Source organism: Peromyscus eremicus, chromosome 3 (assembly GCF_949786415.1).
Source record: "Peromyscus eremicus chromosome 3, PerEre_H2_v1, whole genome shotgun sequence".
NCBI lineage: Eukaryota > Metazoa > Chordata > Mammalia > Rodentia > Cricetidae > Peromyscus > Peromyscus eremicus.
This window is the reverse complement of record NC_081418.1, coordinates 18,191,867-18,263,955: the sequence shown is the minus strand read 5'-3', so window position 1 is coordinate 18,263,955 and position 72,089 is coordinate 18,191,867. Positions and strand designations below refer to the sequence as shown.

General features: G+C 38.5%; 3 protein-coding genes across 3 annotated transcripts; 1 reads left to right on the top strand and 2 right to left on the bottom strand.

Annotated features, from left to right (window-relative positions):
• Window positions 1–23,510: 23,510 nt before the first annotated feature.
• Gng11 (G protein subunit gamma 11) lies at window positions 23,511–27,650 on the bottom strand. The gene is made up of 2 exons (XM_059256502.1): window positions 27,191–27,650; window positions 23,511–23,925 (listed from the first exon to the last, which is right to left on the bottom strand). The coding sequence occupies exons 1-2, from the start codon at window positions 27,284–27,286 to the stop codon at window positions 23,800–23,802; spliced, it is 222 nt and encodes a 73-aa protein (XP_059112485.1). The 5' UTR covers window positions 27,287–27,650; the 3' UTR covers window positions 23,511–23,799.
• Window positions 27,651–32,627: 4,977 nt separating this feature from the next.
• On the bottom strand, window positions 32,628–35,371 carry Gngt1 (G protein subunit gamma transducin 1). The gene is made up of 2 exons (XM_059256501.1): window positions 35,276–35,371; window positions 32,628–32,756 (listed from the first exon to the last, which is right to left on the bottom strand). Exons 1-2 carry the CDS (start codon window positions 35,369–35,371, stop codon window positions 32,628–32,630), a joined length of 225 nt encoding a protein of 74 aa, XP_059112484.1.
• Window positions 35,372–60,401: 25,030 nt separating this feature from the next.
• On the top strand, window positions 60,402–66,168 carry Tfpi2 (tissue factor pathway inhibitor 2). Its single transcript, XM_059256499.1, has 5 exons — window positions 60,402–60,539; window positions 60,747–60,929; window positions 62,949–63,128; window positions 64,826–64,996; window positions 65,360–66,168. Exons 1-5 carry the CDS (start codon window positions 60,452–60,454, stop codon window positions 65,440–65,442), a joined length of 705 nt encoding a protein of 234 aa, XP_059112482.1. The 5' UTR covers window positions 60,402–60,451; the 3' UTR covers window positions 65,443–66,168.
• The last annotated feature ends 5,921 nt before the right edge of the window (window positions 66,169–72,089 follow it).

The window sequence follows — 72,089 nt, the reverse complement described above, 5'->3', positions numbered from 1 at the left end:
AGTGTTGAGACCAGTTTTAAATCTCCTCAGGATGTCCAATCCATTTACAACTCCCCCGCTTTGTTTTGAATATTTCTTTACTTCTCATTTTACTCCTAAAATCGCCAACATCCTATTGGTGCTTTAGCTGCATTCAAAATACATTTATCATCCTACACTTTGATCACCCTAGACTTTTAGAACACTAATAATAAATAAATTCACTATTGGTTTTTCCCCTTGCTTTTATGCTTTTCCATCATGCCAAAAATTATTTTCAAATTATTTTATTATTTCTTAGAGTAGTCACTGTACGGTGATGGCTTTAGAGTTTCATGGTCCCCTACATTTACTATTTTTCCTTCTTTCCTGCTGTCCATAGTTGATTCTTGAACCTTCACATACATGTCCTAGGTCACAAAGGATACTCTCTCTCTCTCTCCTTGCCCATCTCTCTGCTCTCCTTTCCTACAGAATTTGTGGTCCTCCTCCTTGCTGTGGTCAAAACTCTCAACTGCCCTTTCTCACCTATCCTTTTCTGCCATTGGAGAACTTTACACAAGGAAGGTTTTTCTCCTTTTCCCTTTAAACATGAATGTTTCACCAGCTTTGAAGCTGTTTAAAGCCTCTCCCAAGAATGAGACTAAGCCCTCAACCCCTGCAACTCTGATCAACTCTCAAAAGCATCCTCCATATTTATTCATCTCTATTCTTTCATCTGAATCTCCAGCCAACATGCTAATCTGTAATAAAATTTCAGCCCACCATAAAAGGACTCTCATCATAGTCATGGTGACATCCATATCATACTCAGGACTACTGGTGTTTTCTACTTTTTCTTTCATTTAATTTCTTTCTATAAAAACTTCCGTCTTTGGAATTGTAGTCTTTCGATTTTTCCTGACTGTTTTCCTACACTTGGGTACAATTTCTTACTGTTCTGTATGCACTGATTCTCTTGCACTCACAGGATTGGTCTTCTTACATCCTTTTAGCAGCCCATCACTTTAATGGCCATTCTGTCTCTGTTGTCAACATCGATCTTATTTATCCTTCAAGGTTTCCCTCAATTTTTTGTTTTTTCTTTTTTCTTGATCAGTTCCTTGTGTGTATTTGGCCATACCTCTGCTTCACTATAAATGCTAGAATCATTTTATTTTGGTGTTAAAAGGTAAGTAGAGTCATAGAAGTATAGGGTAGAGTATAGAAGTAGAGGGAATCAATACATAAATTGTGGTGGTGAAATAAAGAGTCAGAAGAAAGGAAAGCAACAAATCTTGAGATTTATTAATTACCTGGGTGACATTTGTTTTGCAGGTAGGTTTACTCCTAAGAAAACTAAACTACCAGATAAGGAACCCTGTCTCCCATTCAAGAGAAAATAGTAATACCGTAATGGTTTTCAAAGAGGACATGTGTGTTAAGATTACAAACCATAGGACCTTAAACACTATGGCTTTATGAAGAGAGACTATCATGATGGATACAAAATCAGAACATAATTATTCCAAACTTTTTGTTTTGAGCTAGCAAGGGCTTTAATCAAGATGGCATGGAAATGTGAATTAGAAGAAATGTCCCCAGTAAACATACTGTAGAAATAGCAACTGGATTTGGTGTGAGGACATCTAGTAGATTAAAATCCAGGCTAAAAGGTTTCCTTGGAGGCAAAGGAGATGGCTCCACTGGCATCGTGCTTATCTTGCAAGCACAAAGACCAGAGTTTGATCCTCCCCCCAAAACTCACATTTAATCAGAGCTGAAAGTGCTTACATGTGCTTGTAATGGCAGCTTTGGGGATGTGTAGACAGGTGGTCATCCCAGAACTTGCTGTCCAGCCAATCCAGCTTACTTCATGAGCTCGAGGCCAGTGAGAGACCTTATCTCAAAAGCAAAAGGAAGTATGTTACTAAGGAATAACACCAGAGGTTGTCCTCTGCCCTCTGAATATACATGTACCCCTGCACAAACGTATGCACACACACACACACACACATACACACACACACACACACACACACACACACACACACACACACACACACACAAACTCTTTAAGGTTTAAAATCAATAAAAAAAAAGAATAGCCACTATTTAATATTTCAATAGGAGGCTGAAAACACAAAACTAGCATGAAGGCGAGAAGCCTGTGAGAGTGAAATTAATTTTCAAGTTATAAAGAGAGAAGAGATTTTGAGGTTGAGTTTCTAAGGAGAAGCACACCAAGAAGGGGAGGAGAAGGTCAAGAATAAGAATGAAGGAGGTAACTAAACTGTCACCAAAGGAAACACAAAGAGAACAAGCAGAGAAGGCATTTCAATCAGACAAGGCCAGATAAGCCAAAGAGAGGGAATCTGTCCAGAACTCTTCTGAGAAGCCAAGGGGAGAGGAAACATTTGGCGGATTCTGAGGGTTTTCAGATCTTTGTAGGGCATAAAGAAGAAGAGGATGAAAGGGCCTTAGTCTTTTAAGAAGTGTTTTGGCTAGGGGCACAAAGACTTATGCCATGCTAAAATAAATCGGGAGCTAAGTTGGTGGAAACATTTTTATTGTTTATGCAGAAGAGAGAACTGACAACAGCTTTAGATGGTGAGAATGGTAATTGCCAAAGAAAGGAGATATAAGATCAGATGAGTAAGTGACTGACACACTGGAGGATGAAGATTCTGAAGGAACAGGGAAATGTAAGTTACAGAGAAAAGAAAGGACATCTTGTCCTGGACAGTGGAGGTTATGTAATGGATGGAAATAGATCAGTGGTGAAGACCTAGGAGAGGTGCATTGAGAAGTCTGTTCAAGTCTACTCAAATCGGGTGAGATAATATTTGTAGGTGCCACTGCAAACAAGAGATAAGAGAAGGCTGGGATCACATGCAGTCACGTCCTCCTCACAAAACCATGTATTAGACAAACTGAGCTTTCCACTTTCCTTTTAGACAGTGACTAATGTTTTGCTTTACACAGGTGATTGTTCTATCGGTTATATTCAGAAAAACCTAAACCTGGGAAAGCAAATGGATTTAATGTCATATCAGCTCAATCAATAGGAAATCTGCAGGGCTATTGGGAAGGATTATAAAGCCCTTCTAGCCCAGCAGGAGAGAGCCTTGAGATCGATTAGCCATGTCTTACTTTGGTCCAAGCATAAGGGGTTGATATATTTGCTAACTCTGAGACCATAACTATAACTTATTGAGTCCAATTTTCTGATGTACAGGTCGGAAGCAAGGCAACATCTAGACATCTATCACAGGCTTCTGTGAAAGCAGAAAGGCCTGGAAGAACTACCCTCCTTAAAAACTGTATATCTGAAAGACTGAGACTGCTGGGAGGTTAGTTTTGAAATAGAAAAAGCAGAATCTGATTTTAGATTTCACAGTCTTTTCACCCAAGTTTGTCTGAGTCTGGGTTGTAAATACATTTGAACTTTAAAGATTAAGAAGCTAATACCAACATCCTCACTATCCCAGAATGCTTTCACAACTCATTTAGGAGAAGCAAGTCTAGATTCTAAAGCTCTTAAGATGTATTATTTTCAAGTAGGTTAAAATAGAATGTAATGATGGGAAGAAAGGAGAGCAAGAATATCTCACATAAAGGAACCTGTGCAGAGAAGGCAAAGCACATGATGTCAAAATGGAGAGCATCTTTTAGAGCATTCAGCCCCCATCAATGGTACCAACATGAGTTACTTGTGAAGAGGGCAAGGTGTGGGGATGGGAGATAGCGGTCTCCTACATTTGCTTCAAACATTAAATATTCACTGGAGATAGAGGTCAGGTATATGACAAAAAAATTCAGGAGGTCTGTCATCTTAGTAAACATTCGCATGGAATATCAGTAATTTTCTAATGAACATTTTTCAAAGCAATTTCTACCTTTAAAAATCACATTATTGTTTTCTGTATGCGTTATAAAATTCCTCTGCTATTGTGTAATGCATTGTTCAGGTGAAACTGTTTTTAAAGGAAGCACAGTCCTGTCTTGATAAATATCGGAAAATGACCAGATGTTTCCTACTGTCAAAGCCAAAGCAGTCCCCAGGATGATGGAGCTGTCGCTGCCACAGTCATGAACAGCCTACCACCCACAGGCTTCCTAATGCAGAGCACAGCACTTCAGAACACAGCAAAGCACGTGATCCAAATAAAAAACCAAAGAAAACAGGAAGTGAGGGGCAGCATTCTAACACTGCTGCATCATCCCCACAGAAGAGTGGGGAATGCAGGAGCCTTTCTTAAATTCTTAGTCCACAAAAGGAATAAACTCAGTTTCTAATATCTTATGGCATCTCTGTAGAGAGGGATTTCATGTTTCTCTTCTGAAAAGAAAATGGTAACTCAGAAAAGGATTAGAGAAAAAAATGAACTTAAGAATATCACATCATGAAAACTTAGCTGCTGTCCCACTCTGTTTTGTGTTACTGTGACAAACACCACAGTTAGCAACAGCTTGAGGATGAAAGGTTTATTTTAGCTTATAGCTTATAGTCTATCATGCAGGGACATAGAGGCAGAAACTGAAGCAAAGGTCATTGCTTCTTCATACAATCCAGGACCATATGTCCAGGAGTGGCACTGTCTCCACAGTAGGCTGGACTCTCTCACATCAATCACTAATCAAGAAAATGCTCCCACAAACTTGCTTCAAGGCCAGTCTGATGAAGGTATTTTCTCAGTTGAGGTTTTCCCTTCGAAGATGACCCTAACTTGTGTCAGGCTGACCAAAAACAAACAAACAAACAAACAAACAAAAAACCTATCTGTCACAGCTGCTAAGTAATTTTCATATTAGATTAATCCAAAAGGGTTTACTGCATCCTTGATTGGTCTGTATTCTGGCCTCAGGACCACCAGGACAAGGACTGAGTATAAGAGCAAAGACAGGTTTCTGACTAACTGTACAGTACTGTTGTGGTTGATAGACTTAGAAACTTTGATTAGCTTCCTTGGTTACTAACCAGCAGCACTCTGTCATCTTCAAAACAGTTATACACAAAACAATGAGAGAAAAATCTAACATTGTAGGTTCAAACCGTGTGGTGTTGACCATGGAGCCATAATAAGTTTGCAGTTACTTGAGGGGAAAAGATAAACCTACTGTGGGTTTATGAAAAAAGGAAATGTATTGTTAGATGGTTGGAGATATCCCTTGGAAGAGAAGCATAAATATAAGAGGTTATGCCATACAGGTGTATAAGACCCTGGAAGAATTCCAAAACACACTAGCGAGAGAGGACCTGAGTGTACTGGATTTGGCGGATGGAGAGCCATAGGGAGAAAGTTAGTAGAGAGAATGGAAACAGAATCTAAGATTTCAAAGGATGATTTGCTATAACGGATTTAAATAAATGAATGACACAGGCAATGTTCTAAGAAGTGTGGAAATAAATAGAAGCATGAAAGGCATCACACTCCCTTCTATTTTACACATGCTGTCAATTTGGCTAGATAATAAATGTCACATTTTAGGTAGGGAAATAAAATAGATTGTTAATTGAAGATGAGAGATAGAAAGTCTATAAGAGAGGGTCTAACTTGTAGACTTGGGTTCCAAGAAGTTCAACAATATAAGCTCTAACAAAATAAGTACAACAGCCAGATGGTGAGATGGTTAACATTTGTAATCACAGTACTTGAGGGTTACCATAAATTTGAGGTCACCATGGATATGTACGGAGTTCTAGGCCATCTTCGGTTACATCCTGACACATGGACCCTTGGGTGTGGGGGAGATAAAGCTAGTTTAACAGAAAAAGAAATAATTCCATGTTTCTCCTTGAGAAAAAGCATTAAGAAAGAAAGTCACCTGGATGCAATAGGATATACTTACAAAACACAGCACTTGGAGGCAGAGGCAGGTGGGTCTCTGAGTTCAAAGCTAGTCTGCTCTCCATAGTGAGCTCCAGACCAGTGAAGGCTACATAGTGAAAAACTTCCCACCAACCCCCCAAAAAATAAAGAAAGAAACTAATCATTTGTCATACTCTCTTGTTAGAGGAGAGTGTACAGGTGATAGTTTCCAACTTTTCTACTGGGTAGAAGTATGGGACATCTGCCAGCAAGATGATAGGATGAAGAAGGTCAAGGATCTGGGCAGGAGAGAAGAAAGTGATTATTGGTGTAGTAGCAAATTCAAGTGAGAAATAAAAGAACTCTATTTTACAACAAAGGTTAGTCAGGCTAGACTTAATGCCTAGTCCACATCTTGAAAAAACAAAACTTAAAACTATGCCAATTATTGTCATCTTCCTGAGGGGAGGTCATGATATCATACTTCAATATTTCTGATTTCCTTACTATACTACTTCATGTATGAGTGATTTGAACCCGAAGTACACATCTGATTTCTGCCCAAATAGATAAAAACAAATTTCCTTCAGAACTCTTCTTTTTGGGGAAATACTAAATTTCAGCTAAGGATGGATTCTCACACCATTTATTGGTGTTTGAAGCTGACCGAAAAGATTGAACCAATTTGCTTAAGAAACTCATGGCTAATGGATTGAAGGCAACCTTTTCCCCAATGTTTAAACACAAAAATATATGTTGTATGAGATTAATATAATACAAAATCTGACTACATTTTTGATATTTGGTTTATTAAAACTATGAATGTGAAATCAAGGGGTTCTATATACATATACTATGATAGTGTAAGACATTACAAAATGTATTGGATGGAAAAGGAAACAGCATATTACTATCCAGAACCAGTGAAGATGTCCTTCCAGTTCTGTAAATAATCTGTATAGGTATCTTTCCCACTGGACTATGAGGACAAAAGAAGTAGAAGTGTTCTTAATCATCTTACTGTCTTTCACAACTTAAGGTTTATGATTCACATTCAATATATTTTGACCTACAGAATGGAGAGAAGGTATATGGAAGAGCATGAAAAGCTGAGGCAAAAATAGTATATGATAGGCATCATGGAAGAGTTGCTGCAAAATATATAAAAGACCATCTATTAGCCATGAGTTGATCTATGAGGAAACAAAGCTGAGAACAGAATGGAACAAAGGCTGCAGGTTCATGAAATGTACCCCAGAGAGTAAAGCGCCACTCAATATCTGAGAACAAATGCCAGCAATCAGAAAGGAATGGATGCTAAGGACTTGCTCCTGAGGAAGAGGTAATAGCTGGAGAAAACCTTCAGTGAGCAAAGCTGAGATGAAGGCTGGGGTACAGTAACTTTCAGTGCAAGCCAAGGTAAAGCAGTCTGAGAGGTGTGGAGTCCCAGATGAAATTATAAAACAAAGAGCGGACACCAATTACCTCAAATGGAGAGAATCTATACAATTGAATGCAGACATTCATTATAGATGAATATATGAGATTAGATTTCTAAGAAGTTTGTCTTATTCCTGCTTCTTAAGAAAATACATTTGTATCACTGACAAATTTAAGAAAATAAGGATGGTTTATTTAAGAAAATAAATTAAGATAAAAAACAATGGTAGTGTGTATATCAGAAAGTGTTAAATTCATTTTAGGGAAAGAGTTGTCTTCAGGAAAATGGCTTCATCAATTTAGATGAATAGAGAAGACATAAAAGTACTTCAGCTGATTGCCTTATATTAGAAATGAACACAATTTGGAAATGAAACAGTAGAAAACAGAGGAAGAGAAACATGTATCAGGAATGGATAGCATGGTTTGGGAGATTAGATACACAACTACCGTAGACAGAGGCATCTGATAATCTAATCTATTTCTTCTTTTGTTGTACAAGCTCTTTTTCACGGAAATCATGTAAACTATTTGTAACATATAGAAACTTCTTATGCAAACAGTATGGAGGAATCAAGGTTGAATAACATGAGAGCAGTAGTAAGAGGCAACACATGAGTGGGTAGAGGGTTGATTTGAATAGAATTCAGGAAAGGAAGGGTTCTAGGAATGTTGATCCCGTGAGTCCTGAATGACAGTGTGATATTTAAGTTAAAATGGCTGACCAGCTCATGTGGGATGGTGCTTACAAAGAAATAGAAGATGGAGGAGAAACTGGAAGAAATACAAAGACCAAAGAATGGGAAACTAACAAAACTTGTATAAGAGAAATAAAAAAATGGAGGTTTAGGAATTAGCAAGCTTGGCATATCCAAAGAAGAAGTTTAAGGCAAGCCAGTGCTGGCAGAGCTAGACAAGAAGGGAGGATGAAAGAAACTCAGTAGCCTATATAGAGATATAAAAAGACACTAATTCCATTTTGTTATTTGTGTTAATAATTTATCATAAAGCAAGATGTGGCTGTCATCATACTCTACATTCTGACCAAGGTGCTGCTCTCCCTGGAAAAGGGTCAGGGTCTAGGCCTGCAATGTCTTTGACCTTCTGGCTCTGATGATTGATAAAGAAAAGTCATGCTTTAAATAAATCATCCCGGAGCACCAGGGTTCAGGCCCCTGACAATTGTCAGGCTTGAAATGAGAGGGAAGTGCATCATTAATCAGTCTACAGAAACGACATGGGAATGAGACAAGGCAATGACCTCCCACCCTGTGTGACTCCTTGTATTCTCATAATCCCCTATCATGTGATCTCCCAAACTCCTTAGTGGCCTTCCTCCCACAGTTTAAAAGAGGATTCTATCATGGACCTTAGGACACACAGTACAAACCGACTTTGGGGAATTCAAATGGCTAAAATGTTAGAAAGGATGCTGACCATATCTTTAATCAGGGAAATCAAAGTTAAAACCTCAAAAGGCTTTTAAATAACTAAACAGGGAGAAATGAGGTCATAATACTTTTAAATGACATCAAATACATAAATGTCATAAAATTAAGCATAAATAATTTTATAACTATGTTTTCAAGGACCCCACCCAATGCCAAAATATTATCTATAGCCCAGAATCCACTTCAGACTTCCTTTTCAGCCATATTACAGGGTAACTACAATCTTTATTTATGACAGCCCAGATGTCACATTCAAAAGTTAGTCATTTTGTGCAAATTTTCAATCAACTCTGAAAATGTTAGTGTGGTGATACCTTACAGTCATACAACATGGTGGAATAGTGGGCAAGGCACAACTAGTATTGTAGTTACTTGTTTACTGAAGGAGATTGAGAAACTCAGGGTTAAACTGTAAAAGGATTATCACCTCAGACCTTCACGTAGTAGCAAGGAAGAGCTGAAATCTCTGAGCTCAGTGTGGGTATGATCAGTAGAGAAGTAAGGATGGCCAAAGCCAACAGCATGAACTTCAAATGTTCATAAGCAAAGGCTGCAACTCAACAGCTCAGTTCATAAAGTGAAGTATGTGAAGAAGCAGCAGCCTCTGTTATGATGATAAGAAAATTTAGCAGAAAGAAATGGTTGAGATGGGTCAGATTGGTTACTAAAGATTGAGAGGGAGATTTTGGCACTGTAGAGGATACACCAGGCTGTGGATTCAAATCCTCTCAGGTCCTGAACACCACTGTTTTGGCTTCTTTTCCAGTATCTGAAATAAAATACCCTGACAAAAGCAATTTAAGAGTGAAGACCTTATTTTGCTACTCAGGTCAGTTCAAGGGCACAGTCCATCATGACAGATCAATTCAAGGGCACAGTCCATCATGAAAGGTCAGTTCAAGGACACAGTCCATCATCACAGGTCAGTTCAAGGGCACAGTCCTACATGACAGGTCAGTTCAAGGGCACAGTCCATCATCACAGGTCAGTCACAGAGGCAGGGACTTAAGCAGCTGGTCACATTGCTCCACAGTCAAGAAGCAGAATTGTTGATGCTTGTGCTCAGCTCACGTTGTCTTTCTGGTACAGTGCATGAGGCAAGCTCAGGGAACAGTACCATCTGCAGTGGACAGGCCTCCCACCTCAGTTAACCTAGCCAAGATAACCTCTGACAGGTGTGCGCAGAGGCCCATCTCTCAAGTGATTCTAGATTTCAATAAGTTACAACTGAGATTAACCATCACAACAGTGAAACAGCAACTATCCAAACTAATGCCCCAAAACAGTCAATACCTAACCAATTGGAAAGGGACACAGGCATGCTATCCCTTAAAGTAGAGGATTCACACCACTCATTTTTCCCCTAGTAAAATGTATATAAAAGGTATGTTATCTCAGAGGTGTATTTTTAGAGAAAGTATGTACACAATAGATTATAAATTGTATTTCAGAAAGTCAACTGACACTTAAACTCACATTTACCCAAGGATAGTAAGTTAAGGAGGCTTGGTTTAGGGAAAATATACATTTGGAGAACATCATACCCACTGAGGAACTTTCCTAAAACATTAGGACATTGTGTCAGAAGGAAAGAACTGCATTTGAATTTTGAAGTCCTGACTATAAGTATGACCTGGGAAATCATGAACCCTAAGGCTTAATTTTCTCATTACTAAGGCAGAAACAACCCAGAAGGAACCTCGCCTTATTCTGCTTCCTTCTTGGTATCAAATTAATGTGTGTGGCTTTGCATTGAAATCAAAACATTACAAAAAAATCACAGCTTTATACATTACCTATTAGTTATGGCTTATTCATCCCCAAGAATCCAGCTATTTCAAGATAAAGCAAGTGAATAGCAAGGAAACATGCTTTTCCTCCCAGTAAATGTCAGACTCTTTACGTATAACACATAATCAAGACTTTTAAAAAAGGAAAATAAGTAATTTCAGTCAAAATAAAGGTTCCACATAGAAAATTTAAATGCTATAAATGATGAAATATGTAGTCAATTATGCCCTTTGATTTCAGATTGAAGTCTATGAAGATGATACTAATAGAAATTATACTTGTACTGACTTTCCATTGTTTTCCTATTTCCAGATTTAATATTCAAAAATATCATTATCCAAAGTATCTGATGGAAAACAAAATAAGGAATGTTTTCATGCTTTTTGGTGCAATAAGTTGCAATTAGAAAGAGCACATAACAAATTCTATTTAACAAAAACCCAACCAACTGTTCATTCACAGAAATTGGGGATTAACTCAGTTTTAAGGAAATTCGGGGGTGGAGATTAGTTTAACCATTTTGTGTAATAATAAAGGTGGTGATGGAAATGAAGAATGCGAACAGGATAAAGCAAGAGAGGTGAGGAAGAGAAAGAAAAGCAAAAAGAGGAGACAAAGAAAAACAAATGGGGAACAAAGACTAACTACATCATGTACAAAAGACCTAATGTGACTATTTGTCACATTATCTATACCAATAACCCTGTGTCATAAAAGAAATTAAATTTACTTATTTCAAAAGTGGAATATTCAATACCACAGGAAATAATACAATTGGTGAATCCAGGAAGACTATGTTGAATCAAAGCCCCAGCTTTGGATCCTTGCTTTGTCATTTAAAACTCATACCCAGGAAAGTTGACTTAAGTTCTTCAAGCCTCAGTTTTGTCACTATAAAAGGAAGATAATCCTTGCACAAATTGTGTAGGGACTTTGTGAGGCTAACGTAAGTTAATGTGTCCTGGGCCCTTGGCACTCAGTCGGATACACTGGGCAAATGTTGGCAAGCAGCACCAATAGGCACAGACGCAGGAAGAAACCTTTAAACGTGGAGACTACAAGGCCTGTATCTCATTGTGGCTCTGCCATTAATTTGCTGCATGACCTTTATAAAGGTCACCATCTCATGGTTTCCTCCTCTATTTTAGAAGTTCGAGTGTACACAGTCTGCAAAACTGACCTTACTTCTGATGCCAATTACAAGTTCAGACTTCCCTCAAGGCGCCCTTAAAGTCCCAAATTCACAGGACTCGGAACATAGCAAATGAAAGTTTGTAGATTCAAAGCTACAGTTTATTAAAACTGAAGAATACCAATAAAAAGTTCCCAAGCAAAGGGATACATGGGGCATAGTCCTAGAAATGCCTAAGCACAAGCTGCCACCTGCTCTGTCCCAGGAAAAACGTGGACAGCCTCCTCTCTCAGAAGCAAAGTGTCACAATGTACATCGAGTGTGGCCAAAAGAGAAGCTCACCCCAGCCTTGCTAATCAGAGTCTGCTGGGGCTCCAGGGTCCACTGGTCAAACTCTTTAGGCATTGTGGAAATCAAGATGATACTGTATATCAGACTTTCTGGCATGGCTCAACCTCTCCAGCTAAATAGAGATTCTCTTAGGCAGGTCATTCAAAAAGCTTAGAGAGGTACCCCAGGAGTAACAGGCAGACATATCTTTGGTCAAGATTAATCTAGTTAGTATATACTGTAAAAAAAAGCTGTACTTTCAGCCCTAACTCTTACCCAACAGCCTGCAAACATTTATTGACTAGAATCTGCAATAAGAGATGAACTCTTTGTATGGACTCAAATATACATTACACATGCAAGTTCTATCAGGTAAATATCTTTCTACTTTCTGTTTTTTATTATTTCAGTTTCTCTGAGATGAATTTAAACAAACTACTGGCTTTATTCCACTAAATCAACCCCTCATGGGTTCTAACATGTAGTATGAAAAGGATGGTTCTGGAAGATCACTGACCTGTGGTTGTGGGGTAAATCCAGCTCTACCAGGACGGTACTATTAGAACACAGACACCTTCACTGGTTTATACTTTACCAGAGCGTGATTTCATACTACAAAAGATAATGGCTTGCGGAGGCTAAAATATTTCCTATCTGACTACTCACAAGGGGGAAAAAAAAAGTAAACTCCCGATCTAGTGTGCGATTATGCATTTACAGTGTTACTTTCCACTCCCTCAACATACCACAAAAGCATGACCTTCCACCTTTCCCTCCTCCTTTACACAAACGTGCTACAGTGTTAGATAGCTTAGACTCCAGGCACCAAGTAACTCTTTCAAAAAGAGACTGTGGTACTGTTCTGGAAAATGCCTTTCCAAAAAGAACAAGAGAATATCACATTTCCATGGTCAGCTTCCAAGTGAGTGAAGATACTCAGATTGCAATGCTTTAAGCCCACGATTTGTGTCTCCAAACTTGCAAGTCTATCAGGAAGTCCCTTACTTTTTAGATAGCCTTTCGGCTACCACAGAATATGAGGACTTGTGTAGCACAGTGAAAAGAAAGCAGAGCCTGTGAAATAGTTGGTGAATGTTATGGAGGAGGAGTTCAAGCTTAAGAAGAGACAGTATTGTTCCTGGACAGGCAAAACCCAAGCCTTTTGGTCCAGACATACCAACAGGACCTCGTTGGAGTCCAACTCTGCATCGGGTAGCAAAAGAATTGATACAGGAGCAAATGCAGGAAACGGGGAGTACAGACATGGTCCACTCAAATTCCGTGGGTACCACTCTCCTTGCTACCAGCTTCCACTGTGTGTGAAGTACACAGCAGTTCAGGCTGCCCCAGAGGCTGAGCTGGGGAGGGATGAAGACGGAGAGGAACGGCGTTTTGGTTTCTGAAGTACTGGCAGGGTTGGCCCGCACTCTCACTGTGACCATTGGTAGGGACAGAAATACAGGTTTGAAGCTCCTTTGAGTTTTACGCTGTTAAAGTTGAGCCCCTCTGCATAAAGAGATGACCACACTACGGGATTTTCCCTTCAACTTTAGAGCATACAGAAGGACATAATCAGATCCTTCAGCTTTCTGCTTCCCCAAATTAATAAGCCTAATAATCATGTAAAATTTATTTTGAAGAGGCCACTCATTTTTCTCACATGCACATAATAAACACTTACAAACACACTTTGCTGCAAATTGCTGACTCCTCAGTTGGGCCCACAGGAAAATAAAAAACAAAACAGGATAAAGCGTTGCGCATCCACCTTCATTTTATATCCGTTTCCTTCACTTTGGGGTCATCTGCTTACCCCTGCATACAGGAACAGTAATCACTGAAAAGTGCCCACCCAGAAACTGTTAATACCTAACCTATCTCATTCCTTTTCAAGGCTGAAGGCAAAAAGATGAGAGTAACCAGGACATCATACTGTCAGCTCTACAATGTCCTATTTCACTCTCCCCCCCCCAAAAAAATATACAGAGCACCCCAAGTTCTGCAGTCACAGTCCTAAACGTGCAGCCTCTTCGGTTTCAGGAGCAGTAGCACCACCCAGGACAGACCACACCAGGAAAAGGACAAGTGTCCAGGAAGAGAGCTGTACCCTAGAGGAATAACCATCTGAGAGCCTGCTCATCTTCTCCAGCAGCTTTCAAAACCAGAGCTTTGAAAATGATCAGTGAACTGCTTTATAATTTCCACCTCTTGCTCATTGCCCCAAATCTTCCTCTTAAACTTATTGTTAATACGCAGATCTCAGAGATGAACTGATGTCACTTACACCGCCCTATCATTTGCTCTTTGTAAGGTGTACATGTATTAAATGTCCTTTCCGTGACTGTCACCAGTACTTGACTTTGTGCTTGACATACTGGCCTAGGTGGCTACACCTAGCCTGTCATGGCTGCCAGAGTAGAGTCAGAGCTTTTGCCCTTACATTCTGGTAACAAGTATAATTAAGTTTTGTCACATGTTGATATCAAGCTGTGCCCTGCTCCTAGTTCTCTACATTGCACAAAACAGTGACTTTCAGGCTGTGCCTTGCACTGGGTCACTCCACTTTTCCCCTTTTTGAATTTAAATATAATTATATCATTTCTCTCTTCCCTTTACTCCCTCGAGCCTTCCGCTGTATTCCCTCCCCCTGCCCTCTTTCAAATTCGTGATCCCCATTTCTTTAATTATTGTACAAACAAGACTCAAATGGGCAACACCAACAGACACGCCAGCATGAAAGTGCCTCGACCATATACCAAGAGCTACAGCGGACTCCAGTTTACAAACAGACATGCCAGCGTGAAAGTGCCTGACCATACACCAAGAGCTACAGCGGACTCCAGTTTACAAACAGACATGCCAGCGTGAAAGTGCCTGACCATACACCAAGAGCTACAGCGGACTCCAGTTTACAAACAACATTTTGACAGCATAGAGGTATTTTCACAGACACCCAGCACCTGTCAAGCACCAGGCACGAGGCATAGACTGACAAATAGCTTGTTCCTAAAAGTGAAAAGTATCATACTATAAATATACCTAATTAGAGCCACATGGATACATGGATGGACAAAAACCCTAACAGGGAATCAGGCCTAGGAATTGATTAAAAATACATCAGACTGGGGAAGGAGTGTGACAGCCTTATCTGAGCCCCACAAAGAGGAGGAAACCAGTGTCCTGCCATTTGACTACTCGGTATGTGTGCCACGGTCCTGACTGTCCCAGAGAACTCAGTTCTGCTTGGTCCTGTTAATGATGTGGGCTACTCAAATTGCTGGCCACTCATTTGTCCATTTGAATTAGATTCTGTACTTTACCTCTGCTGCCTCCTTGGTCCTGCACCTGCATTACATAGGCTGATTGACCCCCGAGACTGGACTCAAATCTGAGCCTGTAGTTTGAGTCCTACAGTGGGTTCTATATGTAACCCCTGAAGAGATTCTTTTTACATCTCCATCAGCCTTTTTGCCTCTGTTTCCAAGGTAAGCCTCTTTAAACTCCTTTACCATTATCATGGCCTTTAAAAGCTCTTTCTAGATATGATATAACCTAAAATACACATATATTGATATTTCTTTGTGATGTGTCATGTGTAATCTGAGAATTAGTATTAGCAGTTAAGATTGGAATAAGAGAACCAGTGTTTGCCAGCAGCCAACTATCAAGGGAAATCTGGAATCCTTGGCAAATTTCAACCAAGAAAACCAATATAGCTTGTGAATTTAATATTATTCAATAAATTCTGACATTTTGGAAACGCAGAGTATGACTGCCTATGTTTCTAACATAGCATGCTTACAATAACCACATAAGTTATAAGGGCAGGTAAGTTCTAAAACTCCAGTTTGTATTGTACTTTATCTCACAACACTGCTGACACTCTCCCGCCCACCTGTTTGAATTACTGTCCTGATTATCTCCATCTTTTGTCTATTATCAAATCTCGTGAATTGTCCAGATACAGATTTTTTTGTGCCACATATTCCTTGGGGGTTATTCTGATTGGCTCCCACAGCCCAGGACTGAACCTATAATCCTGGGCCAATTAGGCAGATTTCTTGGAAAATGGCTTTATTTCACCACCCTCCCCGTGTCTATGCCTGTCATCATGAACCTCTCTGCAGCTTTCCTTCCCAAGAAGGGGCACCTGTTTTCAGTCTCCTTGAATTCTGTGTATTCTAACGTCTTGCTTTGGATGACTCAGTACAGGGTAAGTGATGGTGTCCAGTTCTCTTTCTAGGCCTTAGCTACATTTTACCTTCTAACTCTCATTCTCAGAAGCCCAGGCAAGCCTGTGGGAAGATAAATGCTATCTGATCTAGTCATCTACCTTGCTTTGGTCAACTTCTAGCCAGTATCCAATAATCAGCCATCTCCCACTGACCCACCAGCTGGACACAGATGACCCAGTAAAACCAGCCAAGATCAAGGCAAACCCAGAACAGCTATGTTATATAAACAATCAAAGGTATTGTGTTTTAAGTCACCGAATCTGAAATAGTCTGTTACCTACATTAGCTAAAAATGTATTTCAAAAATGTACTACTAATGACAGCACACCCAATTAACTAGTAGAGTCTGTGTCTTTCTATATAAACTTGATGAAATGAATTCTTGGTTTACCAATCTATATTCAATAAATGAACATCTTTCCTCTTAATTTAATACACATTTTTTTCTCCTTCACTCAAGGTACTTACTGTCTCTTTCATGAACTATTACCAGAAGAGAAGTCAAGAATGTCCTAGTCTGTCTAATAATTTATTTATTATTCCTCCCAAGCACAATCTACAATGAAATTAGTTTAGTGTTTGATAAATGTCACTGTCATTTGTTGCAACTGTCTGTTCTGAGAGTTTGTGAACAATGCTTCGTGAACTTGATGACAAAGTGTTGTATTTATAGGCCTTTCACTCATTATTCATTTGTTAAATCAAATTTAAATGAATGGTTTTAAAGTTTTTAACTTATTCTTCACTTACATTCGTTACTTGTCTAGTTCTATGACAAAAACAACTTAAAGAAGAGAGGTTTACATTGTAGAATATTAGTTTAAGATGTGTTACATTTGTTTATGCTGTGGAATGTTTGTTTGTTAAAGATGCAAAGATGTGTTGCATTCTTTATTTTGCATTTGTTTAACTTTGTGAAGCTGTGTTACTTTGTCTGTCTAAAACACTGGATTGGTCTGATAAGGAGCTGAATGGCCAATAGCTAGGCAGGAGAGAGATAGGTGGAGCTGCCAGGTAGAGATAATAAATAGAAGGGGAAAAAGAGAAGAGTTCAAGGAGCGAGAAAAGGAGGAGAGAGGACACCAGGGGCCACCCACCCAGTTACATAGCAAGCCACAGACTGAGAATTAAAGAAGGGTATGTAGAACAGAGAAAGATAAAAGCCCAGAGGCAAAAGGTAGATGGGATAATTTAAGAAAAGCTGGCTAGAAATAAGCCAAGCTAAGGCCGAGCATTCATAAGAATGAATAAGTCTCAGTGTGATTATTTGGGAGCTGGGTGGTGGGCCCCCCAAAGAGTAAAGAGTTACAAAAAACCCACAACATATTTATTTTACTCACAGGTCCAGGGGCTATAGTGCATCATGTCAGGAAGGTATGGTAGCTAGAGGAGGAAGAGGCTGGTCACATGCCTTCACAGTCAGGAAGCAGAGAGCAATGAAAGCTCACTCAGCTCCCCTTCTCCTTTTTATTCACTCTGGGACTCTAGCTCAGGGAATGCTACAGCCCACACATAGGGGGGGTTTTCTCATGACAATTAACGTACTCTAGATAATCCCTCACACAGATGCCCACAGATCTGTTTCCATAGTAATTCTAAATCTCATTAATTTGACAGTTAAGATTAACCATCATACCACCACGCTGAAAAATATAAATATTAAGACATATTAATTCATTGACTCACATTTGCATTTATATTCCAATAATATATACATATATATACATATATATATGTAGAAGTTAGCATGAAGTTCTTTTAAAGATTTATGAAAAGAAAGGAAACAGAAAATAAGGTCTGTATATGGGTAATTACAGAGCAAAGTATCCACGATAAAATGTTCTGCATTGATACAGGACTTCAGTCATCAAAGGGAAGATTTAAGCAAGAATGGATGTTAAACTTCTATCAAGCAGTCACTGAACTATGCCAGGTATCCGAATTTTCAAATTATATTTACAGTGTTTAATATAAATTTAAGTGTTTCTTTCCTCTTGGATTGAGATACATTTAAGATTTGTACTATTAAAAATACTCAATGACGCAAGACCAAACTCCTTTCCTTCTTTTCCTTTACAGTATTATAACTGTGCAAGTTTGAATGAACTTATCATTGCTGTGGGATCATTAATATATCCTTGTATGTATTCTGTTTGTTTTTAAAGAAAATGTGATGCTGGTTAGTGATAAATAGCCAGGAGCATCAAGCCATGAATGTTTTAATGGTCTTAACATTTCTAGACATAGACCAGGGAATCAGACTCACTCATTTCAAAACGAAGACTGTGAAATCTGTCAGTTAGCATCGTCTGTCTCAGACTGCTACAAGAGAAGGCTGAAGTGAGACACACTACAGCGCATAGTTAGCCCGATTAACCAAAATCAAGTTTTTGCAGAATGATTCGTTTGCTCACTTCATAGAAGTGATTTTGTGGCACCTGTAAACAACTCTCTAGGGGTGGCTAACTACCCCTTAATAGTGAGCTATTTTCAAGAAAATCTTCAGAGGCAATCTACATAATTCATGTAGCTTCTGTCAGATGACTTCTGGTGTTAAAATGAGAGATTGTATTACTCAACAAGTGAGCAAAAGCTATTTGATGTATAATTAGAGTCCATCACTGTCAAAGTAATTTAGAGTTGTGATTTTTTTATGAAAGCCAAATTCATGCAATTGGCACAGACTAAAATTACTATAATTGTATTAGTCTGTGATTATAGAAATCCAGCAAGCCAACCAACCAAGGAAACTAAAATGAGATACTTTAAAACACTACACCAAACATCAAGGTCAAACTTTTCTAGGCTGTGGTAACCAGCTATAACAATGCTATAAGACACATCAGAAGATCAGTTACTTAATTGTCCCATTCACACCTCAGATGCATAGGCTCCTGCAAGGCAGGCAGTATTATGAAGTGTTTCACAAACAGGGTGCTGCTTACAATTACTGCACTGACTAAGGAAATTATGCATCTTGTCCCATAAAATACTTTCAAGAACTAAATTAAATAATCAATGTAATAAAATTATCCCAATCCTGAGAAAATAATTATTTATATGGATAAGCTACATTACTCATCATTAAAAATGCCAAAATTTACTTTCTGAGTTATCCTATTTTGTCCAACATAGTCTATTATGTAAGGTCATACATTTCGTGAATTCTCTAATGTGAAAGACATTGTTGAACTTGTCACTGTATTCATGAGGAACTAGTTATGCTTTCTATAAATTCTCTGATGTGTAGCCAGGTGTGGTGGTGCACACCTTTAATCCCAGCACTCAGAAAGCAGAGGCAGGAGGATCTCTGTGAGTTCATGGCCAACCTGGTCTACATAGTGAGTTCCAGGCCACCCAGGGTTACACAGTAAGGTCTTGTCTCAAAATAAACAAACAAACAAACAAATAAATAAATAAATAAATAAATATCTGATGTTAAAGACCTGTCACTCTATTCACTAGGCATAAATTAATGCCTAGCCTAGTGGGAGTATCATGGAATTTTTTAAGTTAAATAATTCAATAATAATTACATTTGCACTATCTTTTCCAGTGTCTTACCCAGATTAGTTCATTCGTACCAGATCAGACCTCCAATGACAAATTCATTTTACATGTTTTTAGACCACTTTTTGAAGTTTGTGCAATTTGTAAGTTGGTGTCTGCTTTAATTTTAACCTATTACTTTTGGATTTTCTTTTCTTTTTCTTATTGTGGAAGCCTTTCTGTTATTGTTTGTATATTATTTTAGTTTTTGGAACATCCTTATTTTTTAAGAGGCCAGCAAAGAACAATTTCTCTTAGTTTATTTCTCTGCATCTGGTAATGTCTTCATTTACTCTTCATTTCTGGGGGATAGTTTCACAGGTATAGGATCCAATGGTAACTGGGATTTTTTTTTCATTTAGCATTTAAAAGATCATTTCTCTCTAGGCAGTGGTGGTGCATGCCTTTAATCCCAGCACTTGGGAGGCAGAGGCAGGCAGATTTCTGTGAGTTCGAGGCCAGCCTGGTCTACAGAGTAAGATCCAGGACAGGCACCAAAACTACAGAGAAACCCTGTCTCAAAAAACCAAAAAAAAAAAAAAGATCATTTCTCCATTCTGGCCTCCATTGTTACTAAGGATAAATATATTTAATTCGAGTTTTTCTTTCTTCATACAAAATATAACATTTACCTGTGGTTTTAAAAATATTGTTTCATGGGGGCTAGAGAGGTGGTTTCATGGTTAAGAGCGCTTCTAGCTCTTACAGAGAATCCAGGCTTAGTTTACAGCACCCATACAGAAACTTAAAACCATCTGTTACTCCAGTTCCTAGAGATCCAATGCCTTTTGTCGGGCTCCTTGGGCACCCAGGCTTTCATATGGTACACATAAGTACATGCAGCAAAACACTCAAATCCATAAAATAAAAAATAGAACTCTTAAAAAGTATTGTTTCCTTGTTTCTTAGTTTTAAACTATTTTATTATGACATATCCTAGTGTAAATTTTTTTAGCATTATCCTGTGTGCGGTTTGATCAACTTCTTGAATCCATAGATTTCTATCTTTGGCAAATTTTTGGAAACTTTTATTTATTATTTTTTTTCTTACTGATCTGTCAGTTTTATACTTTTCACTCTGTTTCTACCACTAGGGTGATGCCAATTTAGGTACTTTGTTAGTGTTTTGTAGGTTAGTTTTGTAATTTGTTTTCTGTGGTTCAGCATGAGAAGGCCCATCTTTATGCCCATTCATCCTGTCCTTCCATCCCTACATGCTGTTGAGTCTATCCGCTGAGACTGACAGACAGAAGCCCCACTGAAGACTCTTATGTAACTTTTACTACTTACCGGAAACTGTCTCCTTTTTTCCTTTTTATCCTTTCTTTTAAACATCAAGAGACAATGTAATATATATTGAATCTTTATCATGTTTGCTTTACAATTCTTATCATGTAATTCTAACATCCGAATCCCTGTTGCCATTGGCAGAATCTGATTATCTCATCACAATCAGATTATAGATTTGCTGGATTCTTATGATAAAGATTTTTCAAGGACATTTTAGGTATTATGAAAGGATCCTGTTGTTTCTGTGTTATTTTTCCCAAGTGGTCACATTTTCTAGGTTTTGTCTAGGTTTTTATCTACTTGCATGACAAAAACATAAAAGATATTTAAAGAATGGTTGATAGCCTTATCAGTAAAGGTTGTCAGAGCAAGGAGTTACCTCTTAGAAATCCATAGATAAGTGAGACCACTATCCAAACCATACAACTTACACCATCAAAACTGACTCAAAATGGCCAGCACAATTACAACACAACGCTTTTAGAAGCCATGTAGGAAAAAGCATTTGAGGTTAGGAACAGGCAAATAATTTTGAGGCTGGACACCAAAAGTAGGATCCATAAAAGGAAAAAATAATAAATTGTAGTAGGCCCATAGATTTTTAAGTCTCAATGCATAAAACATGGCAGCCATTTGTGACCTAATAATGATTGATGATACAATTGTATAGTTGAAAGGAACTGAACACATGATTTAACTTCTACTTAATAAATTCCCACTTGCTAAATGTTACTTCCATAATATATTCAAATAAATATTTTTTCATATTTTTCCATTGCAAGTTCTCATCTATCACTTGAAACACAAGATATTATGATTCTCTGTGTTGGCGAGGTTACCATGATGAAAGAGAAGAAAAACATATTTAGTAAGAACACCTAGAAACCTGGTTATTTCTTGGGAAAACAACATAGCTGACTAATTTCTCATATGATTGACAGAGACAAAGGAATTCTCATAACGTGTGACTGGATGTGTGCATGGAAATCCAGGATCCAGCTTGGTATGCACTTCTCTTAAGCAGTTAAGGACTAAAGGTTCTGTTTTGACCCCTGTAAAGGATTATTAATTATGTCATTTGAGTAACCAGAATACATGTTTGCTTTCTTATGCAAAAAAAAGAAAACTTAATAAGCACCAAAATACTAAAATTACAAGCTACATTAAATGTTAAGAAACACACCCCACTTCTCAGTTGTTCCATGGTACATGGGAGAAATATGTTCTCACTACTCTGAAAGCCTTCCTGCAGTAGTTGGTACTTTGAGCTAAAATTATCTCTGGGCTCTCAGTAACCCCAAGTGATGTCATCACTTGGAAAATGGCAGGAAACCGAAGGAAATGGTCCCTGCGTTGAGTCTGATATAATTATTTTTTCAAAAGCCCTAGTATCCTGTTCTCTTGTGACATGAAAAAAACAGGCTTTCCAAGTGAGGAGGCTGACAGACTGCAGGAAGCTGTTGGAGGCATGCGTCCTCTGGCATGACATGGAAGGAAAACCTGTAAACCTAAGCTAACCGGGAGAAAAGATAAACTGGAGGAGAAATATAGGCTTTGGTGCCACATGTAATACCATAGAGCAAGTTAGTAACTACACCTAGTTGAACTAGAACCTATCAGTAAATATTTTGTTTTACTTTTGTCCCAAATCTGTAGCAATCTCCAAACAAAAGACAGAGAAAAGAGGGAAAGCTTTGGCAAGAAGAAGGGTCTCTAGTGAGGTCTTTGTCACCGGTGCATGCATAGAGACCATCAGCAGGAATTGTATCTGGGCTGTTCTACCTCCTGTGTCCAGTTATCGAGCTGCGGAGCGGTTGGTTGGAAGAAGACGCATTGCACGTCACCGGAGAAGGGTTAATAGCGTACATGTTGGGTTTCCAGAAACTGTCATGAAAACATTCAATTGATTTTCACAATTGGTCAAAATTCGCTGTTGCTTTTGAAGAAAATAAAAAAGAAGCATGCTTAACTGGGCCTGCCATGGGCTCACAGAATGGGTGCGAATTATTCGAACATCTTCCCAGATGCCACAGAACTAGGGTGGAACCACCCCAGATCTGGAGAGAACAGAACGTAGTGTCAGCAAAAGAGCTAGTCCTGGAAGCCAGGGTTGGCCACCAAAGCACTACTGGGAGAAGGTTTCTCTTTCTGATTCACAGTCTTGTCCCTTTCCCAAGACCACTGCTGCAGGGACACTCTAAACCAAATCTAGATGATCACAAACCCAGCAAGTGCTAATGCAGACTTGGTTTGGCATGATTCTTGACTCACAGCCTGACTCCTGTTAATGTCATTAGGAATTCTACCCGCTCGCTTTCCTAATAGTTGAAGTTAGATCAAACACATTCCAGAAGTCAGAATTTGGCATTGGAAACACTCGAAGCAGGGAGAGCTGGATTCGCAAACGTGTCAGATCACATTCCCAATCCTACAATACTTCCCCCCAAACACTGAAGAGGTTATAGAAGGAAATTCAAGAGTTAACACATGAAGTGTGCTGGCTTAAATCACCACCACTAACTTTCCCAAGACAAACTTTATTGGAGGCAGCCAGCAGCATACTGAAAGGGGAGAGTCACGCCTTCGTCCCACAACTGCACGTCAGCAGTTCTGCCCTTTGAAAAGCGGAGTAACGTGAGCAAAGATGAGAAGCAGGTATTCTTATACATAAACTGCCTGGAGAGTGCTTACAACCCTTTTTTCTCAATTACATTGTTTTTCCTTCTTTAACACACACTTTGGTTTTATGGGGGGGGGGGGATAAGAGAGCAGCTTGCCCCAACTGAGAACAGAGTTTCCCCCAGAGTTCTTTAGGAAATGACACAGCTGCCCTTTTCTTTAAAGGGATTCTTGTCTTCTGGGATTCCCTTCACCAGAGGATCATCTCCAGAACGTTCTTCGATATAGTTCTTTATTTCTTCAGAACATTTAGACACCTGAAGTATAAAAAAATGGGGGAGCGATCAAAAGAAATAAATTAAGTCAAGGATATTAAACTTTGCCACAGGCTTTTTGTGAAGTTATTATGATTCAGTAAATAAGCTTTAATTTTTAAAATTAATATTATTTTAAAGATTCCTCCTATACCCTAATATTTTGATTCTTATTCTATTTATATATGTGATACAGTCTATGAGGAAAAGTACTTTATTGTTCAAAAAACAAATGATTTGGAGTCATTGTATTAATAGTTCATCCACGAAAATTTCTATTCATATTTGTCACATGATTTTCTTATGCTCTAAAATACGCTTACAACAAATCTATCATCTTCGAATTGTCTAGATAACAGTCAGCTGTTAGTCAACCTCCAGACGTTAAGGGCTATGTCACAGTAAGGGCTTATGCCACACTCCAGACCTCCATGTAGTCACAGTGATACTCATACAAGTGGTGGGAAAGCCTGGCTGGAAACATTCGATTTGTCAACATATCTCACTAGAAGTCTTGTCGCAGAATTCCTCTGACAAGTAAGACAATGAATGATTAAGAACGGCTTTTCTAGGGGCTTAGCAGGCTTATCTGACACTCTGGCATGTAGGGAATCAGCTTAAACTTTTCTCCCACTAGGACAGGATTGAATAGTTTCTTCAAAAATTCTACCAGTAAGAGACAAGTTGCAGGGTTTTGTTTTTGTTTTTGTTTTTTTTTAAAGGAAAATAAATGGGAAATAAAAAGTCAGATTGACTGTTATCATAAAGGTCTGTTTTGCAAGTAAGAAGTCTAAAGTAAAAAATTAGAGACTGATGAAAAGTGGGTACTATCAACAATGGTTTGTGATTTAAATTAGTAGCCTTTGAGTGGGTCTCACTAAACATGTTTACATATAGATCTCTAAACATGCATTATTATTTATAAATAAGTGCAGATACTACAGTTAACATATCATGCATAATTGTGAAACACTAGTAATTAAAAAAAGAATTAAATTCAAAAATAAACAGAAATAGAAATCTCATTATATATTATATCATTATTTCCTTCCCATACCCTAAAGCCCTATTTTCACAGCAGTATATAGAACCCACTGGTCCAAAATTTAAAACTAGGTCAAACAGTTACAGGAATTGAAATGTGATCATAAATAATATCCTGCTAAGAATCTAAGTATTGCCGGCACTCATAGGACCTGAGTTCTATTCTCAGAGCTGATAATGTGAATGTTAAAAACCTGACTCTGCGGTCCAGTGAAACACCTGAATAAGACCCATGTCTCCCTCCATTCTGGCAGAGGCTTTTTCATTGGGTTTCTGAAAATGTCTGTAACCTCTGAGAGTGGATAATTGCTCCTTTTATAATTGAGAGAATACATCTGATCACTAATTAGTTAGCTGCAGCCAGATGTGACCTGTGAATGTGCTTGAGCAAAAATTGACAGGATAATGTGGAGGGCACAGGTAGAAACACTCTTGAAGTACCTGCAGTGTGGTTCTCTGTGGTGTTGTGGAAGGAACTAGTTAGCTTCTCTGGGACTGAAGGGTTTTTATTCTGTCAAGTGAGGGGTTGAGTGGTATCTAAGCACCACAGTGCTCACCCAGTGCTAATATAATCCTCTACACTTCCTACTAAAATAAAATGTTTGAGAACTGTGAGGCGCGAGATGGCCCTCTGTATGTCCAGGAAGAATCACCCTAAATCTTTCTGTCTTCCTAGCAGACACCTAGAGTTTTTGGAGTTGGAAAACCTGTGATGTAGTGTGTGCCCTGGGGTTGAGGTGGCTCCCAGGGAGAAACTGCAAACACGTGATGCATGATTTTTACATTGACACACCCAGGACGCTGCCTGATGTCTAAGCTGAAATTGAAAGAAGAAACTTGTCCTTTTCCCACACCCTGTAACTTCTACACAGGGATGCTAAATATTCAAACATCCCAGCTTCGCAAAGGCGGACCATTATTTCAGCATACACAGTGTTGTTTAATGTGCAATCCTCGAGCTAACACTTGAGAAACTCAGGGCTTTGTCATCATTCAAAATGCCCCCTTCAAGAAAACAAGATTATCCTAAGGTCCTGTCGAAGGCCTTGTTCCTCTAACCACGTGATTTCTTAAAGTCAGAAGAAAGACAGGATATCTCACTGTGGAATCTAGGAATAATGTGAATTTGTATGAAACAAAGGGCTAAATTGGGAGGGTGCATAAAAAAGTGAAACTCAGAAAGTTCCAGCATCTTCCAATGATCACTGAGGAGTATTAAAACTCTCCTTATGCATGTTTGGAACCTGTTTATATTATTAGCTAGGTTTCCATTTCTTCTTTTAATTTTTTTCAAATGTTAAACTATAAACAGAAGATAAAAATCAGAGTCTGACTTAGGGGTGATCCCATATACAATGCCCTGAGTTTAAACTCCAGCACCCCCAAAGTTTTAAAAACAAAATCAGTCCAAAAATTTCCTGTGGTGGAGAAAAGAATAATTTTCTTTAAAATGAACAAACTAAACCAAAAGCCTTTTTCTAAACTACAGGTTGCCTCACAGAGTGAGAAGAGATTAATGTAATGAAGGTTCCTACCGTCAGCAAGAAATTGAAGTAAAAATTCTAAGCCTTCCATGGAGTTTCAGTGGAGACTCCGGAATATTTTTTTCATTTTCTGGCCAGGCTGACCTGGAACTCTTGACCCTCCTGCCTCCACTTCCTAAGTGCTTGGGAATTACAGGATGTACCACCACACCCAGCCTGTAAATTTTTTTATTTGCAACCATATGTCCTTCAGTATAAATATAATTATGTTTATAAGTAATACAGAAAACACTGTATTAGTTATTTGCACACTTACAAGACGAGTTGGAAACTGCATAAGATGTTCAAACAAATAACTGAAATTCAGGCAGTTTGCTCTTAAGCCCCAGTGGAGTCAGGGTCTTTGCAAACTGGAAGCTAAAATTGTTGGGGGATTTTAAAATGTGATTTTAGAAGAATTCTTTCATACACATCTTTTCCAGAATAGAAACCAGCAGCCTTTTTCGGAATATGTTTCTGTCTCCTTTGAGACTGTCTTGATGATATTTGACTTTATGTTCCTTATTAATTCCTGGTTCTTTTCACCTTTTGCGATTTCCCCCATATCATCTAACAGCTCCCAGCTTCTACCACAGCCCCCTTAAAGAGAAGCTGCCAGAAGAAAACCAAACTGGTTAACCAGGAAATTCTGACCTTGGTGCATTTCTGAGAGAGAATTCTGGAATAGACAGACACCTTACCTGCTGTCTCTGCAACTTCACTTCTTTGCGAAGTTGCTCAACCTCCATCTTCAGCTTTTCCTTTTCCGGCAGATCCTCCATGTGAAGGGCAGGCATCTTTGCCCCAGAACTGGGCCCAGGAGTCACTTGTGCAAGGGAGCCACTGGAAGCGCCTAGAACCAGGACGCTTCCCCAAATACCCGCCGGCCCAGGCTACCCGCCCCCTGCGCAGGACGTGACTGGCTCGGGAACCGCTGCTCCCAGCTCCCCGGGGGCTCGGCTTCCTGCCCAAGCCTGCTCCCAGTGGCCTTTCCCAGAGTCCAAGCAACCTCAAGGCGGCTTCCCCAGGCCCCCCCAGCCCTGTCGCCAGGCGGCTTGCTGAGGGTTAAGTATGAGACATTTTCCTGGCTGCTCTGGGCAGGCTGCAGACCCTGCAGGACCAGGTTGCAGCTCTGGGCAGTCCTGGCGAAGGACCCTTGCCACGCCCGCGGGAGCTGCTGGGCTAGAGACAAAAGTTTTACTTTTGTTCCTTTATTTTGTATATGTGTGTGTCCGTCCAACTTGCATCCGGGTTTTGTTTAAAGCCAGGAAAAGGACACTACTCAGCAGGAAAAAAACGGCCCTTCACCTCTTCCAAGTTTTCAAAATACACAGTCTATAACTTTTCCATGTACGTAGCGGGAAAAGTGGATATTTGAAAAAAAAGAAAAGAAGAGCAATACGGAACTCAGCTAGGTCTCAGAAGTATCCACCAGAAGTGTGTTGACACATGCCATGTGGTTTGCTAAAAGCTTCAAAGGCCTTTGACAAATATGCTCAGAGGGAAGAAGTGGTTTGAGATTAGGGCGTTTCCTGTTGTTAACCATCTGCATTCTCAATAATAGTTTTCACTTTTTTCAGGGGATGACATTTTGTAACTCTGGGAGGATAAAAGGGCACATGAGAAAACTAACAGGAGGCTTAAAGACCCCTCCCGAGTTGCTCCCATCCCCCAGGGCTTGGTAGTACACGTCTACATGAAGGGCGAGTTTCTTGCTTTATGTTTTTGAATTCCTGGTGGACTTCCTTTCCTGGATGCAGACAGCAGAGTCACTTCGGATAGCTTTCCCCACTTTCTAGAAAGTAATGTTCACAGAGTTGCAGCCTTGGATAGCCAGGAAAGTGTCTATGGGAAATATTAACGTGCAATGTCAACTTTGTTCCCTTGTTCATAGTACTCAAAGAGAAGGAAACTATAATGTAAACGCAGGAGACCTGCCTTTGCAGTAGAATACGCCCCATTTCCCCAGAGACAACCTCCCAACCAATAGTTAATTTGGATGGAGAGTGGAAGCATTAACTGAATATTTCAGGGTACCCGACCTCAGATACGGAATTGTTTAGTAAGCACAAGCTTTGGCAGTTTCTCACCAGGCTCTGCCCACTGCCCTCACTGAATATATTATGATGAAAGGAACGAGGGGCTATTTAATGGGTGCTCTTTGGTAGTCCTTCCAACTCTTCCCCAGCCATCACCGAAAACGTCACATTTTTGTTCTGGGTTTTGTTTTCCAGTTTTAAAAATGTGAGTCAGGGAAGGAGGTCTCTAAAAATGAACAATCTTTTTTCACAAAGAAAATATTTAGACACTCCACTTTCTATATTTGAGATATCAGGATCTCCCAGACTTAGAGCTGGGCCATCTGGTGAAGTTTTGCTTATTAGCAAACAGTCAAGACAAACTCAAATTGGTCTGAAGAGCCAAGCTGTTGTTTTAAATTTCCTATTTCTTAACTTTAAAAGGTTGGCTAAAAATAACTTAAGTAAGCTAGTGAAAGTAAAATGAATGTGGACTAAAGTAAATAAGTCTTACACCAAAATTAAGTAAGTTGGGTAAGAAAATTAAGGTACATATGTCTGCCTTACATGATAAAATAGAACTATGTGGGCCTATTAATTTCTTTCTTATGGATCAGCTAATACATGCAGGGATGCATATTTATAAATTAACCTAAGATATGAAATACTAAGATTTCATTATCACACAGCATTTTCAAAAGTGTTTTGCTGTTACTTGGTTTTGACCAGTAAAATGATGAGGTAGCTTCAAAAAATTGGGAGTGGGGAGGAATTCATAGACATCTGACTTTAAATATTGAATTTATCTTCCAGAGAAGACTCACAGTAAGGAAATTCTCTTGTATCCTTATAGAGATGGTCCATCAGAAATATCCAAAGAGAATTTTATTTGTTTGAGTGTTTCGTTTTCTCTTGCTGTTCCTATTGTTGCTGTTATGCTGAGGAGAAAATTCAATTTTTCACACATGCTAAGCAAGTACTCTACCAATCAGTTATACAGCACCCAGAGTGAATAAACTTTAAAAGGATATTTTTGTTAAAAAAAAAGTTAAGTTTGTATTGGTTAATTCAAATGTAGTGATAATTTTATATTTACATTCTGTGCATTATTACATGACAAGATTATTTACAGGGTGGTGTGACTGTAATGTAAAGTCATCCCATAAAGAAATTACAGGGGTAGCCAGAAATAAACTGTCATTAAGCATCTCACAGCCTTTTGGGCAAATTTTATATACATTTGTTTAATAAATAAAAGAGGCTGGGGAGATGATGTGGCTGGTAAAAGTGCCTGTGACTCAAACCTGGGGATATAAATTCAGATCACTAACAACCATGTAAAAGACAGACATGGTGGAACATGTTAACAAGCTATGGCTAGAGGTTGGGGAGTGGGTCAGGGCAGAAATAAATAGGTTCCTGGAGCTCCCTGGTCAGCCAGTCAGTCTGGCCAGATGAGAAGTTCGGGGTTCATTGGAAGACTCTATCCCCAAAAGTGAAGGCTTTGTTGATATTCTTTTTCTTTTGTTTTTGTCTCCCTCTGTACTGGCCAATTCTCTTTAACCTTCTTAAGCCTGGCCCTGAAATGACAGTTTCTGAAGAAATCAGTCAGTTGCAGCTGCACAGTCTGGGTGAACAGTCACGACCACGACGTCATTTCCTTCTTTCTGGATATCGTTCTCTGCAGGTATTCCCTTTGATTTCTTGCTTACTCAAAATTCATCCAACAATATGTATTTTTAATCAAAAATAAATTAAACGAATGTTGTAAGGATTCTACCTCATCTACTGTAAATATCTGGCAAATACTGTGCTTTCCTGTTCTTAATTGGATTAAATATTAATGAAGTCAGTTTAATTCTAGAAACAATTTACTATTAGGTTAGGCAGTTTCTCAAAGAGAAATTATGATACAGTATTGAAATTAAAACTACAAATTATATAAAGAAAAGTAAAATAATATTAAATGACTTCAGAGGTATACAAAAATAATCTTGAAGGAGTGAAAGAGATTGTCTCAGAAAAGACAGATTTCAAAGGGCTGAAATGGAGTAGAGAGGCATTTCAGGTGTGGGGATCAATGTGATCAGATTTCAATGGGAAGATCAAGGTAATCTGTCAGTTATTCATTTATCTTTACAGGAAATCTACTGGCATTACAATGGTGCATTTTATTAAGTCTCCTATGTGACTATTTCTGAGCTATGAGATTATAAATACCCAAATAATGATCACTCCTTGTTCACTTTATACATTTCAAAAGGGCATTCCAAAGAGTTGGAGTCGCTTGTCCAAAATTCCCAGTATACAAGAGCAGGGGTTTGAACTTTGAACCACCGACTTCAAAATCTATATCAAGTTGTAGGGTAAAAACTATATGGATCATTTAGAACATATTGCTGAATGCCCTAACAAAGGCTTTGAATTTAATGAGAAAGAAAAGGAAATATAGACCACTTGGTTAAATAAACACTGACTTGCAGGTGTTAAAGTAGGGACAGATTTCAATCAAATAAATAATTGCACATATTAATATGATGGGTAGTGATAGATGCAATGAGGAACAGAGACAGAGGAAGATGAAAGAAAATGCTGGGGTTGTGGGATGGGTTTTTGTATTTATAAATATGAGAAAAGTAATTTCTCCTCAAGAAAAACTGATGAGATTGTGTAATTCACCCTGGAGTCTTACAACATAAAGTTTCTTAAATGAAAACCTGAAGGAGAGGATGCTGATGTCTTCAGCCGGTGACCCAGAGTCCTGACCTGAGACATATGCCAGTTTACTCCTCAGAATCTATTACATTGTTCTTGTATGGGAGAAAATGGGTTGGATGAGTAGCAAAGGGTACATGTTGAGTATTTCCTGTGATCTAGTTGGAGAGCACGGAGCTGACTTCAGACTGCCAGAACAGATAATAGACAGTTTGCATTCTGTCTCCAGAAAGATGGCCATCACTTTGCATTGGGCATTCAAAATTCACTGCCCATGTGAGATGGCAATAAGGAAACAATGATAACAGAATGGTTTGGTTTGGATAATTACACTTGCCATTTCCCAGAGAAGCAGAGACAAGGTGGCAGTCTTTTCTGTGGTTGGCCCTCACCATGCTGTGGGGATGGAATGGAATGGCTTGTAACTTACAGCATTTTGAAAGCTTTTTGTTTTTATTTATTTATTTATTTATTTATTTATTTATTTATTTATTTATTTATTTATCTATCTATCTATCTATCTATCTATTTATTTATTTTGTAATTCCTTTTCCAGTTATATTTTCTAGCAAACAGTTACTGGATCTCACTATGTGTCAGACAATATAAGCTGAGTGTTTTAATCACATCATTTCAACTCCATGAACATAGGACTAGAACCTGTATTATCTTCAACTTCTTTAGAGAAAAAAGGGTGCTTTAGAAAAATGGATGAAACAATCAAAGCCAGTTACATAGCTTTGATTACATAGAGTGGTATAGTGTTCCCTGTCTCCTAAACCTGTGCTCATAACTTTCTATTCTGTTGCTGGCTAAGTTCACTGTGTTCTATGACCGTAGACTGAACTTAATCCAATTGGTAGCTGGCACTCTGGGAAAAAGTCACATCATTAGTGACAGTTAGAACTGGGTAAGAATGTAGATGGAGTTATGTTAACAATACCCCTATTGATTGGGTGAGGGAAAAAGAAAAATAAGTAATAAAGTTTCAATAATAAAAAAATTATGAATTGTTTCTTGCCAAGATAGATCATCTGGGTTTCAAAACAATAGACTTCCTACTCCTGTAAGCAAGTGAAATGTTGAGAATAATATATTTTGAATTATAAATGTCCTAGATAGAGAGTCATTAATATTAAAAGGAAAGTGAAGAAACATAAAACTATGCAGGCAACTCAGAACACACTGCTTTTAAAGAAGAGTTCATCAGTATTTACTGCTAATTATGCATTAAACCTTATGCTAAATACTTCAAGAAAAACATGATTATACATATTATTGCATCTTCATTTTTATTAAAATTTACAGTTTATAAATTTAAACAACATGTGCAAGTTTAATTATATAGGAAAACAATTTGCATGATCTTTAAAATTCTAAGTATTCTAAAAAAATTCCTCCCTGCCTATGAAATCACACAGCCTCCTTTGAGCTCCTTGAAGGGATTTTTGTCCTCTGGGATCCCCTTCACTAGAGGATCCTCTCCAGATCTTTCTTCAATATAATCCCTTACTTCTTCACAACATTTGGAAACCTAAGAGGAAGGAGACAGAGATTTGTTTTAAAACACAATTCTGCAGACTCCAGAACTGTGTTCATTATAATACATTTCTGTGTTGTATCTTTTAAAAAATGATTCCATCTGCTTTCTGCCTGTGCACATGTACTTTCCAGGATAGAAAAAAAAATTGTTCCCATCCTTCCCTTCTAGATGTCTCCAGAGGATAGAAAGCTGACCCTTAAGTTAATGGTTCCTAGTGGACCCTGCTTCTAGCTTTGTCAAAGGAGAGAGGACCCAGGGATTAGAGTCCACCTGGAAATACAAGTGAGGAATTTCACCAAGTAAACCTTCCTCCTCTCCCTAAAAGTATAATATAAAGATGGAAGAGAATGAACAGTTGCTAGATTTATGGCGTATTCACAGTGTTGGACTCTTAGAAGCGCAGGCCTGCAGCTTCAAATTCAACTACAGTGAGTGTTCATCACAGTGTGTGGCATGTGCTCTGAGAGGTCAGTGACTTTGGCTGTTTTGTTCAGTATATTCCAGGCATCTAGAAGAGAGCTCCTACTTAGCTGTTGCTCAATAAGTAAATGCGCACTGAACTGAATAGTAGTTTGTTTATAAGATTGTTCCTTGTTTATTTATACTTTTATAGTTATGATTTAGAAAACAATCAGTCTTTAGTGCTTTATCTATCTAGGTAACATTGCACATGTATATATTCAAAAGAGTTCAAATTAGTCATGGCCTTCAGCCTCAATTTGTTTTATTGTCAGTTGATGCCTTCTCTGACCGTAACATAGATCTACTGTATTTTTGACAATGCAGTGACAATTTCATATGTTATGTAAATAATTTAGTAGTTTTTTCAATAAAATTTTATGCCATAGACATATACACATACATATGCATTGATATACGTATATAAACATACACAATTGGTTATATGTGCTCTCTAAAATCTGTATTTTAAAGCTCTAAGTCCCAATCTGATGATGCAAGGAGATGAAGCCTTTGAAGGCTCCTTTCACCCTGCGGGTTCCTCGTGATCAGGATTAGCACTGTGATGAAAGAGCCACCAGCCCACTCCCTCACCTTTTTCACCATGTAAGGACACAGTGGAAGGAACAGCACTACCTAGGAATGAGGGAACCGGCTCTGACCTTGAATGAGCGCAGTTCCAGGACTGTAGAAAATAACATTACAATGATTTGCCATTTGGGTAAAGTCATGCAATCTGTGCTGTTCTCTTGTGACAGCCTGAATAGACTAAAACATGTGTGTGCACAGCAAGTGTGTGTGTGTGTGTGTGTGTGTGTGTGTGTGTGTGTGTAAATCTACAGCGGGAGGGAAAAAAAAGAATCGATACTGGAGGAGGTGGGGGTGAAAGGGAAGAAAAAGAAGACAGAGAAGATGGTGAGCTTTACAGATAAGATTGTTACTTTAAAAACTGAGAATATTCAGAATAGTGGAGAAAGATGGGTGGTAGTGTATGTCATGTTTACCCCAAATAAAATGTCCAAGGTAATTAATAAACCTGAAAACAACCAAATTGCTGATCAAAGGATGCTCAGGATCTTGTGAATAAGATAAGGACTTTAGCCTGTCTGCTGTGTGTTCTATTATGCTGATTACAGATTTGATTTTATTCCAAAACAGGTTTTGTCTGTATGGAAAGAGTAATGGGACAGTTGGAGGCTATTATAAAAGAACTAAAATCTTAAATTCATTTGCTTAGGAGTAAGGTTTGATCAATGCATGACAAGAATGTAAACTTCCTTCACAAATATACCACATATATGATACGATATGCTGTTATCACTAACGGAGTTTTTGTTCTATTAATTTTTGTAAATTAGGTTACCTAAAACATGTATCTATGCTTCTGGAGATTCAGTCAATGTTTGGTGAAAGCTTTTGCTTCTTTTTTCCTTTCTGTTCCATTTAATGCAGAGACTCTGGGTCACTATTCTCAATAACTACTGGATGCTTTTAGGAGAAACTAGTGAGTTATTTTGGCTGAAATCATCTTTATTTGCAAAGGAAGAATAGAACATACTTATTTGCTACTGACCAGGATAGTGCTGGAGAGGATAGGATGAGGTCATATCTTAAAATACATCAACAACATCAAAATACTGCATAAAATGAAGAGAAACTCATCAACTCAAAGGAACAGAACCCAAATGCCTCAATGCTTTGCCCCACTTGAATGCTTGGGTAAAATACAGTCTCTGTCTCATTTTCTCCCCTATTTTCTTCTTTTTTGTCTTTCTGTAAAAGTCGAAAACATTTCTTAGCTAAGTGGTCATGCAAAACCCGGGAAAGGGCTAGACTTAGACCAGGGAAAATAGTTTTCCAACTCCTTGACTTGCAGGGATAACACATGAGATAAATTAAATTATTACCTTTCTTCATCTCTGATTATGTTCATCACAAGCATTATATCTGTGAGTACATTGAACTGTTCCAGTATGTGCTAAATGCATTAGGAACATTCAATGCTTTCCCATGTTGTCTCTCCCAGTGAATCAGAGAGAATACCTGCTCACCATCATCCTTTCCAGGGTCACCTCTTTCTTGAGCTGGTCTACTTCCATCTTCAATTTGTCCTTTTCTGTCAGGTCCTCAATGTTGATCACTGGCATCTTCTGTCTGTTATAAAGGTGGGATGTTAGCACACATACCTGAACTGCCAAGCTAGACACAACTCACACCCAGGGAGCCAACCCTGCTGCTCTGCACTTACCAGGGAAGCTGTTGTTAGTTTTCTTTTAAATTGCCTGTGATAACCAGCTTCTCACGAACACACTCTCTGAACTCTGCTCATGCTGCATGCTAGGCTTGGGATTTTTAAGCTTCATAATCTTCCCTAATATGATTAAGCTAAGCGTTTGTCTTCTAACACCTGCCAGTAGATTTGAGGGAAGGCATCTGTTTAGTCGGTGTATAATATACAGTACTTAAAGCCCCTCCTTTCTTGTGACCTCTTACACAGTCTGAATTTCTGTGTTTTCAACTCTCATCTCTAGTGTCAAAGCTGTCCCCCAAGTAATCAATGCCATTTAGCTCAGTCAGAGGTCATTCTGAGGACGACACATTAATCCTCAAATTGCTGGAGTATTTAATCTGGTATTAAAAGAGAACTATTTATAAAGAGTACCATTGTAAATTTATCATAGAAAATGGATGGATTGAAATGTGAACCAATGAAGCTGAGATATAGTAAATAAACTTATTCAGAAATAAGCTATTATACAATTTAGAAATGTCTTTCAACCATACCTAGGGTTTATAGGTAACATCCGCAGTACGTTGAACAATGGTGGCTGAGCAGTTATAACCTGTTAAAGGGAGCATGTTGAGTTTGATCTACCAATGTAATTTGTGTGAAAAGAATAGACTCTTCTAGCAGTCTTTCTCCTGTTTAGACTCATGGATAATGGAGAAGAAGGTTTGATGGTGGTTGATATGGCCATGAAATTTCTTTAAAAATGTATTATAATACTCAAAGGACATTGTATCTGTCCTCTGTTTCTCCCCTTTCCTCCTTTGCATCTATAATCTAATTTTCATATGGAAATATTCTTATGAAATATGGACATATTCAGATCACACACTATTTCAGACAATATAATAGTTTACAACTACAGGAAAACACTCTGCTAAGGAACATCATGACAGCTAACATATTTCCCAGCATTTATGTGGTATTTTCAATTCCAAAGCACATGGGGAAGTATTATGTGCTTCTTGTCTCATGATAGCATGTGCTTCTCTGAACAAGAGGTAATTTATGTATCTTTTAGTGAAACTTTTCTGCATATGCAGCATAGAGATGGAACAGAGCAATCAACAACGGCTGCCTGAGTCCACTGCTGCCTGTGTGGTTTGCTTTCTCATGCTGTTCTCTAAAGTATGAGGCAATAATAAAGAATCAGTTCTGTCAGATGTTCGTTTGGCAGGTAGAGCTCATCTGCAATTGTATTCTCATCTTCCCTCTCACTCGTCTCAGACTGTCTGTAAAACTTCATACCTACATTTGTGACCTTTACCTCTTGACACTGCTGTTTGCACAACTTTCTCCATGCTGGTTGTAATGCTGCAGTTTGTTTAAAAAAAAAACACTTCAGTGTGCACTGTTATCACAGTTAACTTTTAAGGCTTACACAAGATAGGTCACCCTTTATTAAAATAAATTTGCAAAGAATTTTGACTTAGTGGATCTGGGATAGGTCTACCAACTGATTTTTCTCTGTTCCTGGAAGTTCTAGTGTATTACAAAAAGCAAATGACCATCTTCTTGTATTGCTAAGTGTATGATTTTGACCAATTACTAAACCTGTGGGTTATTTACCTGGAAATATAGATGAGAACTATGTAATAGCTTGTATGGTAGAATAAGCCTCCACTACCTCTTAGCTATGCACCTCCAAAATTTTTAGACTGTACTTTCTTAAGTGCCATTATCTTCTGGAGAGCTCTATACATACTCTTAAACATAATGTGCATATAATTTGGCTCCTTTAATACCATGTATATACTGCTCTTGTCTCACCTAGATCTCCTTTCCTAGGTTGAGGTCCTCATCCACCAATAAACACATGTATTGGCTATTATGGACAGACCTTTGGCCCAAGATGGTCCTTAGCTGTTGAAAACATTTTGTCTGGTCACACCTGGAAGACTATATTCTTATCTAGCCCTAGAGACTATCGCAGATAGCTAGCTGATGTGAGGCCATAAGAATGTAACACCTTTGTTTGTCTAACCAAAAAACATCCAGAAACTTAAGGATGATGCTAGACTTATTTTGACTAACTTTTGCCCTTCCTATTTTACTAACACAATTAGAGATTTCCCATGAGTGCTTATCTTTGATATATCAATCAGCTGAACTAGAAGCAGCATCTGGGCTCTGCTTCTAGGAAGTCCAGTACCTGTGAGGAATTTAGTCCTGACCACTACCTGTTATTCTACATACTGTTTACTAGAATGAAATCAAACATGCTGATAAAGTTACCACCTCATGTCATATTCACTGATGATCAAAAAGCATGCCAATTATCTAACATCATTTATTAATAGGAGATTTTTCAACTCTGTGTTTAGGATGAAAATATTTCATTTTAAAGAAGAACAGCCTTAGAAAATTCTAGAAAGCTTGGAAACTGAAGGCTCTAGATCTATCTGACTTCCATACAAAAATTGAGGGTCATAATTTCAACCTCCTCAAGGACACTGTGACACACAAGAAACAGCTTATGTGTGTGGAGATGGGGTTTCAAATGTTTAGAGCTAAATAGAAGTTAAGGGTTCAAGGGATCCAGACACAGCTGGAAAGATGGCTCAGTGATGGTCACTAAGACTGACAATCTGATTTCAATCACTGAGACCTAAATGTTAGAAGGAGAGAATCTCCATACGTGTGCTCACACCTACCCACCCCCAAATAAATAAATGTAGTAAAAATTAAAGAATATATGTGTTCTTTATACACACAATATATTCTTTAATTAGACATATATTCTTTAGTTTTTTACAATAGATAGATAAATAGATAGATAGATAGATAGATAGATAGATAGATAGATAGATAGATAGATAGATAGAAAGATACAATTTCTTCTACTTTATTCTCTGACCATCTTCCAATAACACAATGCTTGTCTAGATTCAAATGCCCATAATCATACAATGATATGCTGAAAGTCTGAGCTTCCAATATACCTATACTTGTTTGTCCTCTGGTCGGGGGTGGATTCTACTCCCACACACTTCTTTCAAATCAGAATAAGTGAGTAAGTTGTTTGTTTATACTAAAAAATTACATAAAAATACAGTTAAAATCGACAACAAATAGCACTAAATCCTTCCTTGTCCTTCATGTTCTAAGCTTTCAGGTTGTGGCACCTCTCCACAGAGCCCAATAAGATAAGGTAACGGCTACAGCTTATGGGGATGGAGGACCACACCCCAGCTAAGAAGATGCTTGCTCTTTTCCTCTTCTTCCCTCATGTGCCATTACAGGATGAAAGATGCAAAGGCAAGGCAGAAAGAAGCAAGGAGAGGGAAAAGCCCAAGAGTTCTACCCCTGTGGAGATTGATTCAGGAAGAAATCCTACCCTCTAGGGTAGAGACTTTTGAAATTAGTCAAGTTGTCTATTACGAGTTTCACTGGTTTTTCTAACAGAAAGAAATATAAGGTGTCTTGCATTTCTCAAGACCCTGATACATAAAATGAACTACCCCACTTCCAGACTGACTGTCAATAAAATGGCAAACATATACATAGACAAAAACATACTTATAGTTATTTCCATCTTGAGCATAATTTCATTTTACAACTAAATATAAAGGTGGATATCATGATTATTATCCCCACTAGATTTTACAATAATAAAAACATTTTCAAGAAGAAGAAGAGCATGGTACAAGAATGTTCGACTCCATATCATCTGTTATAGTCATGATAATTGTAGTCAGCACCATGTCTTCAGTGATTGTGCATTTTAGAAGCATGTGAGCCATACATCACAACACAACATCACATCTCAATAAAATGTTTGTTTGTTTGTTTTTAACTGAAAAATATCTCCTGTCTTAGTTAGGGTTTCTATTGCTGTGATGAAATACCAAGTCGAGGAGGCAAGGTTTTATTTGACTTACACTTCAGCATTGCTGTTCATCACTGAAGGAAATCAGAACAGGAACTCAAACAGGGCACGTTCACAGAAGCAGGAGCTGATGCAGAGGCCCTGAAGAGGAGCTGCTTACTGGCTTGCTTCCTGTGGCTTGCTCAACCCACCTTCTTTTTTTTTTTTTGGAGCTTTGCGCCTTTCCTGGAACTCGCTTTGGAGACCAGGCTGGCCTCGAACTCACAGAGATCCGCCTGCCTCTGCCTCCCGAGTGCTGGGATTAAAGGCATGCGCCACCACCGCCCGGCTCAACCCACCTCCTTACAGAACCCAGGGCCAGCCATCCAGGAATATAGCACTGCCCATCATGGGCCGGGCCCTCCCCCTTATATTACTAATTGAGAAAATGCCTTACCGCTGGATCTCATGGAGACATTTCCTCAGCTGAGGCTCCTTCCTCTGATGACTCTAGCTTGTGTCAAGTAGACACACAAACCACCCAGAACATCTCCTTTCTTTGTATTGGCTAATGCTTTTGTATTCCATAAATACAACCCCAGCACCACATTAATGGCTTTCAATGGGCCATTATGAAATACTTCTTATACAAAACAGACCTGAGTTAGAAAAATCCATGATCATTGATCTCAGAAGAGATAAGGAAGAACAGATTACCTTGACTTTTGTTTGCTCTTAAACGCCACACTAAGCTTTTACTAACCAAATATGGCCAACAATAATCCCATCTATCTAAAGGGTACTAATAAAGAAGCAACACCATGGGAAATAGGAGTTAAGTATAGCAGTTGGTGATGCAATTTCTATTAAAATGTTTTAATGCTTGTATCTTAATACATTGAGAATTCTCAAAACAATGGTTTATCTTGATGAAATTTGCTGAAGAAAGTAGACATATTTCACAGGGGGAGCAGAGCTGGACAAACGAGGTCAGTGTTCCCTTACCTGTTCCACATGAAAGGGAAGTTTTAAAAACATTTCTTTAAAAACATTTTTAGAGGATAAAACTATGCAAATGTGAGTTAAATTTCCACTAATGTCTGCTGGAGTCTGAGTTTCTCCCAGAATTAATGTGAGCTGGTGTAAGGGTCATAGGTTGCTTATTTTGTTTCCATACATTAGACATAAGTGTGCTTTAAGCAAGAATGACAAATAAGTAAAATATTTAAGTTATGAAGATTTAGGTGGGGGAGAAATTATTCAAGTTCTGGCTTAAAAGCCCCTTGTTTTATGTGGGATGTTAATAGGTTATTTGAAATGGAAGTGTTCCAAACACTCTAGCTATTTCTTACTTTGTAAACATTCAGTCTGATAAAATTTTTCAATAATTAATCATGATATTATGATCATAAACTTGAAATCACATGGACATAAACTATTCTATAATATTATTTATTATCATAACACTCTGTTTGGGACTATAAAACACTAAGAGCTAACATTTTATTTATTCATCCAATAATAAATACAAACTTATCTGTGGGACATAATTCTAAAAACTTCAGTGTAAATCAGAGTGAAAAGACAAAAAAGAAATAATTACTTCATGCTCTAGAGACTTACATTATAGCAAGATAGATGGATAAAAATATTAAAAAGAAATTATTCACGTTTAACAAATAACAAATAAATCAGGAAAGAAATAAGAGGAAGAATCAGAAGTGATTCAATTATAAAGGATGGTCAGAGAGGTGCTCTGCGGGATGACCTGAGGGACAGGAGAGAGCAGGGTAGCAGGTGTGAAGGAAGTTCCTGAAAAAAAAAATGGTGCCTTAGCTAAAGCTTTTGTGTAGCTGATTGACTCACTAGTGACTTCATGATAGTTAAGGGGCTGAAAGGTTGTAGAACCAGAACCTAATTATAATCTACCCTGGGTTGTCTTTAGCCACATTAATAGCTACCCTTGTTCACCTTTGCATTTGACCTAATACCATTGTGACTAACAGGTGAAGACTTCTGCAGTGGGTTAACTTGATAGACCATGGTCTTCCACCAATCAAAAGCTGACAGTTATCAGGCAAGCATCCAAAGCGTGTCCTGGAGAATTCTTTGCTTGTCTAAATCTGCCTACCTTCTTTTGTCACAGATACAATTGAGAAGTGTCTTGATTGATGACTTTTTGCTTTGTTAATGAAACATTTTTGTGGAACCGTAATTACCTCTCTGGGTTCATTTTGGTTCTTTTTGGGACTTGGCCTTCCCTTGGCTTGGTTTAAGGCTCATTTGTTATTTACTCTCAGGTGGTTATTTAGGGTTCTGTTTCTTAGACAGTTTTCCATTTTTGGTTTGCTTTTAAAGTGTCTGGTTTGTTTGTTGGCCTTAAAAACACGTTGGTTTCCAATGATTCTGGATTTTGCTTTTGTTTGCTTTCAGACCTCTAAAGACATGGTTTCTGACCTTTCAGTTCATTAAATCGCTAACATCCAGTCTGTTCCTCTGTGCACACTCCTTCCATACTTGATTTAAGAAAGGGAGAATATGTTGGAAGAAAGTCAGATTTCGTAATCCAACTGGTTTCATATGTGAAAAGTATATTTACTCATTTGGCATGTATTTTTAAAGAAAAAATCATAACAATAACTTGGTTTTACATTTGTCTTAGTGGTGGACATTTATTATCTCTAAATTAGTTAGTTTTGTGTGGTTAACTAAAAGTACTAGACAATAAAATTAGAGAAAATCATACATGGAAAAATTTTAATTAAAATTCAAAATTACCCAAACTGATGAGATTGGTAATTTACAAAAATTAATAGGAGCTCTAAAAATATCTCTAAGCTTAAAATGTTAAAAAGTTAATATTTAGAGGTTATGTCAAAATTAGAGATAAATTCTAAATAAACTCCTACTTTTATCTGTCTTTCTCTGAACATTCCTTTTCCTTCATTTTCTAACAAAACAAAAACCAGTATCAAATAAAAACATTACTATGGCCTGCTTTAGGATAAAAATCAGAAAAAGAGAGAGTGATGCTATTCTGCATTAAGAATTCCCATTTTAAAAACGACTTTCCTTAAAAAAAATCACCACACTTGGGTATGTCTTCCTTTCTCCTTGGTAACTTTCTCTTAACCTGATGCTTAAGCCTGTATTAAAACATAGTTATTAGAGGCAGAGGCAGGCAGATCTCTGTGAGTTTGAGACCAGTCTGGTCTCCAAAGTGAGTTCCAGGACAGCCAGGACTTTTACACAGAGAAACCCTGTCTCAAGAAACCAACCAACCAAACAAACAAAAAATAAAGACATATTTATATTTATTATACCACTAGCCCTAAAATTTTTCAGTGTCAAAGCCAAAACTCTTGGTCTGATCTTAACAGAGGTCCCTAAAAGTAGAAGAAAATTCCTTAGGTTACCAAGGATGGCAATGTGGAGCTTCTTCTGTCCCTTTAGTGCTACTTCTGGTTGCACACAGCCGTCTTAATACATTGTCAGTGAGTTTGCCAGACTGTCCTTTGGCTGATGTGTCCTATAAAACATTGCTTACGTAATACCTCAGGTTCCTCTGCTTCTGTTTCTCTGGCCAAAACTCCATTTAACTTGTGTTAAGTGCCATGGATAGTGAAGACAAAAATTCCCTAGACTCATCTGTACTGTATCTGTAGGTCAAATAAAACAATACATGGTTTTTCCAGAGAACTTCAGATGTCCTAAGCCAATCTCTTGTCCTTAAGCCACAGTGGGTTAACTACTTGTAAAGTGAACATATTCTGTATCCAAAACACATTAAAAGCAAGTGTTTCTATACATTCTCTTAACTTAAAATTTTTTAAAAATATTAATATTTTAAAAATTTTATTCAGTGTATTTTGATCATGTTTACTGGCACTTTCTTACCCATCTGACTTTGAATTTTCTCTTTTTTTTCTCTGTGTTGAATCCACTTTTTAACTTACAATCTTAAACGTGTTTGCTTCCTTTCTTTCCTGCAATCTCTTCTACTTTCTGAAAAAATTGCAATCTCTTCTACTTTCTGAAAAAATAGCAACCTGAGTAAGGGTGGCCTTTCTGCTGGTCTTTCCTCATCAAAGCTTTACAGCCTCAATTAAGAGGAACTTTTATAACTGTCCCCTCTGTGCTGGAGGAAGAACCAGCCTTCCTCCTTGTGAGACTCCAATCTTCCATCTTTATTCTAGATATGAACTTGATAATGTTTGAGGAAGAGACTTCCTATTATTTTTAAAGTCAGATAAAAGAATTTTAACTCCATGTAGGCTCCTTATATGAACTTTTTAAAAAAATAATGAGCTTTTTAATATGTTACCTGTATCATCAAACTTTATACTAGATGGGCTTTGATGCCTCAGTTGGGTCAAGAATTCAACACAAGTTCCATAGCTTTTCACAGAAGGAATCATTTCTGGTCCAGGGGCCCTTAGGGATGTTCACAAGGAAAATTGGCCATGGGGCGTTGTGATGACCACATGTTGTGGGTTGCCTAAACCAGGCTAATGTTGCCAGATATAGAAAAGGAATTATATTCCTGACTGGCTCTAGATTGGTTGATGATGTCTAATTTGAAATCTTTACTTCTTTTTATTTCTTTTTTTTTTTTTACTTTAGATATGTCAGAAGACATGGGAAATATAATTTAACATCACCATAAACTAAAAATAATAAAAAAAAGTTGGCTCAAAGTCACATTGAGGAAGACATTTCCATCTTTCCCTCAGTAAAGGCCCCAGCTGTCTGCTATTCAGCTCCCAGATAGAGAAAAGACATTACCTAAATGGATCTAACTAGGTTGACTTTCAGCTTTTATTGGGAAACTACTTTAGTCTTAAGCTGTATCAACTACCATGTTAGACTTTATCTTTTAGATGTAAGTATCAAACTATGCTCTCTGTCTTCAACATGCTCATTTTCTGCCCTGTTCTAAGAAAGCATATATTTTGGATTAGTAGTTGTTTGGTGCTATTGGAACAACAATCAAAGCATCAGTGTAAGTTTAAGCTGATAAACTATAAACCTAAAGGAGACACAAAATCCTGGATTTAAAAATCTGCCTGTATGTAGAACTGTATCTGTACTTGCTTAGAATTTTATTTTGTTTATATGTCAAGAAATTAGTTGGTAAGTGCTCATGTAAATTTATTTCCTAAATTAAGCCCAAATTATTTCCCTTCATAGTGTAACTGGAGTTTTAAGAGGAGAAGCTTCAACTTCAGCAGGCTAACTCACTGTTTGGCTACCTGTCTCAATATGCAAATGAAAGAGATTGTACGGAGACAGACAAAAGACAGGGTAGTTCATCCATGAGACCACATTGGAGGAAAAAAAACCTGAGGGTTCAAGGACTTTCTTTTATAGTGTGATCGTGAGTTTTTAAATTTTAACTTAAAAAAAAAAAAACAGAAAAACAAAAATACCTTAAAAGGGAAAGACAGTTCTGGCAATGATGTCATCTGCTTGATCCTTGTCTGGATTCTGGGTCTGCAAGCTCACCTAACTGGTCCCTATTGCTTGAGGGATGGTCTCTTTCTTGCTTTTAAGGTAATTGTCCTGCTTCGGGATACAACCTTCCCACAGTAGGTAAATTCTGTCACCTGTTGTTACAAGGGACCTAGGCAGAAATGTTGAACTTTATTCTGCTTTGGATGTTTCATAAGTTCAAATGAAAAGTGATTGGTAAAACAAAGGCAAATTCAAAGTACCTGCTCTATAACTTAAATACTTAACAGAGGATTGATTAATTAGAAAACCTACAAAACTTTTAACACATTCATATTATATTTATATTATAAGCCTATGGTTATAAATGTTAGATGCCTAAGATACCATATGCATAGTATATATGTTTTCTGTGTTTTAGATACAGGTTCCTGGGTTTTCAGGATTATCTTATTGTAATATTAATTATCTTATCTTAAAAAGTATATTATATCTACATTTTATAAAAATAATAACAAAGTAACAGTAAGACAAAATGAAATTATTAAATAAAAAGAGATATAAAGGTTTTTTTGTGTGAGAAATACTTTTGTTGAAAAAGGTTAAGGAAAGAAAAATACTTTTAGATGAGAAAAGACTTATAGAATAAGGTAAAGATTATTCCAATATGAAAATAAGTTAAACTAAAGAGTAAAGTCTGTTGTGCACGCCTTTAATCCCAGCACTCGGGAGGCAGATCTCTGTGAGTTTGAGGCCAGCCTGGGCTACCAAGTGAGTTCCAGGAAAGGTGCAAAGCTACACAGAGAAACTCTGTCTCGAAAAAAGCCAAAAAAAAAAAATAATAATAATTAAACTTTAAAGGAGTGAATAAAAGTTACAACTAAGTTGATTATAATTCAAGGTTATTAAATTTTTAGGGTCAAATTTCAATATCCAGAGATGCCCAATTCTCTGTTTACATCAATAAGGTCATCTTGAGAATTAATCTATTCTTAGTAATGTTTATAGAAAAACAACCAGGGCATGGAGAGATGCACCACAGCTAAGAGCATGCATGACTTCTGCAGAGGAGCTGAGTTCCATGCCCCTTGAGTTCCACTTCAAGGCAGCACACAATGCCCCTAGCCAGCTTCAGGGAGATCCAATGCCTGTGGCCTCCAGTTACACCCACGTACACACAGCCACACACAGACAACACACACACACACATACTTTTAAAATAGGACTGAAAAAACAAGGACTTAATTTTATCCTTACCCCCACAAATTAGAAAAAAAAACAACAAAAAAATAAAGCTGCAATTAGATTCTATTTTTACATGTTTCATACACTTTACCTTGAGTAAAGGCTTCACTTTCTGAATAACCACTGCTTCATCACTAGAGAAAGTTCTATCTAAAAGAATTATTTGGGAGACATTTCTATCAAATTATCTAGCTGTTTTGAAATTCATTTTAAAGTTGGACAACTATTTAAAATTATTTATAAAATTTGTCCTATCAGATAAATAATAACACTAACACAGTAACAAGAAAAATTAAAGCTTTGAATTTCCTTTATAATCTATCCAAATTAAAAGACATCTATTGTCTCTCCATAAAATAACTGTATTGCCTCCTTTTAAAAATTAGGTAAAAAAAATTATATGAGCCGCCTGCATTAGAGCAACATGCATTACAAGAGGCATTAAAATACGTCACAAAAGGAACTGAACATTTCTCTCACTGTTGTGCTTCTGGGATCCATGATAATTGTGTATGCTTTCTATGTTTAATATATTTACTATTTCAAATGATGTACTCCTAAGTGATAAAATAATGCTAACCCTGAATGACATTGTCTTCTCCTTAATCATGCTTCCGTTATCACTGTTTGCTTACTAGAACCTCTATGTTCAAGTCTAGTTTTCATGTTTCAAAAAATTCTAGTATTTTCACTGACTTTGTAGAACAAAGAAAAAAATTTCATTTAATAGTGCAATTTTAATTTTAATATGTATTTTTTAATTAACAAAAGTTTTATTTTAACTCCTTTCTCCAAAATCTCTGTATGAAATATAGTTGTATTTTAAATCAAAATTCTTGGACAAAATACATTTTCCTTAAGAAAAAAAGTTAACTGGGTCTAACCAATTGAACTACCGTATTTCTTCTGATATTAAGAAGACGAAGGAAACTGTTTTCTAGACAGAGCAGGGTAGTTACGCAAATGAACTCCCTGTGATTGTGACAGCATGCCTGAGACCTGAGCTAACTCAAGCTGGACAAAATCCCAGCATGGATGAGGAAGGCAAGAAGAAAATCCTCCTAGTAGCTGCGGAGCTGGTGGCATTTGACAGCTGCCCAGAGGGAAAACCAGGCTCCATCAGTGGTTTGACCCCTGTAGGGTGGCCACACTCCAGGGATAAGCCCACCATCAAGACCAATAGAGCGATTCAAGCAGACTCCATGGGATGTGGTAAGGAAGCGGCTCAAAGTTGGGTGGGTGAGGGAGGGAGGGAGGGCAGGTGGACAGGTGGAGAATTAGAGGAACACTTTTTATTGTTCTTGTGGGACTCCTAACAGTGCTAAAGAAGTCTCTCTGACTCTTGCCTGCTCTTGGAACCCCTTTTCTCCTATTCCAGCCCTGCCTGATGTGAAGGTTTATGCCCAGTCTTTTTGTTTTTGTTTGTTTGTTTTTGGTTTTTGTTTGTTTTTTCGAGACAGGGTTTCTCTGTGTAGTTTTGGTGCCTGTCCTGGATCTCACTCTGTAGCCCAGGCTGGCCTCGAACTCACAGAGATCCGCCTGTCTCTGCCTCCTGAGTGCTGGGATTAAAAGCGTGCGCCACCGCCGCCGGCCGGCTATGCCTACTCTCATTGTAACTTGTTATGCTGAGTTCAGTTGATACTCCTGAAAGGCCTGTGCTTTTCTGAAGGGAAACGGAAGCACAGTGGATCTGGGAGCAGTGGAGGGAGGGGAACCTGTGGTTGGGACGTAATGTATGAGAGAAGAATAACTATTTTTTAAAAGCAAAAAAAGAGTGAGTGAATAAATAAAAAATTGTATGGAATTCACAAAGAATTAACAAAAATATTATTTAAAGATGTTAAGATATAGTAAATTAAATACTATGAGACCTGTTAACATGTTCAAATGTCTGACGAACAAAGTAACTTCAACTTTATTTACTGAAGCTAAAGACATAGTTAAATCTTCTCACCCAAACTGTACAAAATACATCAATCTATATTTTTTAAGACTTATTTTTATAATTTTTAATTTTATGTAGGTATGTTGAGCAGGTATCCCATCAGAGATGACCTCTCAGACACAGTGTATAGCCAATTGGAAGTCTTTATTCCAGCTGGCTGGGACCACTCTCAAGTGTTCAGGAATCTAGGTGTGGTCCCAAACATCCAGAACTCAGGGATTTTAAAGACAAAAACAGAACCTGGCATCTCACTGGGCAGCCTCAAGGGCCTTTGCTAAATCAAGCAGTATTAGCAGAAAGTAAGATACGCAGTCAGCTTGAGGGGGTTCTCCTGAAAACTGGCAGTTTCAACAAAGGTTAAGCTAAGTTAGCTCAGAGACTCTGATCTTTGGTTCCTAGAATTATTTAGTAGTTTTCCATGGGATTGTCCATTTTTAACTAAGTGAAAGCGTGTGTTCCTGCATGTGAGCATGTACAGGTGTAGGTGCCCTCAAAGGCAGAACTTCAGATCTGCAGCTGGAGTTACAGGTTGTGAGCTCCAGACATTGGTTCTGGGAACCGAATTCAGTTCCTCTGGAAAAGCAAATATCGCTCCTAACCACCAAGCTGAGTCATCTGTCCACCCAAGACACAAATTTCTAATACAACATAACGACACTCATAATGTTCTACACCTTTAAAATTAGTGTTTCTGGATTAAATGAGTATTTAAGAGATCCAACTGGCCAGGATTTTAAAAGTTAATTAAACAATATTCATATTTTACTAATAAAAAAAGAAAGTAGGCAATACCATGGTAACTTCTGGAGTCTCATTTTCCTTTCTGCTAAGAATTAAAATGATAAAATGTAATTATGTCTATAAGGTCTATAAAATTCTGATTTTTAATAGGTTTAATTTCTTGTTTACATCACTTTTATTAATAATATTTGGTATGTAAAAATCTTGTTAGTTTTTTAACTGTATCATCCTTTTAATTTCTCCTGTGGTTTTTCCATTTACTTTCTCAAACTAAAAATCTGGTACAATACAAACATAATAAATGAAATTAGTATCCACAAATAGCAATTATAAAACAATCTGGCTATCAAAGTCAAATCTTTCTTAAGTGTAGAAATAGCCACTCCATATAAACCCCTAAAAGATAATTGATATATTTAAATACTTCAGCTATAAACTGAACTACACAAAGTTATAGTGTACAAATAATTATAAATATAAGGTGAATATAGAGTTTTAAAACAATATAATTTGATTGGATAAATTATGTTTCCCTCATCTATTATCCTCACTTTGTTAGGCCAGACAGTATTCTTGATAATCTTAATTTTAGACAAACTACTTCTATGATGTGTCTCATGTTATGATAACTACAAAAGAATAAAATAAAGCAAAGCAAACCTGGTTTATAGATTTTTATTCAATCACAATTTTCTTCTTTAAGGTCTTTACTAGCTTTCCTTCACTCTTAAAGTCAGCTTTGCTGCTGATAATAACAGGGGCAGTTAATATGTTGACCCTGCATGCACAAAATGTGATGCTTGGCCAACTTGGAGAGCTGTGAGCCAGAGTTTCAAAAAATCCACACCTTACACTGAACTTTCTGCAAGGATTAGTAGCTGATTAGAATGTCTGTGACTGTGGAGAGGTTGGAATGTCGCAGATCTGGAGCTATTACAATTATGTTGGGCTATCTTTAGCTCGCTTTATAGCCATCCCTTGCCCACCTCTGTGTCTGATCTAACATCCTTGTGATCAACAGATGGAGCATCACGGAATATATTATTTTAACAGACCACTAGCCCCCACCAACTGAAAGGTTATGTATGCCATCAGACAGTATTTGACGCTGAGAGCTGAGATTTCTCCACCTACTTGATGTCTCCACAAATGCATTTGAAACATGGCTTGATTTACGACTTTGGTTCTGTTATCATAAACACTTCAGGAAACTGCTGTCACATTGGACAATGTACTTGGAAAATGGACCTGAATCTGTGTTCCTGGGCCATGGCCATTCATATTTGTCTTCAGACTATACTATCTCTTGTCCTCTTTTAGTGAGAGTTGTAATTTTTTTGCCAATATGGGAATCTAAGAGAAGATCATCCCAGAACAAGGCAAAGTAAGTACAAGGTGAGTGATGATGGGGGAACCAGTGAATACAGAGAGCATCGTATGTGGAGTCCACTCTCATTTAGGTCTTGTAGGCTAGGCTAAAGGCTTATTTTGATCTGAGTGAACTGGGAAACATGGGAACATTTTCAATATCAGGGTACCATTGTCTGTCATATTTTAGCAGGGTCACTCTAGCATCTATGTAGAGTCCGGACTACAGGTCCAAGGGCAAATGCAGTAACTGAGGTGAAATAGAATGATGAGTAAACCCAGACAGAAGTGGAGGTAAAGGCAGGAGGAGGGATTCTGAGTACATTTTCATAACAGATTCAATGGGATGTGTTGGCAGACTTGACGCTAAATGAAAATGAGACAGACAAAAAGTCCAGATAATTCTGAGGATTTGGGCCTGGCCAACAGGAAGAAGGAATGTTTGAGACCAAGAACTTTGAGATCAAGAACATGATGAGAGGGGAATATTAAGTCTGTGATGTCTGTTAGCTGTTTGTTTCAGTAAACACTATCAGGATAGAAGCTTAGGGACAAGTGGTGAGGAGGGATGAGAACACCTGAAATAAAGAGAAGAATATAAGAGATTAAACCATGAGATGAGATGAAATGAATATGAAGGGTGAGTTTGTTTTCTCAAGTAAAAAATGAGACAATATTAGCTGAAATGGTTTGTTCCTTTACCATCTTGCTGGCCTCCCAAATACTTACATGAAATAACTGGTGTTTGTGTGTGCACTCTTGTTGTGGGATATCTGTACACTGTGTGAAGATGTGTTGCTGTGATTGATTGGTGTAATAAAGAACTAAATGGCCAATATCTGGGCATGAGGGATAGGAAGGACTTCTGGGCAGAGAGAGAGCTCTGAGGAGAAGAAGAAAGGTAGATTACACCAGCAGGAAGCCAGTGAGACTCTGAAGAAGTCAGACACACGGTACAGAGCATAGGCAACCAAGCCATGCAGCAGAACGTAGGTTGATAGAAACAGGTTAATTTGAGTTATAAGAGCTAGCTGGGGACAAGCCTAAGTTAAAGGCCAAGCTTTCATAATTAAAAGTCTCCATGTCGTTATTTGGGGTCTGGCGATCCAAAGATAGTCTGACAAGAAGGCTTGCTGCACACTCTGTTTTCTTTCTAAGCTGATACAGATACAGCACCCAATTACTGCCCCTGTCCAGTGAATATTTTCTCAATAATTACTGTGGCCAAGCTCCCTTGTGAGTGCTCTGTGTTAATGCAATCCAACAGGGTCATCTTTCCTACCTGACTGTGCTGGCAGCTTGAGGAGGCGCAGAGGTAAAAGTCAAGGGATGACTTTCATGTAGGTAAAGGGTAAGCTGAGGGAACACCCTTGGAGTTGCAAAACTGGGAAAAGAGAAAACATCATGTTCCTTGAGTATAGATCAAACGAGAATGACGTGATGGCCTTAGATTAGTAAGGGAACAATATTAGATCATGTTGAGCCTTGTAAAGCACAACAAGGAATAAAATGAGAAACTACTGAAGGCTTTAGCTTTATTTTGAAATAGTAGCATATTGTGACATGGTCTGAGCCATTAAAGCACAGTCTGTCTGGGATTGACTGGGAAATGGTTTAGATGAGATATTAATGCAGTAGTCTCTAAAGAGTTGATAGATCTGTACCACATTGGCTGCTTGCTATGTATGAGGTTAGTAGTCATTGTCAACTTGAACTGTATTCATAATCTCCATGTAAATACATCTTTAAGTGGGCCTATGGCAGTGCTTCTGGAAGATTTTAACTGAGGATGGAGACCTACCCTGAATGTGGGCAGCACCATGGAAGAGAGTGGGATCCTACAATAAAGGGAAGATGGAGCTGAGCACCAGCATTCCTCTCTTTCTCTTTTGGACTGTGGAGGTGATGTGACTAGCCATCTTACACTGCTGCCATCACAGCTTCTCAACCTTGATGGTCTGAATCTTTCCTCCCTTTCCCCCTTAAGATGTCAGATTATTTTCTCACAGTAACAAGAAAAGCAATTAATGTAGCTAGGTAGTGGTGGCACATACCTTTAATCCCAGCATTCAGGAGGCAGAGGCAGGTGAATCTCTGTGAATTCAAGGCCAGCCTGGTCTACAGAGCAAGTTCCAGGACAGCTAGGGCTGTTACACAGGGAAACTTGATCTCAACAAACAAACAAATAAACAAAAAGTAAATAATGCATCTGGCTATAAAAGACACTAGCAAATCCAAATGTGATTCTGAAGTAGGAGTGCCAGACCTGTTTATTGTTGGCTTAAAATTTTTTTTATTTATTAATTGAGATTTTATGCAATATATTTTGATTATATTATTTCCTCTCTCTCAGCTTCTCCCAAATACTACCCCCTCTCTATGCCTCCAACTTCATGTTCTTTCTCTTTAAAATCAAAAACAAAATAAATACACACCACACACACACACACACACACACACACACACACACACACACACACAGAGAGAGAGAAAGAGAGAGAGAGAGAGAGAGAGAGAGAGAGAGAGAGAGAGAGAGAGAGAGAATGGAGTTTGATTTGTTTTGGCCAGCTACTGATGACAGGGCCTTCCCTCTGTGTTGTTGAAATACTCAGCGCCACTCCATTAAAGAAAACTAATTTTTCCCTTTCCTAGCGCTATCACTTTCAAACAGCTTCTTGGCTAGAGGTAGAACGTTATGCCCACTTCCCTCTTCCCTACTGTAATGTTGTCTGGCTTGAGCTTGTGCAGGACATGTGCATACTGTCTGAGTCTCTGTGAGTTCATATGCGCATCTACTACTCTGCTGTGTGTTGAAAATGCTGTTTACTTGAATTCAGAATATCCACAGAGATTGGATAGCAAGTAAGGGCTATGCCTTACATGTAGCTGGCTGGGGGACCTCCCAAGGAATGGGAAATGGAATATAGTGTTATAAGAGGTAAGGGAGGAAGTACAATAGTGAGGACAGACATGGTAAGGGATGTGAGGGCAGGGTAGAGAAGGGAATACAGTGAGGGAAAGTAAACACTAAAGCCTTTAACAAGTCATAGGGGAACATACTTGGAGACCACGCCTTAAGAAGCTTCATAGAAGTGCCATTTTTTTTTATTTTTAATGGAGATACATTAGTGAATATACATGAATAAAATCTCATTTAGGACATATACTGTTTAAGATGTCTATTGGACAGCTAAGTGGAGATGTTAAGTAGGCAATATTAATGATTCAAATGATGGATAAAAATTAGACCCAGTTATATGTTGATGTAGACATGTACATTTGTACATATGTGCAAAGTTTATAGAAGTTAAAGAGTTCTCTTTGCCGAGTGTTGTGATTACAACCTTTACTGCTTTAGCCCGAGGAGAGAAACAGATCCACAGAGAAGTAGGAAGTAATTAAGTAGAGGAAAGGTAGAAGAATGTGATATGAAGACTAAGAAAACATTTCAAATATGAGGAAGGATTAACCATTTTCAAGCAGTGGTGAAAAGTTAGATAAAATAGAAGCAGAAATGTAGTCTGGATGACATTGGTCATAACTGTTTGGAATATTACATATACCAAGAAGTCCTGTAAAAGGTGACAATACAACTATCATCTTTGATAAAAGCATATCAGATTTTTCTCTCCATAATATGGAACTTGATTTGGAAGAGAACACAGAGGAGAAAACAGAAGATGAGGAAGTGGAGGCAGATGGAACCAGGAACACATTTAGTAAATTTGGCTGAAAATATGAGCAGTCAAATGGAGGTCTAGTAGGACATGGAGTCATAGATGAATGCTTAGTCTGAAGAGCAGGTATAAGAAGCATAGAGCTGGTTTTTGTGGGAATCAGGGGAGCAAGCCTTTGAAAGGGCAAGAGGGGGAAAGACTATTTCAAACAGTAGTCAAAGGGTTGATTTCTAAGGGGACCAGAGTAGTTCTTCCCTTTAAAAAAAGTATTTATTTTTTCATTTTCCACTTCCCTTTCTTCCTGCCAAAACCTCCCACATAACCCTCCTTGCTCTCTCTCAAATTCATGGCTTCTTTTCTCATTAATTGTTGTTGCATAAATATATGTCTGTACATATATATATATATATATTCCTAAATACATAAAGACAGCCTGTTTGATCTGTATAATGTTACTTGTATGTATGTTCTGAGGGCTGACCATTTGGTATGGATCGTCAATACATGTACTCTTTCCTGGGGAAACATGAGCTGTAGAAGGATAACAACAATCGACATGCTGACATGAATGTGGGGAGGAAAATGGGAGTCATCACCTCTACACAGGGAGGTATAGTTCTTCCTCTGTAAGGGAAAGAAGATAGGGTAGTTAGGAGATTTCTTTGGACAGCAGGAATATCTCAGTAGGACCAGCAGTACAGACCAGTATACTCAACTCTTAATGCAGAAGTGCTTTGAACTCAGTTTCTTCCTTAGCTGATAATCATAGGAGAGATGCATTAGCAGCCCTGGGAAATGCATCCCTTTCAAATTTCATCTACAGTCTCCATGTCACACAGATAGCAGATTATCTCTCGTGTATAATTTAAGGTATAAAACCTTTTCCACATAAAGCTAAAACAAACACATATTTAGAGGGCATATAGCATTTGTAATTAATACATAGCCAGCACAGACTTTGTCTAAATTATAAAAGTGACAATATTTTTTGCTAGAAAAGGTGTCTACATTTGAAAGGTCAAGGTCTATTGCTTTATGCTAAATATAACCTGGAAAATGAGGACTTTAGTGATTAGCTTTCTCAATCCTCTAATCTGATTATCAGTTTGGGCAGATGTTCCTCTAGAGTATTATGGCAATATATTTACTGAGTTGCTATCTGTTTGCTCTCAAATGAATTGTGAACTTCATGGTTGGGTAAAAGACAAATCTAAGTTAGAGCTATTCTGGTACTGAACTGTCGCTATGAGTACATGTCCTACAGATTGAGCATCCTTAATCCTAAAATCCCAAATGCAAAATACTCCCAGATATTAGATTCCACCAGTGTGGAAAATTCCATTATTGACCCCTCCACACATATTTCAACAACATTTTAAAGGATGGCTCAGTACATGTGACACTCAAAAAAACAGTCACTGAGGTCACATTTCCATCTTCATAGTTTCTAAATTTTTAACCAGTGTTTGATTATATTAAATTCTCCCTCCTCATTGCTGAATTGTCTGTCTTATTATTCTTGATGTCATATTTTCATATTTGTCCTTACTTACTTGAAATCTCTTTCTTAATTAATATGTTTCTTTTCCTCTGTCCAAAAAGTAAAAGTTGGCATGACTTAAATTTAGTCTTGAAAACTCTTTTATGTGATTTCAACTAAGTGAAATTATAAAGTCTCTCCTCTCTCTCTCTCTCTCTCTCTCTCTCTCTCTCTCTTTCTCTGTCGTGCATACACACACACACACACACACACACACACACACACCCCAGATTAAAATGCAAGTACACTGAAATATTGTATAAAATTACCTTCTGGATATGTGCATAAATTATACATGAAAAAATTAATTTGGGGTTTATGTTTTAGTCCAATCCTCAAGACATTTCATTATATATACTGCAATAAAGCACCCAAAACAGCCAGCAAAATCAACTCACTGATGAGCAAATCTGAAATATATTAATATTCTTAAAATTTTATTGAGAATACTTTACTGAACTGGCTTGTATAGTTTTCATCTCTGTGCACTATTATGCTATGGAACCTCTAAAGTGGTTTTGCTTCCTTATCTCAAACAACTAGGACAAAGTTTGGTACATTTTAAACACTTAACCACATTATTTTCATTCAGTGATTGTAAGAATAACTACAATTGGAACACATTATGCACTCCATTATCTCTTGCTCTGGAGAGAAAGCAGGAATGATAAACATTAGTCATGGAGGAGGTATATCATTTTGGGTGGATCCATGGTACATTATATTCTCAAATGTACTTGCAATGTCACAGAGTGTGCGTTAGAAAAACTGTTCTGTCTGGCCTGACTCATTAGGAAAACACAAATTTGACAGGGCTGTATTTAACAAAGCCATCCTGACTCCCATACCTCAGAGGAGATTATCCATCTTCCTCAGCAAATGTATAAACTCCTTCTTACTGCTTGCTGGACTTGCTTCAAATCTTCCTTTGACAGTTTTCACTGACAGGTAGAAAGATCTCCCTGCTTCTTAAACCATTATCACTGTAACTCCTTAAAATGGTGTCATAGCATGTAGCCCAAGTCACATAGTTCAACTGATTCCAATCATTCACTAGTGACCTAGACATTTTGTCTAACAAAGACAGATCAGTTGCCTCAGTTGTTTTTGTAAGTTCTCAGGCAACTATAAAGCCTGTTTGGCTGTTAGATGACAGGAAAGGTGCAGAAGGATTGCAAACTGTAGATGTCAATAAAATCCAGATTTCCTTCAGATTCACTCGTTATGACCAAGGTGGGTGTGACAGGAATCAGGAGCAAGCATTGTGGTACTCTGGAAGGGCTCAGGGCTCACCAGAGCTTTTATATTTAACCTCAGTATCGAGTGATCTCCACCAAGCGCAGAACTGGAAGGTGGGAAGAATACAGAGCTGGGACTCGAGCCTGTTAGGTTTTAATCTCAGCTCTACAAGCAACCAAGGTGGATAAACATGACCAGGTACTTTAGGATTCTAGGTCTCAGTTTACGACTCTGTAAATCAACAGACTTCTAGCTTCTTATGGTATTGAAATCGTAAGAACCCTGTGACACATATTTTACAGGATTCTAAATTATTCTGAGTGTCTCTTTAGCTACAGCCACCATGCTATAGGAAGAATGAGTCAGTCACGAGGACATTTTGCCAGTTCGCTCACAGCCTTCCACTTCCTGTTGACTTTGGACAAAGGAACAGTTTTCCTTAGTCTTGTGAAAACCTTCTGACCTAAATACAGCTCTAAGGACAATGACCTAGATACTGCCTTAAGGACAATGACGTGGCTTTCCACATGGCTGTGGAATGTCACTTGTCTCTCCCACATGTCCCAAAGTGTTAGTTCTGTAAACTCAGAGTCACCCTCAGACATTTAAATTCCCTTTAAATTGGAAGATATTTTTCTCATGGACATAAAACACTCACGTGCTCTTCAATTATAAGGAGTAAATTCCTCCCTGGTGACCTGGCTTGACTATCTCAAACTTGTAACTATCCCTCTTGTTCAACTTTCATTCCTCAGTCAATGGTCACAGCTGCCTTCAGGATGCACCCCATTTAGCACAGAAAAGGGGAAAGAAACTAACACACTCGGAGTGTCTCTACCCTGTGCTTAAGGATATAACACCACAGAAAAAGAGGAGGCCTCTTAAGTCTCAATTCCACACCCAGTCCATTGCTCTGAGGGTACTGACTGAGTATGCTACTCTTGGCTGAGAAGCTAGTCCCCTTAGAATCACCACAAAATGATGTCTAATCAGTGGGACTCCTTCTACGCAAAAAGGTGCCCTCTAAGCTCAGCCCATGGAGAGAGCTGATGGGAAGAAGACCGTAATTTTCAGTCCCACAAGGCCATTCCCTTCCTGACCCAGGCTAACACACTATGTTAAAGTAGTGTGCCAAGGTTGTCAACGGGAACTTGGCTAACTATGGTAAGGATGGGCTTTGTGCCATCCTGCAAGAAGCTAGCGGTCCCTTTGTGTATTTAGATCTTTCCCTCTAACCTGCCGCACACATCTTGACACAGCATTGTGCTTTTCTTGTTGAAAAAGAAACTGAGGCTCAGAGAGTTCCAGAGAACAAGAAAGAAAGTCCAAATCTTTGATTTCCAAGTGTATTTCACCAACACAGCATCCAACTTCCAAAGAAAACAAAATGACTGCCCCGATTCAGAAGGCTCAGTTTTTATACCAGCAACAGCTGGCGAAAGCCTACCACTAGCGGAGAATAAGGGGAAGAAATGACAGCCATCAGTGCTGACGTCTCATACATTCTGTCTTTGAAGTTTATTGTCATCTAGAGATGTATTTCACTGTATTCAGAAAGAGAATACCTAAGTTTAAAGTTAACTTTCCTTCCCAACATGACCCTGGTGAAATATTCCCTAAAACTCCCCTTTTCTGATAGTACATGGAATGTACTAGGAGGGATTAATTCTAGTCTCCCAAGAATGTGGGAGCACGTTGATTGTCTTCCAAAGCCCGTTGGCTTTCTCAGTGATTCATGCATGCATTGAGCTGGCTCGCGTTGGGTCACAGATCACATTCATCTCTGCCCAACTCTTCATTCCGTGAAGAGGCAGTGGTGGCTTGAAACTGGCCACGTTGAAGTAACACAACACGTAAATCAGTAAGTGAGACAACAATGCGCACTCTCATTCTTTCAATTTCTATCCCACCCAGCTGGTGGTTAAGCATTTACTTTGCCAGCTCTGGCGATTGTTCTTAATCATTGTTATCTAGTGACGCCGCCAACAGCACTTTCAGACCGGGCTAGTCTTCTTAGGAATGTGACTCTCTATCCTTTGACACCAAGGCAATTGAAACAGGACAAGTTATAATCTGCAAAATATCCCAGAGTATTGACCTAATGTGAACCACTGTGCGGTAGTTTACAGAATTTTCCAGCTTAAAGGAGATCTTCTTTAAACTCCTCCTGGTATCTTCAGGAAAAATCAGGAATAGTTATTCATTAGATAGTATCAGATAAAACAAGAGAAAATGGGACAGAAAGGAAGATACATTCATCAAGACAGTCTTTTAAAAGTTTGTCTCAATTTTTCCTGTTAATCTTGTATAAACTTTCAATGTTGATTTTTGTCATTGTCTAAACAAAACATTGGTCATAGTCTAATATATCAAAAGAATAGTGGACTTTATTAGTTGTACTGATTAGGGATGTGTAGAAAGGGGTTGGCCAAAGCTACATCAGCCGGTGTGTAAAACAGTGTAACCATCATCTTGGGAAATGGTGTGGCCAAGTCTAATACTTCCCTATGAAAGAATAGTGAAAATCACATCTCCTCACAAAGCACCTTCTTCATTGGCACAAGATAGAAACTTTGTAGCATTTGTATGTTGGATTTAAAAACTGATAACGCCAGGCGGTGGTGGCGCACGCCTTTAATCCTAGCACTCGGGAGGCAGAGCCAGGCGGATCTCTGTGAGTTCGAGGCCAGCCTGGGCTACCAAGTGAGTTCCAGGAAAGGCGCAAAGCTACACAGAGAAACCCTGTCTCGAAAAACAAAAAAAAAAAGAAAAAAAAACAAAACAAACAAAAAAAAAAAACAAAAACCTGATAACAAAGCATACATATATTACAAAAAAGTAGTTGAGAAGAAACACAAACACCAAGGCAGGTGCAGTGAGACGGACTTCTAATCTTAGCATTTAGGAGGTGGTAGAGTAAGGGGGATCAGGTCTTTGTTGATATTCATCCTTTGCTACACAGCCAATTGGAAGTCAGTCTGGCCTACATTAGATCCTGTTTCAAAAGCAATAAATAAATAATAGAAAGAACAAACAAAATACAAAAGTAAAGACTACTCTACAACCTCATGCATATGAAATTTAAGAATGGGCAAAACTTATCAGTGGGCCCAGAAATCAAATGAGCCAGCTGCCCTGTCTTGGCACAGGCTTGTGTCTCAAAAGGAGCATCCACAAAGCAAAGAACCTTTTGGAATGATGAAATCTCTTAATTCTTCAGCAATGAGGAGATGGAGGCAGGAGGATAAAAAAAAAAATTCAAGGTATCCTTGATTATATCGTGAGTTTAAAATCAGCATAAGATCCATGGAACTGTCTCAAAAAAAAAAAAAAAAAGGTATTGTTTGAGGTGGTTACTTCTCACAGAATACATTCCATCAGTCCCTACCCTTAAAACTGAGTACAAACTTCTACTGAGTGTAATCCGGTTGGAAAGGATGTATACACACAGAGATTTCCAATCTCAGAGTCCATAGTGATGTACTGGCTAGTGTAAGAAAAATGAGTCTGCCTTTCCCTCAGCCCTCACGTAAATGGGCTCTAGGATTGATGTTTCTTTGAAGTGAAGGTGCAAATTGGTGTTTTGAGCAATCCTCAGTGTGGGTGGGTCATTTGCCTCTGACTAGCTAGTTTCTGGTTATTGACACACAAGCAGTTCTTCGGGCATCCCCCCTGGCTGCAGGGGAAAGTTTGGGAATTAAGTTCAACTTCTCAACTCCCAGGAAATTCCTCTTGGGACACTATGCGCACGGGGGCGGGATGGGCCACTGCTGCGGGCGGGCGTGAATCAGCTACATTTTTTTTTGTGCTCCGCCCCGTTGGGGGTCCAGGGACGGTCGCCTGCTTAAAAGCCGCTCCCCTGCGAGCGGGCAACTGGCGCTCTCCTCCCTGCGCACATCCAGGGTGCGGCAGCTCCACCCGGTACTATGGACCCCGCTACGCCCCTGCGGTTGTGGCTTCTGCTGCTGCTCCTGGTGGGCTCTGCTCGCGGTCTGGCTTCAGCATCCGCCCAAGGTATCGGCCCAGGATCCCTCTTACCCCGGTTCGCCCGCCGCCCAGGGACCCGCTCTTGCTAGGCTGTCCCCAGGCTCCTGCCTCCGCCCAGGGGAAGTCGTGCGTAGTTAGCGCAGAAACTTCTGCTGGTGAACTTTAGAGCCAGACTTTTCAGTCCCTGTCAGGCACCAAATCTGACCACTCCGGTTGCTTTCCTTCTGATTACAGGGAAGAACTTAGAGATCTGCCTCTTGCCTTTGGATCAGGGACCTTGTCGGGCCCTCTTCCGCAGGTTCTACTATGATAGGAACAAACAGACTTGCCGCGATTTCAAGTATGGAGGCTGCCTGGGCAACGCCAACAATTTCCACAGTCAGGAACTCTGTGAATACACTTGTGGGAATATCGAGAGTAAGTGTTCCGGGGTGCACTGGACTCAGCTAGCATCGGCGCCAAGGGGTGGGTCGGAGCTCAGCTGATTTTCCAGGTCTAGTTGAGTCCATAAGTGCTAAACAAACTTCGCTATCTCTGCCCCCCATGCCGCCCTCTTTTGTTATTAGTTCTTTCAGATTTTCAGAAAACGTGTTTTGATCATTTTCACCTCTATGCTTCCAGATCCACGCCCTTTTCCACCCAAGTTTGTGCCCCTCCCCCAACCCCTGTAGAGTTTATGCTGTCTATATACTCTGGGATGTATGGCCTTCCTGGAGAGTGATCACCCTACCTGGGGCTGCACTTTTACAGAAAACTGACTTTGCCCCAACATCAACTCCTTAGTTATGGGTGGGACTTTGTGCGCATCTCCTACATGACTACTTTTAAGTTTCCCCAATGTAACCCCAAGTCTACAACCACGAACAGAGTTCATCTCGGTACCAGATTCCATTGCAATGCAGCGCCTGCGTGAACTTTGGGAAAGGTGAATGAGCCCATCCTAGGCCGTCATAAACGCAAGGGGAGGACGTCAGTACTCTTCCGTAGCCATTATTAGCTCCAGAAATATGGCTCTGAGACTGCCATTTCCTCCGGGCAATTACCCATTGATATGGAATACTTTTCTTGGTTCTTACTTTTGAAGTATGGTTTTACTCATTCTGTAACTTTACTTTTGTTACCAGATGCTTGGGTTAGTGTAGCGGGATAGCTGAACTTTACAAGAGTCCATTCTCTTTCACTTTGCCGTTTTATAATTATATCTATTAAGGAGGATACAGGGTTTTGGCCATCAGTGAACTTAGCCAGGAAGAAATGTGTATTGATGTGAATAAACTTTTATGCAGAAACCGAACAGAGAACAGTATTTCTACTGAACCTGAAAGCCACGTCACAGCTGAGTCAGGCCTCCCACACTAACAGCAATTTACCTTCCGATGAATGGGCAGACTTTTGGAATTTACTATTCCAGTATGAAATAAAGTTATCAGCCCCCATAGTTTCAGAAATTATGGTAAAGTTTTTAAAGTACTACTTAGAGGGCTTAGATTTTTATTACCATCTTATTAATTTCTTAGGTTAGCATACAAAACAGTGTGCTTTGTTAGGCTCACTCATACATACATGTCATTATACTTTATCTCTGTCCCCCAGCACCCTTTGGCACTCTTTCTCATTCTCCACCCTTTTTTACTGGTCCTTTTTTTCCTAAAATAGTCACACCTTCAGCTCTCACACCACGTGACCTCTCTACGCTCTGTTTGCCCCTCTCCCCACTCTGGCCTTCCTCCCTGCCTCACGTGCTCACCTCTCTACTTTCATCATACATAAACTTCAACCTAGATTCTGCATATGAGAGAAAATATGTGGTGTTTGTCTTTCTGAGTGTGGCTTGTTTTGTTTTTCATGATGAACTCCAGTTTCACCCATTTCCCTGGAAACCTCATGGCTTCATCATTATTTTCATCTGAAAAAAAAAAACATTCCATTGTACATTCAACCACATTTATTTAAAGATTCATCTGTTGTTGGACATCTGGGGTGTCTCTGTTCCTTATTATTTTGAAGAGTACAGGAACAAACATTCATATGCAGATAATTCTGTGGTGTGTACACCCAGGACTCTTTAGATACACACTTGAGTGTGATAGAGTGGGTGTAATAAAAAGCTGAACGGCCAGTAGTTAGGCAGGAGGTATAGGCAGGACTTCCAGGGACAGAAAGAACTCTGGGAAGAAGAAGTCATCAGTCAGACAGAGAGGATACAGGAGGTGCAAAGTGAAAGAGAGGTTAACACCCTGTGACAGAATATAGGTTAATATAAATGGGTTGATTTAAGTTATAAGAGCTAGTTGAGACAACCCTAAGCTAAAGGCCAAGCTTTCATAATTAATAAGAAGTCTCCATGTCATTATTTGGAACTGATGGAGGAAAAGAAAGTCCATTACAGAAGACTTTTTTGGAGTAACATGTTTTATTACCTCTCTCTTCCCCCAGAAGTTCCTACAGTTTGTCGGTTAGAACTCAAAACCTATCCATGTGATAAGCCCAATGTGCAGTATTTCTTCAATCTGAAGACCATGACATGTGAAACCCTTAAGCCTGGTCTGTGTAGCACGACTATGAACGTATTCCCTGATGAAGATACTTGCAAGGACTTCTGTGAACCAAGGAAACGTGAGTACTTTAATTGTGGTGTTTCTATTTCAAGTTTTTTATTAAGATTTTAAGGGAAAATCAATAATTTGACCTGAAATTAACATGGTTTACATGCTGGGGATTGCACAATTATGTGATTTTGTGTGTGCATCTGTGTGTGCCTGTGTGTGTTTCTCAGGAATAAAACCTAGACTGTGTTGATGGTCAAAACTACTGTCCTGTAGGAAGCATTATGTCCTTATTTTTCCATGTGTGGGTATAAGCTGAAGGTTAATAATGATGTGCAAAATTCTCAAGGCTGGACCATGACAAAGCCATTAACAAAATGTTGCTACTTTTTCACTTGGAGAACAACAATTGAACATCTCTAATTAGAAAATCTGAAATGTGAAAAACTTGAAAATCAGAAACTTTTGATCATTGACCTTTCTTCACAAATGGAAATTTTCATACTTGACCTCAACTGATGAGTGACAGTCAAAAAATAGGCCCACTAATATTACATTAAATCATCTTCAAACCCTTCATGGGAGGTGGGTGTGAAACACAATCAACTTCTTATTTAGAACTGCATCCCAACACCCAATCTGCAAGGTATCTCATTATGCACATGCAGATGTCCCAAAATTTGAAAACTCTGAAATATGAAACACTTCTGGTCCTGTGTAGTTTTCAGATAAGGGATAGTCATACTGTATTATCTGCCTCTTCAATTTATTCATAAAAATTAGAGGAAGAGCTTTAAAGGATAGGAGGGGAGAGACAGCGCTGGACATAGTGCTTTTTTCTCGTATTTTCATGTATATGCCTGTGAATGAAAGAGGGAGCTGGGCCCCTTTGAGAGAAGTGAATGAAGTATTAGTGATGGCAGGTGGGGAATATAATGGGGGATGCAAGCACAGTGATACATGAAAATGCCATGATGGAACCCATTTTTATACTGACTAAAGAAATTGATTAAAAAAAATAGCATGCACTAATAAATGCTGAGACATCAGAAATGCATGGAAGTAGTTTTATGTTTGAGACAGTGAACTACAGAGGGTTGAGACTTTGGTGAAACATCTGTATGCTTTGGTAATTACAAATTATATCAGAGTTCTTTCCTTCTTTCCTTTCCCCATTTCTTCAGCCATTTTCCACCAAGTGTGGCAGAGACACAGAGATCTTAAACAGTTAAATCCTGAAGTCTCCTTTGGCAGACTTTGATAGACTTCTGTTGGTGTACTGTGTTGAAAATACATCATTAACTAGTGAATGTATGTAAATGTTCCAATGCTTGGTACCAGCCCAAGAAAGTTTGTCAAAGTATGCCATATACTGTCCTTTGAAATGTAGCCAATTTTTAGCATGTCAAATTGGAGGCTTAATTTCTTTTTACATATAAAAGGTAAAAGACACAGCTGCAGAAGGAACTATTTTAGCTTATAAAATTGAGAAGGATGGACATGGGAGGCATTGTCTGGGGGTGTGATGCAAACATAATGCATCACATTATGTGATGTGAATGTCAAATGTTTAGCTTAATAAATAACAGAATGATCAAAACGAAGCAGGTAACTTCCCTGTGACCTGAGACACACCTTTTTTGAATGGTTGAATATTTTGGATTCAGAATGAGGCCTGTGTGGCATTTCTTCAGGTACTCCCCTGACCATCACCGTCTCTTAGTTTGGTATTACAACATTTCTCACTTGTTTTTCTTTTCCATAAAGTTCCATCATTTTGCTCCAGTCCAAAAGATGAAGGCCTGTGCTCTGCCAACGTGACACGCTATTATTTTAATTCAAGAAACAAAGCCTGTGAGACCTTTACCTACACTGGCTGTGGTGGGAATGAAAATAACTTTTATTACCTGGATGATTGTGACCGTGCTTGCATTAAAGGTAGCAAAACTTTTCCTATTCAGTCATCATGCAAAGATAATGAATAATTCAAAAGGAAAATTGTATTTTCTGTATCCATTTTGCTAGTACCAAATGGCTACTTTTAGACTAACCCTACAAAAGCAGTGCTTGTGTGCTGATTTGGTTTGTCAGAGGCATATACTGGCTAGCTGTGGCAGTCAGTAGTCAGGGTCTCCCAGTTTTAAACAGACCATTAACAACTGAAATCCTGAAGAGCTGAACTGACTTTATAATCAGAATAGACGAAATGTGGTGGGATCATGAATATTCTGGAAAAGTTGATTTAAAGTGAGCATCAGACTAAAGCCATATGACAGTTAATTGCTATTTTGTTGTCTTTAGCACCAAAGACGTCAAAGAAAAGGAAGACAGGAAGTGGTTTCAGAATCAGAAGAAAGCCCAGACGTTGGAAGCCACGTTTTTAAGTATTTCCCTTTACTTGAGGAAAAAAATCATTCGTAATTTACTCATCTGATTTTACTGATATGTTACTTTTTTACCTGTGTATTTTTTATTCATAACAGGCTGCTTTCCAAATGTGAAACTATGGTTTTAAATTTACTGTTCAAATGTTTAAGTGACTGAATCCTTCAGTTATCAGATGTGAATGTGACCATGACTCACCCAAATTCTTGGGGTGGTTTGTCCTAGTTTCAGAAGATAGTGGTTACTAAAATATCATATGACAATTTAATTGTGCAATTTTAACATATATGAGCATCAATAGGAATGGTGAAACCATTTCAGATTGTAATTTAGGGTCTTGGAGACAAGTTGCTGATTTATGAACACGTTAAACAATCATCCCAATGGTATTACTTATACCTTGCCAAGTGTACTTCCATTATACCTTGCCAAGTGTACTTCCATTCCTGTCTTGTCAGACTGCAATATGATTAGGAGGTGCAGTTATTTCAAAGTTACAATTATTATTGGATAAATTTTAAATGTGGGTGAATTTATGAAAACAAAAACATTTTCCTAGAAAAAATCATTACATATGTAATTCTATGTCTCTGTATTTTTCCATATCTGACAAGCTAGCTATCTTCTCTGACAATATGTGTTGCATTATTTCCTCAGACAAAATGTTTTGGAGAACAATGACATTACTAGATCTTTTGTACATGTAAGATGCATCCTGCATCAAATGCATGTATGATTTGGTAACTTGAATTTCAGAAATAAATTATTTTTAAAAGTGGTTATTACAAGAAGGTAGTGTTTTTCTTTCCTAGTAAGGAAAATTAAGAAAAACTGTATTATGCTTTCTTTTAGTAAATTTAACATTTAAAAGTAACTCTTTAGCAAAATTACAAGTACATTCACTCTTTGCCTGAGAAGGTACTTCTCTGAAAACCTATCACAGTTATTTTGAAAACAAGGGTGTGCTAGAGAACATTGATCGATGCAGAAATCTGGAAACAAACTAGAGGTATGAAGGAGACTGGCTGGTGAAGTGACATGTGGGACATGAGCAGAGTGTCTGTGTGTGTACATAATCAGACCCAAGGACACATCGAGGAAACAGGGAGTAGACAATAAAAAAAGTGCACATTCTCAGACATCATGGGAGATATTGATGTACATAAATGATTATAAAGGATGGAGGCAACAGAGAGTTAATGGATATGAGACAAGTTTTAGGTAAGTGATCCATCTTCTGTAGTTTTTACTTTGGAACATGTTCTATTTTATGGAAATTTAAACAAGCTAAAGGAAAGAAATTAGGCACTTTTTGAACACTGAAAAAAAATATAGTGGAGAATCCAAGCAACTGATGAACAGTGAAATAAGTACAAAAAAAGATATAGTTTTAGTTTTGGTGACTTTTAGAACCAGTATGTGACCATAAATCTTTGGCAATATACAACCTAAGGATCTAAACATTCTAAAGAAATCAGAGAAAGTATTGAAAAGTTCTCTGATTGTGATTAGTTATTGCTAAACCGCTATTGCTATATGGAACCTAAATGTATAGGATACTTTATGGTACTATATATTCAATAAAATTGGAGACTTCTTTAGAGTTGAGATTTTTAAAGAGAAAAATATGTAGAAGAACACAGAATACAAAAGGGGAAACTTTTTTCTTTTATTCTTTCATATATTATATCCCAAACACAGATTCCTCTCCCTCCACTCTTCCCAGCCCACTCCCCTCTTTCCCAGATCCACTCCTCCTACATTTCTCTTCAAAAAAGGAGCAGACCTCCCAGGGATGTCAACCAAACATAGCATAACAAGTTACAATAAGACTTGGCACAAACCCTCATATCAAGGCTGGATAAGGCAACACAGAGTGAGGAAAAGGGACCCAAGAGTAGGCAAAAGAGTCAGAGATACCCCCACTCCCACTTTTAGGGGTCCCACAAGAATACCCAGCTACACAACCATAACATATATGCAGAGGACCTAGCTCAGACCCATACATGGTCTGTGATGGTTGCTTCAGTCTCTGTGATCCCCTGTGAGCCCTGTTTAGTTGATTATGTGGGTCATGTTCTCCTGGTGTCCTTGACCCTTATGGCTCCTGAAATCCCATTCCCCTCTTCTGTGGGGTTCCCTGAGCTCCACCTAGCATTGGGCTGTGGGTCTCTGCATCTGCTCCCATAAGTTGCTGGATGACACGTATCTGATGATAACTGGGTTAGGTACCAATCCTATGAGTATAGCAGAATATCATTGGGAACCATTAGAATCGCCTCATTGACCTATTCAGCCTGACACCTGGTCATCCAGGCAATGTGAGAAGTAGGTTCACTCTTGTGGCTTAGCCTCAAGTTGGACCAGTCATTGGTTGGCCACTCCCACAAGCTCTGAGGTGTCTTTACCCTAGCACATCTTGGAGGCAGGAGAGATTATAGGTTGATGATTTTATGACTGGGCTGGTGTTCGTGTCCCGTTGCTGAAAGACTTGCCTGGTGATAGAAGATGATTGGTTCAGGCTCTATATTCCACATTAGTAGGAGTCTTTCCCATGATCACTTTTGAAGACTGCAGGGAATTTCCACTGCACTAGTGCCCCACAATTCCGTTTGTCTTTCCCAGTACTCACTCCCTCCATAACCCCTCCACTCCCACCTAATTCCTCCTGTTCCCACACCCACCTGCCTCCAAGTTTGAATTATAAATAATTATGAACACAGACTCCATGGTTTTTCAAGATACATCTTCCACTAGAAGTCCTTAAAGCAGTGGCAAGTGACAAGTAGCACTAAATATGCTTACTCCTCACATCTTGTTCTCTTAATATTATACTTTATTAAAGAGAATTGGCACTCTTAGGAAAAGTCCCTAGGCCCAAGTCTGATACAAGAACTATTCAGAGGAAGCTCGGCCATATTATTATTAATTTCAAAAAAAATCAAAAGCTGATGAATTATGTTAGAAATACAGGAGAGTAACATTAAGTAGCTCACACTGACATAAAAGACAATCTGAGCATCAAAGCAAATAAGAACCTTATTGGTGAAATTATTAAGGCCACTCCATGTAGTTAAAAGGAAATTTATTTAATGTCGTAACTTACAAATTAAGGGATAGATAGGTCGCGGGGTCTGGGGAAGGTGTATCGCAGTCCAGCGGTGTTCTCTGGAGCTCTGCTTGACCCACCTCCACCATTCAGGGTCCCCGACCAGAGAGAGCGCTCGCCCATCCAGATCTCGGGTCTCCAGGCGCCTCCCTTGGCCCAGCCTTGTAGGCATGACAGTTGCCGAAGTCTCAACGGGGGTTGGAGCTTCCAGTTCAAAGCTGGAATGGCTACCCACTACAGAACCTCAATACATAAACACATATAAATGTATAAGAACCTGCATATCTATAAAACACATGCACTCATGCACCTGTCCAAATGTGCCACATATAGTTACACACACAACACACACACACACACACACACACACATACACACACGAAAAAAAAATAAAGAGCCCTCTAACAAAGACACTCGACTTTGTGATAATTTCTGTATTGTAAGGATACATTAGAAGTAGATAAGCAAGTTATCAGAAGCCAGGGGAAGTGTTCAACCAAATCCGGTGTTGTATGAAACACTCTGGTTTCACCAGCCAGTCACATTTTTTTTAAAAAAGGGGCAAGGAAATACAACCGTACCTTACCAACAATAAAAAGTAGGGAACCATTAAATAGTTTTGTTTGAATCAAGCCTGTGTTTGTAAATCTACAATGGTTATAGAGAGCGGAGATAACAAAGGAGTCATTCATGTTTTGGGCTTGTAGACTGAGTAATGCAGAGCCCTTAGGAATTCTGGGAGCTCCTAGATTCTCAATAGGGAACCTATTGCATTTGCTGTCATTACTAACCTATAGCCAAAGTCCTTAAGCGATCATGGGCCCAACTCAGTCTGTGTTCACACATCTGTTCTGCATTGCACAGAAGTAAAACTTTCACACACAGTCATTCACACATGGAGGCTCAGGCCTCTGTCATTTGGTTAGAAACATGTCAAGCATAACCATTATTTGACAATTAAACACTAAAAATAAAGTAATTTTAAATTAAAAAAAAAGAAAGTTAAAGCAGTCATGGCACTCCCCCAGGCAAAAGGAAATTCCTTCTTAGCACTCATTGTCAGCCTGAGAAAAACTCCCTGTTGTGTTTTCACCAGAGAGAATGATTAAAACAGCTGTCTCCTTCTGTAACACTTCTCTCTCTCTCTCTCTCTCTCTCTCTCTCTCTCTCTCTCTCTCTCTCTCTCTCTCTCTCATATACTACCGAGGTGCACATAAACAAAAGACATAACGTGTTTATTTAAAGTATTCCAAGTTATGTATGACTTGTATCTTCTTTATCACAATCCAACAACCATGGAAACTAACACAGGGCTTCAAATGCCCCATGCTACGCTATCTCCAAATACCCATCTTATCTCCAAGCCTTGTAGACCATTCACTAATGACCTTATCCAGGAAGGGACTATGCTTTCCATGTCTGCTCTTGAGCTGTAGAAATCCCTGAGACGGTGCAACTGGAAATAAACCTCCAGGATGACAATGGAGAGCGGATCTAAAACAAAACCAGCTGAACGATGTCTGTTGATCCTCTTTCAGCCTGGTGACCTCCATTATGGTGGCAAGAATTGATCTTTACAAGCTTGCACTTCTATGGAGATGTGTCTTTTAAAATAAAAAAATAAAATAAAAGTGCCAAGTTTTACTTTAAGAATATTTGTGTATTAGGGTATGCGAGAGTACATGGAGATAAGCAAACATGAGAATCAGAATCATTCAGAGTAATTTCTTTTCCCTTCAGTCACTTGCAATTATCTATCAAGTATATGTATTTAAGTTTGTTATGACCATTCTTCTCTTACACTAGGAAAATCAAAACAATCTGATTACCTTCCTGATGAGGCCTGCTCTATATCCAATTATCTGCACTAGTGCCAAGGCACTTTCACAGAAAAAAAAAATCTGATCAGGCTATTCATTTGTTAAGACTCTGTAATGTTTTTCCATATATTAAATTGTGTGAGTGTTTGTGTATGGGTATGTGTGTGTATTGTACATATAAGTTCATGTGAGTATTTATATGTGTGTATGCAAGTGTATATATAGGGCAGAGGTTGACATCACAGTTCTTTCTTGATTATTTTCCACTTTACTTTTTGAGAGGGGATTTTTTTTACTGTGGTGCATCAATTTGTATTGGCTGCATGACCAATAAGCTCTAGAGATCCACCTGTCTCAGCACACACACATGCACACACACACACACACACACACACACACACACACACACATTCTGGTTTTACAGATGTGTGCTACTTCACACAGCTTTAGCATGGGTTCTGGGGATCTGAACTTATGTCTTTATGTTTGCAAAGCAGGCACATTTCCCACAAGCCATCTCACCAGCCCCATTCTCCTATTAAATCTTTACACTAGTCTCCAGGTCATTACTGTGTTGCTTATGAGTAGATCATCCTGTAACCTAGACACAAATTCCTCTCAATTCTGGCATCACCTCCAACCATAATTCAGTAGCACTAAATTATCTGAAAAAATGAAAGCATGCCACAGAGCTTAGTTTTTTGTTTTTTGTTTGTTTTTTGTTTTTTATAGAACGTGGTTCTTAAATTTTATGTATGATTTTTTACATATATATATATATGTTGTGTATCCAGGGGTTTGATATAGGAGGCTTGAGATGGCATTTACAGATGTTCACCAATATATATATATGTTGTGTATCCAGGGGTTTGATATAGGAGGCTTGAGATGGCATTTACAGATGTTCACCAATCCTGGACTGTTAGCTCAGTTTTTGTTACATAATGATGCCAATAACGATGCACATGGTAAATGATAGCTCTGAAAGGTTAGGATGGAGACTCAGAAAAACTTTGAGCAACACTCTTTTGTGTTTTATTCTACATTTTGTCTTCAAAGTGTTTCCTTCCTTCATATATTCAACTCATAAACTGACTCTTCTCTGAATTGTCAATATACTTCTAGACTTCTTCAAGCAGATTTAATCATTGATCCTAAGAACTGGTTAGCAGTGCAAATTCCTAGTTACTAGTACTGCTTGAATTCTTTTTCTAACAGTTCTATTAAGAAATATGACATGCAAATTTATAAAGTGTTCCATATTTTTCCATAAAGTTTGAGAATGTTTTCTTATCTCATGTTATCATCCAGCCCCAGTCCCTCTTGGGCAATATCAGGGCTGATGGGAAAAATCCCAGAACAATCAGATGCACACCCGAAAGAGATGGTAACAAACTTCTTGGCTGGGTTGAACCATAAAGCCCTGTGGATCCATGTCAGACACTGCTTTGGTTTTGTTGTTTATTCTGATAAAATAAGATCCATTTGTAGAGGATTACTCTTGTACTCCTGATGTACAGAAATCATACAAGTAAAAGTTCCATGTTGTGTGCTTAAAATTGAAATACGTTTTTCATGCAAAATTAATAGGTTTACTTTAGTTTTCAGATATAGTGTCATATTCCCTGTATATAGCATATAGAAAATAAGAGATAAAGATAAAAATGAAGCAATACAGATTTTCACTGAGTGATTAATACGCACATTTCTGTTTTTT

Bases quoted from the DNA above. Each gene is read 5' to 3' on its own strand.
- Gng11 (XM_059256502.1), bottom strand. From the start codon at position 27,286: ATGCCTGCCCTTCACATGGAGGATCTGCCGGAAAAGGAAAAGCTGAAG. The intron at 23,926-27,190 runs GTAAGGTGTCTG...TTTATACTTCAG, and splicing joins TGAAGTTGCAGAGACAGCAG to GTGTCTAAATGTTCTGAAGA.
- Gngt1 (XM_059256501.1), bottom strand. From the start codon at position 35,371: ATGCCAGTGATCAACATTGAGGACCTGACAGAAAAGGACAAATTGAAG. The intron at 32,757-35,275 runs GTGAGCAGGTAT...CCTTCCTCTTAG, and splicing joins TGACCCTGGAAAGGATGATG to GTTTCCAAATGTTGTGAAGA.
- Tfpi2 (XM_059256499.1), top strand. From the start codon at position 60,452: ATGGACCCCGCTACGCCCCTGCGGTTGTGGCTTCTGCTGCTGCTCCTG. The intron at 63,129-64,825 runs GTGAGTACTTTA...TTTTCCATAAAG, and splicing joins CTTCTGTGAACCAAGGAAAC to TTCCATCATTTTGCTCCAGT. The intron at 64,997-65,359 runs GTAGCAAAACTT...TGTTGTCTTTAG, and splicing joins TGACCGTGCTTGCATTAAAG to CACCAAAGACGTCAAAGAAA.